The sequence below is a fragment of the Scyliorhinus canicula genome, chromosome 11 (assembly GCF_902713615.1).
Source record: "Scyliorhinus canicula chromosome 11, sScyCan1.1, whole genome shotgun sequence".
Lineage (NCBI taxonomy): Eukaryota > Metazoa > Chordata > Chondrichthyes > Carcharhiniformes > Scyliorhinidae > Scyliorhinus > Scyliorhinus canicula.
In genome coordinates this window covers 53,879,245-53,951,333 of record NC_052156.1, presented here as the reverse complement: position 1 = coordinate 53,951,333, position 72,089 = coordinate 53,879,245, and the positions used below count along the sequence as shown (strand labels likewise).

At 43.6% G+C, this 72,089-nt stretch overlaps 1 protein-coding gene across 2 annotated transcripts; it reads right to left on the bottom strand.

The window, feature by feature from the left end:
• Positions 1-17,275: 17,275 nt before the first annotated feature.
• On the bottom strand, positions 17,276-65,234 carry kbtbd8 (kelch repeat and BTB (POZ) domain containing 8). Of its 2 annotated transcripts, none has more exons than XM_038810600.1 (4): positions 65,155-65,234; positions 34,796-34,897; positions 31,435-32,552; positions 17,276-18,260 (listed from the first exon to the last, which is right to left on the bottom strand). In XM_038810600.1, coding segments are annotated over exons 2-4 (1,584 nt in total). In that variant the 5' UTR covers positions 34,798-34,897; positions 65,155-65,234; the 3' UTR covers positions 17,276-17,796. The 2 variants fall into 2 exon arrangements, with proteins under 2 accessions (XP_038666528.1, XP_038666527.1); XM_038810599.1 differs by having other exon boundaries at positions 34,690-34,897; positions 65,155-65,228.
• Between the last annotated feature and the right edge of the window lie 6,855 nt (positions 65,235-72,089).

The window sequence follows — 72,089 nt, the reverse complement described above, 5'->3', positions numbered from 1 at the left end:
AGAAGTGGACCATTTGGTCCTTTGAGCCTGCTCCACCATTTAAAATGGTCAAGGCTAATGTGTTTTGTGTTTCAAATTCCACATTCCCATCTATCCCCAATAACCTTTGATTCCCTTGTCTAACGAGAATCTACCTCCACCGTAAAATATTAAATGATCCCGTCTTTACCACCTTCCGAGGCAGTGGAATAAGGAAATCAAAGCTGCACACCGTATTCAAGATGTGTGGCGGTATTCTCCCCTACCCGGCGGGGCGGGGGGTCCTGGCGTACCGGTGTGGCGCCAACTGAATTCTCCGCACCTTTAGCGGCTAGGCCTGCGCCGGAGGAGTTGGCGCCCCGCCAACCGGCGCGAGCGGCCTTTGGCTCCCCGCCGGCCGCCGTGAACAGCCTTTCCACCTCACCAGCCGGTGCAAAGGCTGGCCGAAAGGCCTTGGTCGGCATGAGCGGGATAGGGGGGGTCTCTTCCGCCTCCGCCATGGTGGAGGCCGTGGCGGCGGCGGAAGAAAAAGAGTGCCCCCACAGCACAGGCCCGCCCGCCGATCGGTGGGTCCCGATTGTGGGCAGGGCACCCCCCGGGGTCCGATCACCCCACGCCCCCCCCCCCCCCCCCCCAGGACCCCGGGGCCCGCTCGCGCCACCTGCTCCCGCTGGCACCAGAGGTGCTCCAATTCCTAACGGAGGGAGAGGCCTGTCAGCGGCGGGACTTCAGCCCATCGCGGGCCGGAGAATCGCTGCAGGGGGCCCGCCGACCGGCGGGATTGCCACCCCGGCTGATTCCCGGGTGGCGGAGAATTCCGGCCACGGCGGGGGCTGAATCTACGCTGGCCCCAGACGATTCTCTGACCCTGCGGGGTTCGGAGAATACCGCCCGTGGTCTCACCAATACCTGGTATAACTGAAGCATAACATCCTTACTTTAATGTACAATTCCTTGTAATAAAGGACAGCATACCATTAGCCCTAAGTACTTGCTGTATCTCCATATTAACTTTTTGTGCCTCATGCACGAGAACACCTAGATCCCTTTGCACCTTGGAAGTTTGTAGTTTTTATTCTTCCTGCCAAAGTAAATAACTTCACGTTTTACTCCATCTGCCAGAATTCTGCCTATTCACCCAACCTATCTTTATTCATATGCAACCTCCTTATGTCCTCTTCACAACATACTTTCCTACATATCTTTGTGTCAGCAAATTTTGCTACTGTGCCTTTGGTCCTCTCAATTAAGTAATTGATATAAATGATAAAAAATTGAGGCCCCAGCACAGACTTCTGCGGTCACATCCTGCCAATCGGACCCATTTATGCATGCTGTCTGTTTTCTGACAGCCAACCAGTCCTCTACCCATGCTAATGTGTTATCCCCTACAACATGAGCGAAATATATATAGGATAAATTAAAGGAAAGACAAAATAAATCTTTCTGTACACTAAAGTAAATTAACACGGGTAAGAAAATTGTGATGTGTGTGTATATATACACAAGTATTTAGAAATATGAGAAATGCCAATAAAAATATTTTTAGAAAACCTAGAAGTCTGCCACTACCATCACAGGCTTCATCAGTACATGTGCCAATGACTGTGTGCCAAAGAAAGTAGTATGTCCGTTCCCCAATGAGAAACAATGGTTTAACCAGGAGATCCACTCCCTTCTGAAGTCCAGGTCTGAGGCGTTCAAAATGGGTGACCCTGACCTATACAAGAAATCTAAGTACAACCTCTGCAAAGCTATCAGGGATGCCAAGAGAAAATATCAGACTAGGCTGGAGTCCTAGACTAGCCACACAAACTCTCGTCGGTTATGGCAAATTTGAAATAATATAACAGGCTACAGAGCAAAGCCGAGTAGAATCTCCAGCAGTAGAGCATCCCTCCCTGATGAACTCAATGCTTTCTATACTCGTTTTGAGCAGGAAGCTAACAAACCGATGTTACCAGCCTCCACAGCCTCGGACACACCCATTCTCCCGATCAGCCTTCTCGAAGGTGAACCCACGGAAAGCAATGGGGTCCTGATGGAGTCCCTGGTTATGCACTCAGATCCTGCACAGACCAACTAGCGGATGTGTCCACAGACATCTTTAACGTTTCCCTTCCGTTCCGAGGTTCCCACCTGCTTCAAGAAAAGCACCATCATACTGGTGCCAAAGAAGAACCAGGCAAAGTGCCTCAACAATTACCAACCGATGGCCCTGATATCTAAGTGCTTGGAGAGGTTAGTCATGAGACACATCAATTCCAACCTTCTAGATGACCTTAACCCACTGCATTTTGCCTACCGCCACAACAGATGCTATCTCCCTGGCCCTACACTAATCCCTGGAGCATCTTGACAACAAGGGCACCTATGTCAGACTCCTGTACATAGAGTACAGCTCCACCTTTAACACCATAATCCCGCCAAGCTCATATCCAAACTCCAAATCCTAGGACTTGGCTCTTCCTTCTGCAACTGGATCCTTGACTTCCTGACCCACATTGCAATCAGTAAGGATAAAAACCAACACCTCCACCACGATAGTCCTCAATATTGGGGCTCTGCAAGGCTGCATGCTTAGCCCCCTACTATACTCTCTATATACACACAACTGTTTGGCAAAATTCAGCTCCAACACCATCTACATTTTTGCTGATGACGCGACCGTAATGGGTCAGATCTCAAAAAATGATGAGTCAGAGTACAGGAGGGAGATCGAGAACTTAGTGGCATGGTGCAATGACAACAATCGCTCACTCAATGTCAACAAAACAAAGGAGCTGGCCATCAACTTCAGGAAGCAAAGTATCATCCACACCCCTGTCTGTATCAATGGTGTCGAGGTGGAGATGGTTGACAGCTTCAAATTCCTTGGTGAAAACATCACCAACAGTCTGTCCTGGTCCACCCACATCAAAAACCAAGAAAGCACAACAGCATCTATAGTTCCTCAGGAAATTTTTAAAAATTGGCATATCCACAACGACTCTTACCAATTTCTGTAGATATACCATAGAAAGCATCCTATCTGACTGCATCACAGCTTCGTTAAGCAACTGCTTGGCCCAAGACCGTAAGCAACTACGGAGAGTCGTGAACACTGCCCAGTCCATCACATGAACCTGCCTCCCATCTATTGACTCCTAGCTACACCTCCCCCTCCCATCTGGGCTATTCTCTCTTCCAACCTCTACCATTGGGCAGAAGATACAAACGTTTGAGAACATGCACCAATAGATTCAAAAACAGCTTCTTCCCCGCTGTTACCAGACTCCTGAATGACCCTCTTAGGGTCTGAATTGAACTGATCTTTCTATGCATCTTCACTACAATTGTAGCACTATATACTGTATTTCACCCACTGTCTATGTTTATGTGTTTATTGTATGTTCTGTTTCATGTATGGAGCATCTGTCTGGACTGTCTGCAGAACAACACTTTTCACTGCACCTTGGTACACGTGACAATAAATCTAAATCAAAACAAGTTTCTTTTCTTTTCGTCCTTTTTTTATATTTCCTTCTCCATCAATAAAAGAAAAATGCCTAATTAAAGAAACAAAAGAGAATGTTATAAGTTTCAATTGGGGAGCTGAGAGCTTCATCACGTGGTTAAAAGTGGGATAAATTAATTTACTGTTCATATACTAGTAAGAGGTTTGCCATTGTCGTGTTTACTTCTAAAAAATGTTTAAGTATTAGTTTGGAAATGGAAGTAAATTCATTTAATTCAAACTGCTGTCAGTTTCTGTTTATAATAAATTCAAACCATGCTAGAGTTCGAACAGTTAAAATTTCAAATTGTGAAGGTCTGTCTGTTCCAAATAACGACTAGTTTGGCAGCAATCCAATTTGAATTTTCCAAAACATTTGAGTTAAAAACAATTTATTTGAGATTCAGTTAACACAAATTTCACTAAGTATCTCTTGCAACTTTGATTAAGTAGCAAATATAAAAAATTGAAGGGGAAAGGGGTAGACAACAGAAATTAAATTGAAGCAACTAGAACAAAAAGTATTAAATTATGGAATGGGACGCAAAATGAGTGCCAAGTTTCCTCGTCCCTTTAGGTTCCGTAGAAAAATTAACCATTTCAGCAGACAGCTGACTTGTTCTAAATCGCCTGGAAAATTATGTATCTATGATTATGCATGTGTTTATGATAATCTATATAACGTTTAATTGTGAATATTTGGGTATTCAAGCACAGTCCAGAGAAATTTGGAAGAAGTGTGAGAATTATATCATGTTTGTCACATTCCCCTAGATAAGGAACAAGCATTTGTGATTGAGAATGCGTCTGAAATTTTGAATCAACAAAGTATAGGTAATGCCTATAAAATCAGGTATTGGAAATGTAATTAAATGGAACAGAAAATGTAAGTTATACTCGAGTTACAAAGGGAATTGAGAAAACAGCAATGTTAATGGTTATAATTACAGGAGGCGAGATGACATACCTGCTACTTGTGTGCCTGAACAATCTGTTTCCCACCATCTAAATCCCACCTAGTCACAAGTAAGGTTAAGATAATTAGGAAAGGGTAAGAAATTAAATTCATAACCCACATTACAGTTCAGATGATGTGTGAAAAGACAACAAGAAAAAGAGAGGATAATTACCACAAATCCTTTCTTTATGAATGATTTCTTGTGTGTCTGTAAGTGCTATCTGTCAGCGAAAAAATGTTGTGTTAACCTCTAATAGTCTTGTTTTGTATGTCTGATAGAATCCCTACAGTGTAGAAGGAGGCCATTCAGCCCATCAAGTCTGCACTTTGAAAGAGTGGCCTACCTAGTTCCAATGCCCCGCCCTATCCCTGTAATCCCACATCTTTGGGTACAAAGGGGCATGACTGTGGGAGAAACCCGGAGCACGCAGAGGAAACAGGCAGGCACAGGGAGAATGTGCAAACTCCACAGTCACCCAAGGCCGTATTTGAACCAGGGCCCCTGACGCTGTGAGGCAGCAATGCTAACCACGTAATTTAAGTCTCGGCTTCAAGACTGGGGTGGGGGGGGGGGGGGGGGGGGTGGGGGTGGGGGGTGGGGGGGTGGGGGGGTCAGTACTATAGTTACCCAGAAGTTTGAGTTGGTTTTAATTCTTCTAATTTATCATGTGGAACTATTCTGGTAAGACAGTTGGAACCATCTAAACTTTCCAATTTAAATCAGGGTATCCGGATGGTTCCCAGTGCAGGGCCATTGCCCAATGGAAGTTTGAACTTCCTTAGCAAATTTCATACAGTCCTTGCATGGGGACTTTGGTGAAAGCTGCCAGCGGATTTTCTGTGGTAGTGCCCAGGATCAACCCTCAGAGATTCAAAGTTATGGGCCTTTAAAATTATGTCAACAGTAACCAACAAATAATGGTGGCTGCATTTTTAAAAAGAGAAGGATTGGGTGAAAATGGTTCTCGTAAGGCTTTGGTTTAGAAGACCTCTATCTCCATGGTGATGGACCCCAGAACAGCAATGATGGAGGCTGGGCTGAAAACGTAAGACCTGCTTGTTGTCCATATGCATGTAAAATGTTCTGTGTAACTTTGAAGCAATTAAAGTGTTGAAAAAGACAATGACTTCATACAAAAATAATAATGGTGTCACAGTGGGTGTGAGTTCTTATTATGCATTTATACAACTAAGCCCACAAGAAGGGAGCAGGATAGCACAGTGGTTAGCGCTGTTGCTTCACAGCACCAGGGACCCGGGTTCAATTCCCTGCTTGGGCCTTGTGCGGAGTCGGCACATTCTCCCCGTGTCTGCATGGGTTTCTTCCGGGTGCTCCAGTTGCTCCCACAAGTCCCAAAAGACGTGCTTGTTAGGTGAAATGGACATTCTGAATTCTCCCTCAGTGTACCCCAACATGCGCTGGAGTGTGACAACTAGGGGATTTTCACGGTAACTTCATTGCAGTATTAATGTAAGCCTACTTGTGACACTAGTAAAGATTATTATTATGTTTTACCTTCAGAAGTTCAGAAAGAAAAAGGAAGTTGGGAAGCATCAAATGAGTCTGACGAATTGGATTATGCCTGAACCTAGTTCAGATCCAAGTGAGAGTCTAACTGGTACTCCTGGAAACTTACAGGACACTGCGAGGCCTGGATAGTGGACGTGGTGAGGAAGTTTCCACTTTCAGGAGATACTAGAACCAGAGGATTCCATCTTAGACTAAAGGAGCGATCCTGGAGGAATTTCTTCAACCAGAGGGTGGTGAATCTGTGGAACTCTTTGCCGCAGAAGGCTGTGGAGGCCAAATCACGAGTGTCTTTAAGACAGAGATAGATAGGTTCTTGATTAATAAGAGGATCAGGGGTTATGGGGAGAAGGCAGGAGAATGGGGATGAGAACATATCAGCCATGATTGAATGGCGGAGCAGACTCAATGGGCCGAGTGGCCTAATTCTGCTCCTGTGTCTTTTGGTATGTCTGATGACGTGCTCATTTCAATTGAAGTTCAAGGGCAAAATTAATTTTTGTAGGATAAAACTTCTCCTCGGACCCAGGCCCAGATTGGTCCAGGTCCTTCCCTAAGTTCTGGAATTTGAATCAAGAAAGGAGGTATCCTTTTAGGAATAGGAAACCAGGGGTTAAATTGGGTTTGTAAATGAATGAAAAGCAAATGTATCTGAGTTGTATTAAATTTGAACATTGTGTACTTCCTCATTAAGGAGGGAGGAGTCTAATAGTATCCTCTTGTGGCAGACTTCTGGTGGTGACATGTGAGCGAGAGGTCGCACATTTGGTCGCTCCGGCCAGGAGCCTCAATTTTTAGGCCTTTTTGCCCGTTAATTTGGGAGATTTTCACTAGAAAACGTTCTGGATTGGTTCCCCACACCAAATTCATGCCCAAAGGAAATGGGGAAAGGAACCAAGAAAACCAAAGTAGATAGTTGTTCAACGGATTCAGGAGACTCGTGGAACTCCTCGCTTGAAAATGTTTTTTTTAAATTTAGTGTACCCAATTCATTTTTTTTTTCAATTAAGGGGCAATTTAGCGTGTTCAATCCACCTACCTTGCACATCTTTGGGTTGTGGGGCGAAACCCACGCAAACACAGGGAGAATGTGCAAACTCCACATGGACAGTGACCCAGAGCCGGGATCGAACCTGGGACCTTGGCGCCATGAGGCAGCAGGGCTAACCCACCTTGCTAGAAAAGATGGCAACGGCAGAGTTGCAGTTATCGGCAGCCCCAATTATGATGGACATGCTCTCAAACGTACTGGCTAAGGAATTTACTATATACTTCGAGAGGCAGTGAAAGTTCGTCTTGAAGAGATTATATAAGTCAATTGAGGGAGTGCTGGTCCGATCCGGATAGAACTTGATAAAGCTATTGAGACAGTGAAGAAACACTGTGAGATTTTGGAAAGTGTGGAGGAGGCATGGTAAGCAGCTTGCATCGCTCGAGGCTGAGATGGCAATGGTGGCTAATGAAAATAAAAGGTTGAAGGCCCAAGGTTTGGGAAGGGAAGGGGCTGGAGTGTCTTAGAGACCTGTATGTGGGAGACCTGTTTATGGAAGGACGGATCGGCAGCTGGGAGGGGTTTTCGGTGAAACTCCAACTAGCGGGGCACACCTGTTCTGATACTTTCAATTGCGCGACTTAGTCCGTGGAGCTTGCCCTGCAATATGCATTAAAATGTTTGCCAGACAAATGGCACAACATCGTTTGCATGAAACATGCTAAACTGTGACAAGAAAAAGAATTGTATAATGTTGATGTTTGATATTACACTAGATCCTTGACTTTTCACCCCTTCTTCCCCATGACAGATTCCTCTGACACAGTACAAAAGAACTTCTTCCAATCTCCAATTCAGGTGATGACCCCTGGTTTGTAAACAGGTTCAATTTAGATTGCTACTGGGAGCCCATGTATTAAGCAGATGTTGGATTTTAAAATTTAAAAAATATATACCGCTGATCCATCAAAGTTCAAGGTAATTCTGACCCAACATGTCACAAAGTATATGGGTGCACAAAAATGATTATTATTTTAGATAGGTATAATCTAAGTTAGTCTGCTTTTTATATCATTCTAAATTGTGCATTATATTTATTGTCTTATTGCATTCTTGTATTTTATTTGAACACATTGATTTATGGGCTACTTTTATCTCCTGCGCGTTTATTTTTTTTAATATGATCTTTTATTAGAATCAACATAGCACTGAAATTCAAAAACTTCCCTTCTTGCACAATATAAACCCTTTCTCTTTTCATGCCATTGTAGTTTAGCAAATCATATTTGACAAACACAATGTTGGAATGTTATGAAACTGGACTGCATGTCCAAGTCTATGCAGTTTACTGTCAGTGTAAGTAATGAGCAGTCTAAATTATGTCATATCACATATAATCATTTGCAGTAGCAATGGCTACCTAAGTTTTTACATGATATATATCCTGGTGTCGACAAAGGCAGGACATATCATATGAAATGTGTTTGGAATGTTGTCCCAACTTCTAACCAGTTTACACTTCCATCTGCAGCATAGATCCCATCCCAGAGGGAATTGCATTTCAATAAACTACTTTATCGTAAATGGAGTAGACATTTTTCATCTATTCCTTTAGAAAATTTTTACTTTTGTTAAGTCGCTTTATCGCATTGGGAAATGTTGGGTCAAACCACTTATCTTTCTGATTTAATTTTGAATATGCAGTAATCTCCTAATGCAGCTGAGACTTGAACTTCATGGACATCTTGCGTAAAATGTAATCAGTACCACCAAATTTTATTTCAAAACCCAATAAGCACCATTTCCAATGGTCTCGGTTATGTGAGATTCTCTGGCACAGTGATGTAAGTTGTCGTCTAGGAACTGTGTTTTTCTTTGTGTCTTAGCTATTATGGAGAATTAATATGAGGCAAATAATCAGGGGTAAAGAGGGGAATAGGACAGGTTGGATAGAAAACAATTTTCCCCTCATTTTACTATTTGGCTTTTGATCCATTGATAAAATTGTTCAGAAAGTTTATCCCCCCCAAAATTATGTATTCGGTACCAATAGGCACTCTTTTCTTTACTACAATGGACCAGAGGACTCAGGTGTCCTGATATTTACTGCTGCATTACTGAGGCAACTGAAGCAGTTTCATCAGGCACACACTTCTGAAGTGAATAGCAGTATCAGAAGTAGCCAGCTGTATCGCGAATACACGGGCTATATGCCTATATCTATTCTTGCACTAAATAGGATATTATTCTATAGGGAAAAGGATGGATGACAAATTAGCCCTGATCTTCTGGTCAGCAGCAATGCTGGGCACATTGCCACAGCCTGCATTTCCAAGGTAAATTTCCAGACAAGTCCCCCATTTCTAGCACTTGATCAAGAAGAAGCAAAGAGAAGCATATTATCTAAATGGTGAGACTACAGAGCTCTGAGGTGCACAGGGATCTGGGTGTCCAGAATTGAATGAAAAAGGGTAGCAAGCAGGTACAGCCAATAATTCGGAAAGCTAAGAGAATGTTCTCAAAAGTAGGGAGCTTATGCTTCAGTTATACAGGGCACTTGTGAGACCACATCTGGAGTGCTGTGTACATATTGTTTACCTATTTTTAAAAAATTGTTCATGGGATGTGGAGGTCACTAGGTGGGCCAGCAATTATTGCCCATCCCTGAGGGCATTTAAGAATCTACCACATTGCTGTGGATCTGGAGTCACATGTAGGGCAGACCAAGTAAGGCCAACAGATTTCCTTCTCGAAAGAACATTTGCGAATCTGATGGATTTATACAATTGACAATGGTTTTATGGTCACCATTTCAACTTAATTTCACCATCTGCCATGGTGGGATTTGAACCAGGCTCCCGAGAGCATGACTCTGGGTCTCTGGATTACTAGTCCAGCGATAATAGCACTACCTCCCCTATTTATTTAAGGAACAATGTAACTGTGTTGGAAGCAGTTCAAAGAAGGTTTACAAGACTAATTCTTGGATTGGGCAGGTTGTCTTATGAGGAAAGGTTGGACAGGATATGCCTGTATCTGCTGGAGTTTAGAAGAGTAACAGAGGACTTGATTGAAACATGCAAGATCCTAAAGAGTCTTGACAGGTTGGGTGTGGCGAGGATGTTTCCTCTTGTGGGAGAATCCAGAATTAGGAGTCAATGTTTAAAAGTAAGAGTGTAATAGCCCACACGAGACATACGGAGTGGGAATGATTATCGTTCCAGTGACCCTTGCGGAGTACTGGGTTGGCCAGTAAAGCACGAATGAGAAACGAATCTACCAGTGTATATATCATGTTGTAAATAAAACTATGTTTCTTTACTTTACTGGGTGTGGACTCCGCGTGTGCTTATCAAAAGGTTATCCATATACAAGAGGAGATTAATGTTTTTTTCTGTCAACAGATTGAGAGTCTTCGGAACTCTTCCTGAAAAGCACCTCACCCAAACTCACACCTCCACCCTCTTCCCCTAATCCAGTAACCCCACCCAACCATTTTGGCAATTTAGCATGCCCATTCCAGCAGACCGGTACACCTTTGAACTGTGGGCGGAAACCCACAGAGGGAAAAGATGCAAATTCAACAGTCACCCAAGGTCAGAAATGAACCCAGGTCCCTGGTGCTGTGAGGCAACAGTGCTAATTACTGTGCCACTGAGCGCACGCTGGCAGGGGTGGGGGGAGGAAGAAAGAGGGACCAGAGCGGGCCTCAGAGCAGACACCAGGAAGAAGGGTGGAGAGGCGCACGCGTGCACAGAGAGTATACGCGATAGAGGGAGGGTGCATGTGAGATGAGTGTGTGCATGAGTGGAGGGTGTGTACGAGTGAGTGAGGTGAGTGCAAGAGAGAAAGTGAGTGTGTGTGTGTGAGAGAGAGAGAGTGGCCATGTAGCTAGTGAATTAATTTGTGACTGTGCGCCTCTTCCGGATTCCTATCATATGGAGATATATAGCTAGAAAAGACTTGTGTGTATTTGATACGGTGGAGTTTCTCTATGAAGTCACTCAGGGTTTCACTGCTCAAGGTTTGAGAACCCTGTCCTGACCCAATTGAGAAATTGGCCTCTTAATGAGATAGACATTAATTGGGGACTCACTAAATATATATGAGAACATGCTGAAAATTTGGTTTTGATGAGAAGTATATGATCTACAATATCTGATAAAACAAAAGTTTGGAAGTACATAAAGACTGGGCTCCAGTGCTCACTTTCACTGCCTGGCTGAATTCTAACAACCTTTGCAGAATAGATGCTCCCTGCAGGTGTTGACTGACCAACTGCTTCCAATGTGTGTTGCAATAGTTTGCCTTTTGCCACGACTCGAGGACATTTTGTCAAGTTATATTGTGAACCTTCATCACATTAATTAATTCCCTCTCCTATGGAAGTACAACACGAGATGCTCGGGCCCAACCTCCTGTCTCTCAGTTTACTGGATTGACCCCAGCAGAGTCAGAGTGTAGACAGGGAAGGCAGAACCTGTGAGAGAGGTCAAATCCATTGTGTGCTGCAGGGTAAAAGGGTTGGTTGCAAATGGTCCACTTAATTGGAATCAATTTCTCTTTCACAATATGGGAATTGGGACTTAACTTGAAGTCTCAGCCTCCAGGCGTGCTGCTAGTACGATCTCCATGTATGCTGTCTTCCAGTACATTCTTTACCTCCATGGTTTAGAATGAGTCCTTGTCATACATGATATTGCTGCTGATAGCTTCCAATGTTATCCACTTTTCAATGACATCAACATACCACATGCACACAGTAGGACAGTGCACATTTCTGAATGGGTGCCACTCTGTCATTAGGGTAAATAAAGGATTATTTTTGCCTAAAATTGGCAAAGCTCATGAAACCTTCAGATGGAAACCCAGTTGAGAATCTCTGCTCTTCACATTGGATTTGGCTAAGAAACATAAATCCAAAGATCAAGAAGATGGTTAGGCATTCTTGCTCTCCATAGAAAACTATACCAAGAAGTGTGTCCTTCACTAAAGATTATAGCAGAACATTTCTTGGTGCCAATGTTGCAATTTATGGCAGCACTGAATAAATCATTCATATGAAAAGAAGCACAAAAGACACATTCCTAGATGGCAATATTGTAAGAAGTCTTACAACATCAGGTTAAAGTCCAACAGGTTTGTTTCAAACACTGAGGTGGTGAATGAGCAGTGCTCCGAAAGCTAGTGTTTGAAACAAACCTGTTGGACTTTAACCTGGTGTTGTAAGACTTCTTACTGTGCTCACCCCAGTCCAATGCCGGCATCTCCACAACATAGATGGCAATATGAAAACTAACAACTTAGCCAGCGCATGGACTGGTTTTGCAAATCAATTGAACTTTTTAAAAAGCCTTCTGCAGGATATTAAACTGTCAATGTCTCAAGATACTTGGTGACAATTCAATGGTGCAGCCTGATGTCACAATTTATTCACCAGCAATTGCAGTAGAGCCATGAACAGAGGAGCCATGTGCCTACACTATCCTTAATGGCAGACATAATTGCCTAAAACAGGGGTGGGAAAACTACGGCCCGCCAAAGGTCTTTATGCGGCCCACCAAGTCATTATAAAAAAAATTTTTTTAAATAATTTTTAAAAAATTTTATTTTATTTTTTAAATTATTTTTTTTAAGGTTAATGGGGAGGCTGTTGGGTTACTTACCAGTATAGGGTGGATACGTGGACTTGAGTAGGGTGATCATTGCTCGGCACAACGTCGAGGGCCGAAGGGCCTGTTCTGTGCTGTTCTATGTTCTAAATCATAACCGGGTGAAGTAATTATTTTACTTAATATACTATGCGGCCCTTTAAAATTGTGAATTTCTGAATGTGGCCCTTGCATGGAAAAGTTTGCCCACCCCTGGCCTAAAACTTGAAATCGGGTATCAGAGCAACTATTTTTCCAGTGAATACAGGTACTCCAAATTGATGTTCGGGGGAGGCTCTCATTACACTGTGAGAAAACCAGATGCAGTGCTCCTAAAAGTGCTAAAGTCAGAATGTCATGTCCCTCACTACATCTGTTGGCCCTACTTTGTGGGGTATGTGAAAGATGTGAAAAAGCCAGTCAAAATGATTACCATCTAGAGTTCAGAAAACCTCTGCCATCCTTCTTTTAATGAATTTATTTCAAGAATATAGTCTCATTTTATTACAGGTCACACAGTTACTTTAAACTACATCACATATCAAGTAAATCAGCTTATCCCATCTGAACACCAATTCTAAAGCATTCAATTCAAATCAATGTGCAAGTACAGCTAGATGTCTTTTACATTTCTCAAAAAATTCAAGTGATTACATATAAACCTGAACATACATTTCAAGTCACATCAAAAATGTTAACTATAGCCAAGACTTTGCATACAATGGAATGAGCAGCTTTGATAGCTGAAGCAAAGAACAAATAATTCAGCAAATCTACAGTGCAAATATATCTAAATTCTACAAATTCTTTCACAAAAATGCAGATTCAACTTCACAAATCAGAAACCAGTTTTTGTATTTGTACAATTAAAGTTGAATATCACATGGTGCAATGAGGACCCAATTGTTAATCCAATTCTATTTTATATATTTAATTTTCAGGTCGAATTCAATTTCTTTCCCAAGAGTCAATATATCCTCTATAAATAAAAAGATTGTCCTAAACAGCAGCAATGTTGTCTAATTAAGAAAATGACAGGGCTTGTGAAATTAAGCATTACACTCTTTCGTGGTATAGCTTCTTACACTAATTAATGCAACACTATAGGTAGAAAGGGGCTTCAAAATGTCTGCAGTTGAAAGTGGTTAAAAATGCAGTAATTTTATTGAAGCCTAATTGTGACAATAAGCGATTATTATTCATAATGAAAACAAACACAACTAAAAAAAGAAATCAGTTTGAACTATCTTTGCAGTGCACTGTTGTAAGTAATCAAAGTATTGCAGTGAAAAAAAAATGGTCAAGTTGTTATAACTAACGTTTGTAAAACAATGCCATATCTAAAATGTTACCACCCATAAACATTTATCTGGACCTTCATTATTGCTTTTAACCTAATTTAACACAACTCAGGATATTCCTGGATTCAGCACTGAAGGAATTTTGCCATTTTAATTTCATAAAATATAGCTGCCATTAATATTTCTCCAGACAGGAACAAGTGAATGTTTCTTTCTGATTTCCTCCATTCCTATTAACATGTGGATAAAATGTGAGTTGTGGCAGAACTCTCTTCAAGCATCTTATAGGCCAAAACACTAAGACAAAATATTTTGGAACTGTATAAAATTGTTAATTGGAAAATTCACAACACCAACTAAAACTCAGACATTTAACCCATTTAAGATGTACCATCTGAAAAAAAAAGACTACCTACATTAGTTAGTCATGCGCTATAGGTAGGATTCAGTGATAGTTTGAAGTAACAAAGTCAAAAGAGATCAAGTCTACTCTATTAGTTAATGGCTTACTTACCAGTTCACTCGAGGTACTGAATGATTCAGATCATCCAAATATTAGCTATATAACTGGACCCGACTATGAACGTTCATCAAAATATTTTCATATGTAGTACTACACAATTACAAGACTTCTGAGATTCGGTTCCCTCAACATTTTGCTACAAGATACAGTGGTATGCCTAGGGAAGTATGGAGTTCTGGAATTCAAGGCTGCAAGTACAAAATGTGGAGACTCCGGCGTTGGACTGGGGTGAGCACAGTAAGAAGTCTAACAACGCCAGGTTAAAGTCCAACAGGTTTGTTTCAAACACTAGCTTTCGGAGCACTGCTCCTTCCTCAGGTGAATTCCTCATCTGAGGAAGGAGCAGTGCTCCGAAAGCTAGTGTTTGAAACAAACCTGTTGGACTTTAACCTGGTGTTGTAAGACTTCTTGCTGGAAATACAAAATGCAGAAAAGTCATGAATAAAAAAATCCCGAGGCCAAAATGGAAATCAGGAATAAAAGGCAGTGTGGTGCTTGCATCCAGTTGTAGATACCAGTTCCCAGAGGTGCAATTTTACTGCTTATATAAAAGCTTAATTCCTTTTCACCAGGGAAGATTTTGCATGTGAATGCAGGGCAAGATGGTGCCATTTTTTAATGATTGGATCAATAAATTTAAGACAAGAGGTTCAATAGGAAACGCAACATTCAGCTATTTGAAATTCCAGTATCAAACTTCCCTAGTTCGAAGGCAAAGCCTCTGATATTCAGATCAGACTATTCCCAATTACAGTAGTGCAGTTTTTTCTAAAGTCTGAATCTAATTTGAGGGTAGCTTTGTGCATTGACCAAAGCATAGTTTCCCCAGAGTCATTTTTTGTTGTACGTTTATGGCCAAAGAAATTTTCCATCAATGTCAACTAGAGTTCAGTTATATAGCTAAAAATGTAGCTAAACTCACTATATCAACCAATGCCTAAAGGCAACTAGCTAACTCATACCTACTTTCATGAGCAATACTCACTGAAAATGTTCAGCTCCAAGTTAAGAGTTAAAACCCATCTAATTACAACTGATTGTACTGTATGAGCTAATTAGAAATGTGGCAAACCCCATACTCCGAATCGGTGCTCAACTGGTTAAAAGTATACAAAGCAAAGTTATGAAACTATTTTCGCAAAAGGATTCGAGTAGGGTGGAACTACGAGATATCCATCAATGTACCAATTTAATTATTCACCAGCAGCTTGACTGACTAGCTCTGCTCAGATTGATTGATGTATCTGGCTCTCAGATCCTCATTCCATTTTAGGTTATTTCTCAATATTTTTTGTATTTTATTATGGACATTAGGCATCTTAAAATTTAACTTCACCCTGAATGAAATGAAAACAGTTGTATGGACGGAATATTGAACATTCTAAAATTAGGCACTAGCTCACTAAAACTTTCTGCCAAGGTGTCCAACCCATTAGAAATTATTTGATGGAATTATAATAAAACAATTTACAAGATGTAGAACACAATCAAACCTACTGGTTGCAGATGAAAGTTCAAATCAGTGCAGTTGATCTCAAATTATTCAAGAGGAAAGGTAAAAATTTAGAAAGAATTAGGACTAATTCTTTCAATGAAAGTAGATGTTAGCTGCTGTGCAATGACAGAATTGGGATCACAAAGCAGTGTACTACTTCCATCCAGCTATAGATACCAAGTTTGCACCACTTTCTTCCCCTGGGAAGTGTTGCATGATAATTCAAAGAAAGGTGATGTAGTGCCATCTAGTGCTTGCAAACTATTTTTTACATTAGATAACACATTGTTATTATTTTCATTCAATTTTAAAATCTTGCCAACTTTGTTCAGTACATAAAATACCTGTTACATGCATACAATGTAAGAAAGTTGTTTTTAGTGATTTTAAAAGCATAAGAAGTAGTGCAGGTTTAGTAAGTCACATTATGAATAGCTCATCAGAACTGATAGCATTTGGAAATCGAGAGCTTACTTTAGCTATACTCACAAGACACAAGGATGTTTTAATTAAAGATCCATATCATCATTAATCAGCAGAATGTAGATGACATCATTAAAATTGGGAAATCAATACTTTCACATGTTAGATTACACCAATGTTAGAAAATCTGGTCCTGATGTGAACTCAATACAAGATAGGGATGTTTTGCATCTGTGCCAATTGATTTTTTAGCTGGATTATGCTGCAAATTCAAAAAGAGTGAAGTATACACTGGATATGAAAATAAGACTTACTTCATGGAAAATACACAAAATTTGACAGTGCTTCATAGAAGGAAGGCAATCATAGTTTTAGTTTCTGCAGTAGCAAGGATGTATTCAAGAAGAATAAAAATAAAAAAATAAAAATCACAATTATCCACTTCGTTCTCAAGTTGCAAAATGCCAGACTCACCACAGCAATTCAAGTCTGCTCAGATTTAAGTGGAGGAGATACTGAATGTTTCCCTACAAAGTTAAGTCAACCGGAAACATTCTGGTTTAGTACAGTACCAATAACCGATCACAATATTTCTAGCAAAAATATTAATTTAGTTTGCAAAGTGAATAAATCAGCTACTTTTCCACAAAAAAAACGATATACCCTGTTACACACCCAAGATGCACTCCCAGTAGCTGTTATGTTCATTAACTGGTTAAAGGTTTGTCACTTGTGAATTGCATATTTTCAATCTTTCAAAGTTGTATTCAAATTTTTAAGCAATGAAGGAACTGAGTGAAATGATTTTACATAACATCGATTCTATGCAGAGTACACTAATTCCAAGGCTTGATTTGATCCTGATACAACATTTCAATTGTTGAGTCACTGGTTATTTGATGTAAAAACCATTCAATTCACTTTCTTCCCTTTAAGATTTAGCCATCAAAATACTTTCACATTTAAATCAGGTCACTAAATGTAAAATGGTCAACTCTCAAATACAGACACTTAAAAAATACAGATGCTCTTAATGTTGAACAAATTTATACCCGTATGTCTCATTGAAGGCTTTAGTTTTTCCATATCATTGGGCAAAACAATTTCTCACTGCCAAGCTGAATTTTGCCTGCTCGTCTGCATAGTTTTAAGATTGCCAGGCAATGGAAAACTGCTATATATATAATTCAAGAAATGCCACTGAATGAGCCAGCTAAAAATAAAAAATAAGCTATAATCCATGTAAGTAATTGCACTTTTATACTCCCCAGCACCAGTGAAAAGTTAGTAAAATTTGATTATAAAACTAAACTTCTGAACAAGTTCAAAACACTGCAACTTTCAAAAGCACCTATCCGTTTTCATTAGTGCTTTTAAAACAGCCATTTTGATTCACAAAATACTGTTAACCCATGTCACACCATTAGTTCATGCAAGTTGCCTGAAGAAAATCAAAACACTTTCTGAAGACATTGTGGATAAAGTTTGGCAACAACACATTCAAAATGGCGGCCGAGGTCCCATAACTTGTCTGGTGACTCATACACTTTCTGCCACTGATCAGATTCTTCATCATATTGGTAGAGAGAGTTCTTACGGCTTGTACGGAAAACATGTTCCTCCACCACCACTTGTGTTGCTCGCACAAAAAGGTGCAGTTTGTCAAGGAGCAAGAAGAGTTTAATGTAGGGGTTTGTGGACTGATCCAATGGAAGGTCCTTCTTCCGCATCCATTTATTCAGTTGGATATCATAAGTCTCTACTGTAAGCATCCGTTGATGTGCTTTACAAATTCCGGCTACATAGTAGATGGAACTTTTACAGACAGCAGACAGCCCTTGGGATCTAGGCACGCTCATTGGTGTCAAGCAGCCCCAGTAGTCTTTGTGAGGGTTGTAGCACAGGAAAAATTCACCTAAACAAAGGAAATTGACAATTTAGACTTTGCACATCCCACAATGATTGAAGTGTCCAATTCATTAATCTAGGTGCTATAAAGTAATTTGTTCACAAACCAAAAAGTTTATCATATATATTGGATCACCAAGTAACTGCTCCTGATTTCAAACATCACCATGGAACATTCCAAGTAATTTTCTCCAATCTAGCTCACAATCTTTGACAAGGTGTGGGAACTGACCACCTATCTAACCCCAGATGTATCACAGGAAACAGTGATACAAACTTTGTAACTCAAATTATTCTACGAGTTTAAAAAAAAACACAGTTCAAGTTAACTAATTTTTGCGAGACAAAATGTGAAGAGAGGCTTAGTGTTTTATTTATTTTTGGGAGGGTGGGGGGTCACTTAAAAACAAGCAACACCCAACTTCACTGAATATGGACAAATGACCAGGTAATTAACCTGTAGTATTTTACATTTAATTTAAATTTTTAAGTACTCTTCCTAGTCCAGCCCGATTTCCTTAATGTCACACTTATTTTTCATTTTCAGCATCACAGCAAAGCTCTCTTGTCTAGACAGCCGATTCATGATGCAGAGCAAGGCCAGCAGCGTGGGTTCAATTTCCAGCTCAGGATGTTCACGAAGGCCTGCTTCTCAACCTTGCCCCACGCACGAGGTGTGGTGATCCTCAGGTTAAATCTCCACCAGTCAGCTCTCCCCCGCAAAGGGGAAAACAGCCTATGGTTATCTGGGACTATGGCGACTTTACCTTACCTAATGGGAAACATGCATTTGAACACAATGTTGGTCAATACTGGCATTCATCCAACATTAATGACCAGCTTCCCAGCTGAGGGGAGATGGTGGTGCAGTGGTATCATCACTGGACTTGGAATTCAGGGGTCCAGGTATAATGTTGTGGGGACATGGGTTCAAATCCCACCACAGCAGCTGGTTGAATTTAATCTGGAATTATAAAGCTAGAATCAAAAACCATCACTGACTGATCTTGTTAGCAACACCCACATCCCATTTAAAAACTAAGGAAAATGGGCGGCAGTGGTTAGCACTGCTGCCTCACGATTCGAGTTCCCTAGTTCGATCCCAGGTCAATTTCCGTGTGGGGTTTGCACATTCACCCAGTGTCTGCGTGGGTCTCAACCCAAAAACTCAAAGATGTGCAGGGTAGTTGGATTGGCCATGCTAAATTGCCCCTTAATGGGAAATAAAATGATACTCTAAATTTTTATTTTTTTTTTTAAATACAGGAATAGAGAGCTATTTAGTAGAGTGCACTGTCAGCATTCTAAGGTGAATATTAGCATCAAGTGGTAACGTATCAGCAATAAAATTTAGCATATTTAATGTTTTTTTAATAAAAGTGTTGGTGGTTTAGACTAGTTTTAAAAACATTGCAATGGAGTGCAAATTTACCAAAGAATTTAATAAACTGCAAAACCCAAGGCACACAAAATGAGCGATGACTTTCTTAAGAAGCTACTCTAAATATTTTTCAACAATTCCAATACAAACCAAACGGTTGAGGAATCTATGAAAATAGCATACAAGATATCCTGTAGCTTGAAGCAAGAGATGTGAAGTCAATTTTTCCTAAGTGTCAAATGTAAAATAGATCCAAATAGTCCAAAGATGTGCGGGTTAGGTGGATTGGCCATGCTAAATTGCCCGTAGTGTCCTAAAAAGTAAGGTTAAGGGGGGGGGGGGGTTACGGGTATAGGGTGGATAAGTGGGTTTGAGTAGGGTGATCATTGCTCGGCACAACATCGAGAGCCGAAGGGCCTGTTCTGTGCTGTACTGTTCTAAAAAAAAACGATTGCAGCAGCGTAAGGTGTACCCAACCACCCTCTCCCATTATGCTGGCATGTGGCCATGCTTTTACTTTCTGCTTTTGATGACATATTAATCAGTTTACTCAATTTTGTTAACATCCACGTAACAGGTGACTTGCAAGAAAAAGATTCAGTTCAAATGGTATAAAGTTTGATTTTAATGCTGTTCTCAAATGCTAATTTTCTCTTAAGGTAATTCTCCTTTTACGAATCAGTATTTGAGTTACTGCGACTAAATTCCAATTTAGAAAATTCACAATCCAGTATATAAATTGTTGCTATAAAAAGATAATTTGTAGTTTAAAAAGATGTTGGGAATACAAAACAACTAGCATTTAAGGTACAACTTACCTTAAAGAAGCACAATCACCTGCAAGTTCCCTTCCAAGTCACATACCGTCCTAACTTAGAAATATCGCCATTCTTTCACCCTGGGTCAAAATCCGAGAACTCCCTACCCAATATTAGTGTGAGGGCTGTACCTAAACCACATGATCTGCAGCAGTTCAAGGCTACTGCTCACCACCAGCTTCTCAAGGAAAATTAGGGATAGACAATAAATGCTGGCCTTGCCAGCAACATCATGTGGATTGATAAAAAAAAATCAAAAGTACCAATTTAGGTGATTCAAAGATGCAGTCAGAAAAATGTACACTAAACTAAATTAAAGGTATTGACAAAGTAAAAAGAAAGTCTTAAAATAATAGGAGTGAGACAATTTTTGAATGTGGTCTTCTGCCAAAACGTTCATCATACTGGTGACCAAGATTATCAATTCTAGCAAATGATTAATCAACTAAGCTTTTATAGGTGTCTAAGATAAATGACCCATGACTTGAAAGCAGGTTAGATGTACAGAAGCACCCTAGATACTAAAGCATAACATAATGGATCACTGCAACTTAAACCAGATGTCAGAGCAAATTATTCAATTTCATTACAGGAGCCAGCTTTCCATTACCATTCATTTGGTTCCTTAGCCATAACTTTAACAGAATAACGTATACCGCAGTATTTCATGCAACATCACAAAGCTAATAGTATCACGTTTCTTTTGTTTTACAGTTCCATTTAGACGTTTTAACTGGTCCTCGCCTTGAAATATACCCCTTTAGTTATCCTTAATTTACTAAGAAATGTTATCCCAGCTAGGGGTGGTGAGAAGAGGGAAAGGGGGTGAGAAACAATCTCATTCCGAAACAACTAGAGTCCAACAGCAGCAGGGAATGGGCCACTTCTCCTGCCTCTTGGGTCAGGGAATAATGATGTGCATCAAGGCATTTGAGAAAAAAAAATGTAAGATTTAAAACGGGGCAGAATGTTTTCCATATAGATAAAACGTTAGATAAATAAACATGAGCACCCTCTGGCTAAAATTGTTTCTGTCCCCATGCAATCAATTGCCTTCAATATCAAGGCCATTGTGTGCTGAGAGCTGTTACTTTGAATATTTCTCTCACACTGAGTAGCAAGCATTTCAAACTGAAAAGTCAACTTTAAACATTTTGACAGGGGGTCGTGGTGTGTGGGGGTGGCGGGAGAAAAGGTTGTGGGATATAAAAAAGGTAGAAACAAAAAAACAGCTATTCGTGATAACCAAGTCACTGGAAAGTACAGAGAAACCGCAGACTATTATGGATACATGTTGGCACAAGGCTATAAAGTATATTTATTTATCAACATTATAAATCCCCTCTTCTTCCTTTCAGCCCAAGTTCATACAACCCAGTCAATCTCACTCAATTTGTACCCCACCACCAGCAGTCCTAGATTATAACAGATACTGCGCCTCTGGGATGAGAATTCCATATCCACAAAAAAAATTGATCCTCAGAGTTGAACTGGGACACTATATGCTAGGGGATAGATCAATAGAGAAGCAGCGGCAGATATTTAAGGTCAGAATAAGTATATTTCTACTGTAAAGGAAGATTTTAAAGGGAGGGCCCACCACCAGTAAACTAGTTAAGGAAAGTATCAAATTCAAGGAAAATGCATACAAGGGCGGCATGGTGGTCATCACTGCTGCCTCACAGCACCAGGGACCCAGGTTCGATTCCGGCCTTGGGTGACTGTCTGTATGGAGTTTACATTTTCTCCCTATGTTCGTGTGGGTTTCCTCTGGGTGCTCCGGTTTCCTCCCAGAGTCCAAAGATGTGCAGGTTAGGTGGATTGGCTGTGATCAATGCGCGGAGTTAGGGATAGGGCTGGGGAGTGGGCCTCGGTACGGTACTCTGGTACAGGCTTGATGGACTGAATGGCCTCCTTCTGCACCGTAGGGATTCTATGGATTCCACTGCACAAAGATGAATGGCTGGTTAGATGATTGGTTAGAATATAAGGAACTAAAATATTAATCAGGAGGAAGAAATTAGAGTATGAGAGGAAGCTGGCTAGAAATGTAAAAATGGATCGCAAGAGTTCTGCGGTATTTAAAAAGAGAAAGAATAAAGTTAGTGTTGGTCCTCTAGAGAAGAACATTGGGAGTTAATAGTAGATAATATGGAAATGGTAGATGAAATGAACAAATATTTTGCTTCTATCTCTTGGAGGATAAAAATAGCAGTAAATCAAGAGATGGAAGGGAGAGGAGCTTGGTGAAATTACAATCTCAAGGGAAGCAGTACTGAGCAAATTGATGGAGCTGCAGGATGACAAGTCTTCAGGCCATGATGAACTTCGTCCTAATATCCTAAAAGAGGTCACTAATGAGGTAGATGTGTTGATGTTAATTGTCTAAAATTTGCTAGATTCTGGAAAAGTTCCATTAGACTGGAAAGTAGCAAGTATAGCCTCTGTATTCAAGAAGGAGAGGGGTAGAGCTCAGTAAACTATAGGCCGAGGGCGCCATGCGGTGCAGTGGTTAGCACTGGGACTGCGGCGCTGAGGACCCGGGATCAAATCCCGGCCCTGGGTCACTGTCCGTGTGGAGGTTTCACCCCCACACCCTAAAGATGTGCAGGTTAGGTGGATTGGCCACGCTAAATTGCCATTTAATTGGAAAAAAAAATAATTGGGTACTCTAAATCGGTACAAAAAAACTATAGGCCAGTTTAGCTTGATGTCAGCCATGGAAAAGGTGTTAGAATTGATCACCAAGGAGGGTGTAGTTGGGAACTTAAAGAAACTCAAGATAATCAAGAGTCAGCATAGTATTATGAAAGGGAAATCATGTTTACTTAATTTATTGGAGTTCTTTGAAGGAGTAACATGTGCTGTGGACAAAGGGAAGTTTGTAGATGTGCTGCACTTGGATTTCCAGAAGGCATTTGATAAGGTGCAACATCAAAGGTTATTGAGGAAAATACAAGCTCCTGGTGTAGGGGATAACATATTAGCATGGGTAGAGGACTGGTTGGCTGTCAGAAAACAGACAGCATGCATAAATGGGTCCGATTGGCAGGATGTGACCGCAGAAGTCTGTGCTGGGGCCTCAATTTTTTATCATTTATATCAATTACTTAATTGAGAGGACCAAAGGCACAGTAGCAAAATTTGCTGACACAAAGATATGTAGGAAAGTATGTTGTGAAGAGGACACAAGGAGGTTGCATATGGATAAAGATAAGTTGGGTGAATAGGCAGAATTCTGGCAGATGGAGTAAAACGTGAAGTTATTTACTTTGGCAGGAAGAATAAAAACTACAAAGTGCAAAGGGATCTAGGTGTTCTCGTGCATGAGTCACAAAAAGTTAATATGGAGATACAGCAAGTAATTAGGGTTAATGGTATGCTGTCCTTTATTACAAGGAATTGCACATTAAAGTAAGGATGTTATGCTTCAGTTATACCAGGTATTGGTGAGACCACATCTTGAATGCGGTGTGTAGCTTTACATAGAACATAGAACAGTACAGCACAGAACAGGCCCTTCGGCCCTCGATGTTGTGCCGAGCAATGATCACCCTACTCAAACCCACGTATCCACCCTATACCCGTAACCCAACAACCCCCCCTTAACCTTACTTTTTAGGACACTATGGGCAATTTAGCATGGCCAATCCACCTAACCCGCACATCTTTGGACTGTGGGAGGAAACCGGAGCACCCGGAGGAAACCCACGCACACACGGGGAGGACGTGCAGACTCCGCACAGACAGTGACCCAGCCGGGAATCGAACCTGGGACCCTGGAGCTGTGAAGCATTTATGCTAACCACCATGCTACCGTGCTGCCCTTTGATTTCCTTATTCCACTGCCTCAGAAGGTGGTAAAGACAGGATCATTTAATATTTTACGGTGGAGGTAGATTCTAATTAGACAAGGGAATCAAAGGTTACTGGGGATAGATGGGAATGTGAAATTTGAAACACAAAACACATTAGCCTTGACCATTTTAAATGGTGGAGCAGGCTCAAAGGACCAAATGGTCCACTTTTGCTCCTGTGTTTGTATGTTCACATCAAAAAGGCAAGAGCCTTTTGATAATCAACTGCAAAGAAAGGATAGATTCCATAATAAAAAGAAAGCAACTGTGATTTTTCGATTCAGGTCCAAGGCCAATTTAAAAATGCTTTTTGGTTTTGTCCAAGTAGCAAAAGCTTTGACAATTATCACACCTGAAATTAAAAATAGCTTTAGTGAGGTCAGAGCTTAATCCTTGTATAACCATGCAAATTTAGGATGACAAATCGTAACTTTGCCAATTAGTACTCTCTTTATTAGTATTGGAATTAAGTTATTTAAATTTTTTTGAACCCTGCTTCACCTATCCATCACCTGTTATTTTTTTTTATAAAGTATTTTTATTGGAATTTTAACACAATATCAAAATTTACATAACACAAATTTAAAAAACAGAACAAGAACATTGACAACATATATATCACAGGTTGTCCCCTCATCTGTGACCATAGTTTTCATAATCACATTTCCTTATTTACAATGGTGTACATAGTTACAAAGGGAACTTTTTATTTACATTCAAAGGTTACTAATGCAAGACTTCCTACCACCAAATTCTGTTCATTTTTTAAAATAAACCCTTTTATTGGCATTTCCCATATTTATAAGCAGTTGTGTATACACACATCACATTTTTCTCACCTGCGCTAATTTCCTTTATTATGCAGAGAGGTTTAGTTTGTCCTTCGTTTAACTGATCCTATGTGCATTTCGTTGCCCTCTGGATCGGTCTGTGGTTCCTCCCCCTTCCCAGGTGCCCCCCCCCGTGCTTTCTCTTTTCTCCACTGTGTCCGGGAAATAAAAGAAAAAGGGAGGGGGGGGGGGGAAGAGGAGTAGCCCCCCCCCCCCCCCCCCCCAATCTATTGTGGTCTCTCCACTTTCCTTCCGCGCCCCCACCACCCCCCCCCCCCCCCCCCCCCCGGCTGTGCAGTCTTTTGGTACCGCATCTATCTTGATGTTTTTAAAAATGAATCTCATTAGGTTGCTCTTCGTTGATGGCCTCGAACAGCTTTGGAACAGCCCAAGAAACTTCCCCCAAGTATCCAGGAAGCCTTCCTCTGACCCTCGGGTGGTGTACTTAATCTTCTCCAGGTGGAGAAATTCCGAAAGGTCAGCGAGCCAGTCTGCAGCTGTGGGTGGTGCTGCCGATCACCAGCCGAGCAGGATTCTCCAGCGGAGGATTAGGGAAGCGAAAGCAAGGGCGTCAGTCCCCTTCCCCATGTGTAACTCTGGCTACTCCGATACCCTGAAGATTGCCACTATTGGGCATGGCCTCACCCTCACCCCAACAACCCTGGACACTGCCTCAGAGAAGCCTGCCCAGAACCCACCAAGCTTGGGGCAAGCCCAAAACATGTGGGTGTGGTTGGCCGGGCTCCTCGGGCACCACTCACATTTGTCCTCCACCTCCGGGAAGAACCTGCTCATTAGGGTTCTGGTCAGGTGTGCTCTGTGCACCACTTTGATCTGCATTAGGCTTACCCTTGCCTAAGGAGGAGGTGGAGCTCAGTGCTTCGCTCCAGAGTCCCCATCCTACCTCTGTCCCCAGTTCATCCTCCCATTTTTGTCTGGTCTCGTCCAATGGAGTCCAGGCTCTGTCCAGTAGCTGTCCATATATTTTCCCACATAGCCCCCTCCTTCTCGTTGCTTGAGCCTATCAGGTCCTCTAGTAGTGTGGTTTTTGGGACCTCAGGGTACCCTACCATCTCTTTGCGGAAGAAGTGTTTTATTTGGAGGTGTCTCATTTCCTGTCCTTTTGCTAGCCTCCACTTACTCGGCAATTTGTCTAGTGTCGCCAGTCTGCCCTACGTAGAAGTCCCCGACCGTCAATGTGCCCCCTTTCCACCTCCATCTTTTGAATGTGGTATCCAGCATGGCTGGGGGGAATCTGTGATTGCCGCATACGGGAGCCATGGGGACATTTTGGTTATCCCGAAGTGTTGTCGCAGCTGGGTCCACGTGCTCAGCGTGGCCGCTACCACTGCTCGTTGTGTATCTTGTTGAGGAGGATGGGAGTGCTGCTGTGGCCAGGGCCCGGAGGGTCATTCCTTTATAGGATGCCTCCTCATTTGTACCCAATTTGTGTCGGATTCCTGTACCCATCCCCTCACTCTTTCTGCCGTTGCTGCCCAGTGGTAGTATTGCAGGTTTGGTAAGGCCAAACCCCCTTTGATTTTCCTTGTTTGCAGTGTCTGTTTGGGAATTCCCGGGTTCTTCACCCCCCCCCCCCCCCCAACAAACGCCATGGTTAGACTATCTACGTTTTGTAAAAAGGCCTTGGGGATAAAGATCGGAATGGATCTAAACAGGAAGAGGAAGCTTGACAGTACGTTCATCTTGATCGTCTGCACTCTCTCCACCAGGGAGAGTGGGAGTGAGCCCCACGTTTGAAGGTCTCTTCTTACTTCCTCCAGCAGGCTGGTCAGGTTCCACTTGTGGATCTGTATCCAGTCTCTGGCTATCTGGATCGGCAGGTAGCGGAATCTGTTCTGGGCTGTTTTTAATGGGAGCCCCTCCAGCTCTCTCCCTCCCCCATTTGGGTTCACTGGAAATGCCTCGCTTTTGCCCAGGTTAAGTTGGGAGCCCGAGAAGGTTCCAAACTCTTTCAGTATTTGTAGTATTGCCTTTAGTCCCTCCTATGGCTTCGAGACAGAGAGGAGCAAGTCATCTGCATAGAGTGAGACTGTGATCTCTGTCATCTCTCCGGATTCCCTTCCAGCTTTTCGCGTCCCGCAGGGCTGTCACCAGGGGTTCGATCGCTCGCGCAAACAAGAGTGGGGACAGGGGGCAGCCCTGTCTTGTTCCTCTCTGCAGATTTAAGTATTCAGAGCTGGTGGTGTTAGTTTGGACACTCGCTTTGGGAGAGTTGTACAAGAGCCTCACTCAGGCAGTGAACCCCGCTCCTCACCCAAACCATTCCAGTACCTCGAGGAGGTATTTCCATCCGACTCTGTCGAAGGCCTTTTCTGCGTCCAGGGAGATGATCACCTCTGGTGTTCTCTCCCCAGAGGGGGTCATTATTACGTTCAGCAGCTGCCTGATGTTCGCTGTGAGCTGCCTACTCTTGACAAAGCCCGTTTGGTCCTCTGCGACCAACTTTGGTACACAGCCCTCCAGCCTTTTGGCCAGGACCTATGTGAATATTTTCCCATCCACGTTCAGCAATGAAATGGGTCTGCACGATCCACATTCCTTCAGGTCTTTCTCTTTTTTGGGTATCAGTGAAATTGTGGCCTGCGCTAGCGTGGGGAGCAGGGTGCCCCTTGCCAGTGAGCCCGCGAACATGTCCCTTAAGTGTGGGGCCAGGGCTGGTGCGAATTTTTCGTAGAAGTCCGCCGGGAACCCGTTGGGTCCCGGTGCCTTCCCCGCCTGAGTTGAGCTGATGCTCTCCATGATTTCTCCCAGGTCTATTGGTGCTTCCAGCTCCCCCCCGTCTGTCTTCCACCACAACTGGTAGTTCTAGTCCGTCTAGGAACTGTTTAATCCCCACATCCCCGTTGGGGGGCTTGGAGGCGTACAGAAGGTCTCAAATCCCGATTGACCTCCTTTGTTCTGTTACCAGTCTGCCTCTGCTATCCTTTACCTGCGCTATTTCCCTTGTGGCTGCCTGCTTTCTCAGCTGGTAAGCCAATAGGCGGCCAGCCTTGTCTCCGTGTTTGTAGAAGGTCCCCTGTGCCTGGCAGAGTTGGTACACTGCTTTCCTAGTGGATAGCAGGTTAAAGTCCATTTGCAGCTTTTTTCTCTCCTGCAGCAGCTCAACAATCGGGTGCAGGAACCTCCATGGGTCCACCGCCCACATCTACTCCATAAATGGTCCTAGTTCCCTGGCCATGCCAGTCTTTTTCCCTGCTTTGGGGTTTGATCGGTTGGTCAGGGATTTCTGCCATGGTCTTCTTTATGAATTCTGTGTCGTCCCGTTGGGAGCGTACACATTCACCAGTACGACCGGTGCCCCTTCCAGGACACCGCTGACCATGACATACCATCCCCCTGGGTCCATAACTGTCTTGGTTTCTGTAAACCTCGTCCTCTTGCTAATTAATACTGCCACCCCCCTAGCCCTCGTCCCATGGCATGAGTGGTATGTCTGTCCCACCCAGCCCTTTCTTACCAGCAGTCGGTCCTTCTCCCTCAGGTGCATCTCTTGTACGTAGATTATGTCGGCTTTTAGGCTTCTTAGGTGGGTGAAGACTGGATCTTTTCACCGGGCCATTGAGTCCCCTTACATTCCAGGGAACAATCCTGGTGGGGGTTTTTGACCCCCGGCCCTGCGGGATCACCCATACTTACCTGATGGATGCACCCCTGCACTCCAGGGTTTCCCTTCGTTAGGAGGCCATCCCAAATGGCCACAGTTGCCGCTCTCGCCATGAGGCCAGGCCCCAGGGGTTTCCTATTGTCCAGGAACACCCAACATGGCCGCCAGCTGTGTACGCCACGTGGCTCCGCCCCTGCACTCCAGGGTCTCCCTCCGCCCTGCAGCCCTCCCGAGTGGCTGTTTGTGGCGCCATCTTGGTTCCTCGCCCTGCTCCATGCCTGCCGTGTTCGTGCTGCTTATCTACCTCACCCTTCTCTTTGCTTCTCTTCTGTGCTCTCCCCTCCGACTCCTCTCTTTCCCCCACATGATGGCCGTTGCGGCTGTCCCTCCCCCAGTTTGTTCGCTCTAACGAACTCCTCCCCTACCGCTAGGGTGTTAAAAAACAGCACCTTCCCCTCAAATGTAACCCAGAGTTTGGCCAGGAATAACATCCCAAATTTCCCATTACTTTTGTAGAGTGCTGATTTGGCCCTGTTGAATTCAGCCCTTCTTTTGGCCAGGTCTGCCCCAATGTGCTGGTACACCCTTATGATCTTTCCTTCCCACATGCTCGATTTTGCCTGCCGGGCCCACTTTAGAATTTTTTCCCTGCCTTGGAACGTGTGCAGCTTAATGTTAAATCACTCTGGGCTGCTCCCCGGCTTTGGGCCTGGGTGGAAGCAACCCGTGTGCCCTGTCGATTTCTAGGGGGTTTGGAAATTTCTCCCTTCCCACTAGCTTGCCCAGCATTTGGGTGATGTAGCCTATTGGGTCTCTGCCCTCCATCCCCTCTGGCAGACCCACTATTTTAACATTCTGCCGTCTGGACCGATTTTCCTGGTCCTCCGCTTTCTCTCTTAGGCTCCCCTGGGTCGTTACCAGCCTTTTCACCTTGGTTTCCTGAGTTGCCATCCTGTCGCTCTGGTCTGAGGTGGCCCTCTCCAACTCCTGAATCGTTTTCTCCTGCGCCTCCACCTTCCTTTCCAGGCCATCGATGGTTGGTTGCATTTTGTCCGTCGTCTCCACCAGCATCTCCTTCATCATTGTGTGGAGCTACATCCGGAGTGCCTCCCTCATGGCGTTTATCTCCGTTTTTATCTCCTCCTTTAGGGGGTTTATCTCCGTTTTCAGCACGCTTCTCCATTCCTCCCCGTGTGTGTGTGGGTAAGTGTGTGTGTGGGTGGGGTGGGAGTATGGTCGCCGCGTCATGTTCCTGCTCTGCTGCTTGGCCTGCCAGCTTTTCCGCTTCATGGTTCGCCTGAACCTCCACCTCGCCCTGTGGGGTCGTCTGCCTGCACGGCTGCAGCTCCTGCTTTTTTCCTTTGCTGCTGCTCCTTGTATCTCACCGTCCCCCCAATTTATTGTTATTTGCAGGCATATTCCTGTTACGTGCCTCTTTTTCCCCCCATGGCTTTGGCGCGAAAGAGAGGTTCTTTTCCCCCTCCCCCCCAAGAAAAACCCCCCCAAGGGTTTTTCCTCCTTTTAAAAAGGATTTTTTTTATAAAGAGTGTTTTTTTTGAAAAAGTTTTTTTAATTTTCAGGAGGGGAAAAAAAAGTTGAATTAAAAAAATTATTATTTTGTTTATGTCTTATCCTCTCCGTGCTCCGACTTTCAGGCGGTTTCTTGTTGCGATCCCCACTCCTTCTCCACGTGCAGCTGCTCCGCTGACCAGGACCAGTCTCTCCTCTTCTTTTCCTCTTTAGCTCTGTGGAACAGAGCTTTGGTGCCTGGGCAGGGCGAGGGAGGCAGGACCGATTTTGCGGGGCTATAATTCTTTTTAAGAACCCACCGGGAAAACGCCTGAAAAAATCCGCGATTTTGTGGGTCTGCGGGAGCCTCTTTGCTGCGGCCGCTCCATTCGCGAACTCCACCGGAAGTCCCCACACCTACTTACCAGCTGAAACATTCATAAAGTGAGCATGGTGTTGTTCCAGAGTGTTGCTCACATTAGGCCAGTAAACCCATAATGTGAATTTGGCATTGAATTTAGCTCAAATCTTAGAAGACCTACTTCCACCATCAACTGGCTACAAACATAGCTGAGCAGTGATTAGATGATTCACTAAAGAATATTTCCTCAAATCAAAATTAGTGAATTGCAAGAGAGATTGTTTGTAGAGTCTTGTAATATGGGTATCACTGGCAAGGCCAGCATTTATTATCCATCCCTAGTGCAACGGAGGTACTTGCTGAGCTATTTCAAAGGGCAGTTAAGAGCCAACCATTGTTGTGGGTCTATGGTCACATATAGGCCAGATTTCCCATTTCTAAAAGACATGAGTGAACCAGATGGAATTTCCAACAAACAGGTTATTTCAAGGTTAACATTACTGATGCTAGCTTTTTGCTCCAGATTTACAGCATTTAATTACATTTAAATTTCCCTAATGGCTTTGGTGGGATTTGAACATATGACCCCCAGATCATCAGTACAGGCCTCTGGATCTTGTACAGCGGCATAAGTACTATACTACCCCAACGTATTATCCTTGCATTTGTATGATTAGATTCAGCTCTAATCTTATTCAAGCTACCTTTCATTTGGAGTGTATGATCATTGTTAGAACATTGCATGCCGACTGATGAAAAATAATGCAAAACAATGGTACACTGGACAGTCACACCCTTACCTTGTAATACATAGATATTATCCTGATACTCCACAGCAACATGAAACTCCATAGCAACAGGCATCGGACAGACAGCTATCCAGCAATTGTCCCTGGTATCATAGCATTCCACTGATTTTAGTGCATTCCGTCCATCACCTTCATACACCCGACCTCCAACTGCATAAATTTTGCTACAACAATAAACTAGCTTGCACCCTATTCGTGCCCTCAGCAATGGAGCTCTGGGCAACCACCTGTTTGTTGCATGGTCATGCATCCAGAAATCACTCTCTGCTTTATGATCTATAGAGACATCACTGTTACTTGGCCTGTAACCTCCTGCAATATAAATGTCATTATCAGGTGACACCAAGATTCCCACCTCCCTTAAATCATTGGGAGGCTTGCATAATTTGAAGACTTCGCCTGTGACAGTATCTAAACAAGGCACAGTTTGTTTCTTTCCTGAGTGTTTGTTGGCAGCCTCAAAGCAGATAATCATCTGTGAAGCAGTCATACCAAGTCTTGGCCTGCAGCCATCAGCCCCTTCATTGTTTTTATCTTCAGAGGAGTTTCCAGCCATAGCCTGTGCAAAAGTGCAAGGAATTTTCTGTAAAAAGGTCTTTTCCATCAGAGGTACACGTATACATTTGGCAAAAATGTCTGCAAGGTGTGGCTCCCTTTTGTCTCTGTTATGCTCAAGCCACTGAATTATACTTTCATAAACACACTCTTCCTTTTCCACATTTAGGTCATCACTGTTTAGAATGCTCGTGAGCTGGTCTTTAGTCAAATGGAGGAACTCCTGCTCTTTGGCAACACATAAAATTTTCTTTCTAATATAATCTTGGGATTTCTCCTTCAATTCCTGGTGTCCGTAAGCATCAGCAAAAATGAAAACACCAATGGAGTTCTGAGGGTCAAGTCGGCTTATCATATACTGGGCACACTGGTCCTGCAAGGATGGAATCTGGAAGAGACTAGCAGCTGTGAAAAGAGCTTGTACATTGACCTCGGTCAGTGATACTCGGGATGTATATGCATAGTCCAACACAAGCCGCATTGCATCATCTTCCACTCCTACGATTCGCACTTTTTTCTGAGTGCTCTCTGTAAGGCCACTTGTGAACATAGACCTATGAAATAAAAAAGCTTAATGAGCTGAACCCATTCTGCAATAAAAGATTTTCATGCATATAGTAATGCATCACAGAAGCATGTTAGCACACAACTGATTACTTTGCAAGAACAGACGAGCATGTGTTATGCCTGCACAGCAAGAAACTACAAACAGTGATGGGATGAATGGCTGATCAATTTGTTTTGGAATATATTGGTTACATAGAAAATAGAAACAGGAGGTAGCCATTAGGCATCCTCCACAATTCATAATGATCATGGCTGATAATCAAGTTTAATATCCTGACCAACCCCACCATATCCCCTGATCCCTTTAGCCCCAAGAGCTATGTCTAATTCCTTCGTGAAATTACACATTTTGGCTCAACTACTTTGTGCTACTGAATTCCACAGATTCACCATGCCCTGGGTGAAGAAATTTCTCCTCACCTCAGTCCTAAAAAGTTTACCCATTATCCTCAAACTATGACCCCCTTGGTCTGGACTCCCACACAATACTCCAGGTGCGGCCTCACCAATGCCCTATACAATTGCAGTAAACTCCATTCCTATAATCAAATCCTCTCCCTATGAAGGCCAACATACCATTTACCTTCTTTACTGCCTTGTCTACCTCTGCGCTTATTTTCAGCGACTGATGCACAAGGAAACCAAGGTCTTGCTGAGTATCCACCTCTCTCAATTTATACCCATTCAAATAATAATCTGCCTTCCTATTTTTGTTACCGAAGTGGATAACCTCACATTTATCCACATTATACTGTATCTCCCATGCACATGCCCACTCACTCAGCCTGTCTAAATCCTGCATCTCTGTATCCTCCTCACAGCTCACCCTTCCACCCAACTTTTATCATCTGCAAATTTGAAGATAATATAGTTCCCTCATTCAAATCATTAATATATAATTGGGGTCCGAGCACACAGATCCCTGCGGTACCCCTCTAGTCACTGCCTGCCAATTGGAGACATTACATAGTAATCAGCTATGTGAGACCTTATCAAAAGCTTTCTGAAAGTCTAAACCACATCCACCAGTTCAATCTGGTCAACTCTGCTAGTTACATCTTCAAACAATTCTAGTGGATCTGTCAAGCACAATTTTCCTTTCGTAAATCCATGCTGATTTTGTCTGATTATACCACTGCTTTCCAAATGCTGTGCTATAAAATCCTTGATAATGCACTCTAGCAACTTCCCTGCTACTGACATTAGGCTCACAAGTCTATAATTTCCTTTTTCTCTCTACCTCCCCTTTTTAAATAACGGGGTTATATTAGATACCCTCCAAACTGTAGGAAACATCCAGTCCAAAGAATTTTAGAAAATGACCAATGGATCTACTATTTCTACAGCCACTTCCTTAAGTACTCTAAAAGAATATTGGTCAGGGCACTAGGAAAATTCAATTATTTGAATTAACCAATTGACCTCGAGTGTTCCAATAGTTTAAAAACAAACAACTGAGATGCTAAAAATTTGCACTGCACTGGAACATCAATCTAACTTAGCCATTCATGCCCTAGAATGGGGTTTGAATTCTTAACCTTGCAAATTAGAGGAAATGCTACCTCCAAACTGAAAAACAGAAAATCAAATTTCCTGAAGACTCAACATTAAACTACTTTACTCAAAAGCTTTGTGAAACTACATTTTAACATGGAGCAAACTTAAGAATTAAACACAAGAATCTAACAAGGATTGAAAAAATAGTTTTTCATAGATACAACCCTGATAAACCAGCGCTGTTCGACTTGCTATTCGCTTCAACAGAAAATAAACTCTCATGAAAAGCAACTTATGAAAAAAATGTGAAGTATTTTACAGTGGCCTAGCAGGTTGGCTTCATAATTAAGATCTGGAATTAAATTCTAGACTCAAGTTCTTAATAAGTAATGTGAAACACCATGAGTTTTTTGAAGCAAAAATTAGGCTGTCCATTGAACTCCTTGCCATTTGTTAATGGTAGTGTAATTAAAAGAACTAGAACTTCAAATCCTTCACAACTTAGATTCAAAGATAAAATGCTTGTTTCATTTGGCATCAATTGTCTCCATTCCCACCACTTTGATATGCCATAAGCTGGTTTGTAATATTAATAAGTGACTAGCTACCAAAACAGCAGAAGCATACCTAAAGTAAGGGCTAATTGCAGCGAGTACATTTCGGTGACAGGAAAACGTTTTTCCATGATCTACCTCCACCACAATGTCTGTCAGCTGCTGTTCATCGTACATACATTTAAGCTGCTGCAGAATGCTACATGCATGTGCAGGGTCCATCCCGATATTCTGAATTGCACTTGAAATTCCATTGTGTCCCAGTAAAAACTTATTCAATTCTGTGGAGAGACAGGACACTAGTATTCATTGTTCGTCACACAAAAGAAAATCCAATAAATTCACACATATAAATGACTTCTAGGAACAGAGGGAAAGCATTGTAGTTCAAAATATTATGTGATTAGAGGCAGACAATTTTATACACATCGCCAATGCATTGCCTGGCCAACAAAAGGAAACTAACTTGAAGGTTTGTCTGTCAGAGGTACTCAGTCCTGGTGTGTCTATTTAATGTATTAACCTTTTTTCTGATGCCGATGGAGCTTTCTATATGTTTATTTCATGCATTTTTATTACGGCAGTACCAGTATCAGGACACTTAAAAGCAATATTCACGGATGAAAATATTTTGCCCATTCTTAGGACAAAATCAAACTCAATGCCAGACCAACAAAACCAATAAGAGAGAAAATGCTCAGTCTCACCCCAGCTCCCCTTGGTGCAGATAGGAAACTGAAAATGACAAATAAATCTTAGCGACCACTAAGATAGTACTACCAGTATGACATGCCACCAACAATTGAGGAAAATGCTCCGAGGTGGAAGGGATTCATTATATACTTAAAATACAGATATAACTGTACCTGTACTACAGTTCAAGATGCTTCAAGACCCATGGGACATATGTGGTTGATGTACACTTCATTCAAGTCACACCAAGAATGATCTGGCTGTTCCTTTACTGTCGCTGGATAAAAATCTTGGAACTCCCTCCTGACCAGCACTATGGGTGTACCTACAGTACTGCAGAGGTTCAGAAGGCAGCTCATCATCACCTTCCCAAGGACAATTCGGGATGGGCAATTAATGCTGGCATAGTCAGCAATGTCTACACCCCTTGAATTAATGAAAAAACACAGGCATTAAGGAATCTCTCTCTTACAATACACCTCCTGCATTCAGCTGATACTTTGATACTTACAAGGTGTCACATAGATCCAAAATCTATATTGTTTGATGTACAAGTAATTAAGGGTTTTCAACTGAATCATGGCAATAACTTCAGATACTGCATTCTAAATCAGCCTTCATTTTGTAGGACAGTGAGACCCTACTAATGGGAGTAGTCTTTGGAGCCGAACACATGAATATACTGTTAAGAATTGGGGAAAATTAAGATTAAAACAAAGCAAAACAGGGAGTTGATCAGAGGCAGATGTCTGGAGAAATGAAGAAATGTGAATTCTCCTACAGTGGAAAACAACAAGTACTTTACAGATGTGACTAGAGAAAACAATGCAGCTAGAGGTGGAAATTGACGCGTGCCTGCCAAAAGCTAACTCCACAGGGCGAATAACATCAAAAGGACAGAAACAGTACAACTGTAGAACACTAAGCAGAGAGATGGCTAACGTCATAACTGCATCAAGCTGCAGATATAGTCTCCCAAAAGCAGTCATTTTCCACTTTTACTAAGCCTAAGCACTATTTTTCAGACATGGAACACATTAACTTGGTTGTGGCAGTTATTTGTTGGATTTGAAATGAAAAATGAAAATTGCTTATTGTCACGAGTAGGCTTCAAATGAAGTTACTGTGAAAAGCCCCTAGTCGCCACATTCCAGCGCCTGTTCGGGGAGGCTGTTACGGGAACTGTGCTGCTGGCTTGCCTGGGTCTGCTTTCAAAGCCAGCGATTAGCCCTGTGAGCTAAACAGCCCCAAGGACAGGACACCGTTCCCAGGCTGCTTCACTGTGATGCTGACTGCGGCAGGACACCGTTCCCAGACTGCTTCACTGTGACGCTGACTGCGGCAGGACACCGTTCCCAGGCTGCTTCACTGTGACGCTGACTGCGGCAGGACACCGTTCCCAGACTGCTTCACTGTGACGCTGACTGCGGCAGGACACCGTTCCCAGACTGCTTCACTGTGACGCTGACTGCGGCAGGATGCCGTTCCCAGACTGCTTCACTGTGACGCTGACTGCGGCAGGACTCCGTTCCCAGACTGCTTCACTGTGACGCTGACTGCGGCAGGACGCCGTTCCCAGACTGCTTCACTGTTACGCTGACTGCGGCAGGACGCCGTTCCCAGACTGCTTCACTGTGACGCTGACTGCGGCAGGACGCCGTTCCCAGACTGCTTCACTGAGACGCTGACTGCGGCAGGATGCCGTTCCCAGGCTGCTTCACTGTGACGCTGACTGCGGCAGGACACCGTTCCCAGGCTGCTTCACTGTGACGCTGACTGCGGCAGGATGCCGTTCCCAGGCTGCTTCACTGTGACGCTGACTGCGGCAGGATGCCGTTCCCAGACTGCTTCACTGTGACGCTGACTGCGGCAGGATGCCGTTTCCAGGCTGCTTCACTGTGACGCTGACTGCGGCAGGACGCCGTTCCCAGACTGCTTCACTGAGACGCTGACTGCGGCAGGACACCGTTCCCAGACTGCTTCACTGTGACACTGACTGCGGCAGGACACCGTTCCCAGGCTGCTTCACTGTGACGCTGACTGCGGCAGGACGCCGTTCCCAGGCTGCTTCACTGTGACACTGACTGCGAGGACGGGAAGTTACTTAAAATTGGATGTTGTTGGGGAAAAGCAATGTCTGAGTTTAGGTAACACAGGTGGTTGGGGACTAAGGGATAATTTTATGTATAATTATAAGTGTCATAGCGTATTATAGTTTTTCTTGTCATGTGTTTTGTGTCTTTCTTTTACATTAATATTCTTTAATTGTTCACATGACTGGACTGTTCGGCACTGGGTTGTAGACCGGTGCTCACATTCAACAAATTTTTAATTCTGAGAAAGATAGAAAATGGATAAGTGTGAGAAAAGACAGTCAAGCAAAAGAGAGGGAGTGATTGAAAATGCCAAGGAGACTTCACCTCAAAATAAAAAGGATGGTGCTGAGGGAATGAGATGTGAGAAAAGTTAGATTCTTTCACTGTAATAAACTGGGCCACACCAAATCATGCTGGGTGTTACATGGAAAGCCAGTTTGAGTTAGAAATATTAAGAGACTAATAAATCAGAGGCTGGAAAACAAATGCCAATAAGATACACAGAGAAGACCAAACAATAGGGGCGAAAATGTGTCCACAAATTTTACAGAGGCAAAGGAGCCAGAAGGTGGTTGACATGTTCAAGAAGTTTGTATCTGAAGGGAACGTCTTACCATGTGTAAAAAGTGGGATGGGGAAAGATATTAAAATTTTGAGAGACAGGAGCAAGTCAATCCTTAATATTGTGAGTTAAGAATATTTGTTGTCCAAAGGAATATTGAAGGAAGGGGTTCTGGTCAGCATTATTCAAGGAGAAACAAGAAAAGTTCCTTTGATGAAAATAAACTTGAGCAGCTTGAAGACGGGAGAAATGATTGTAGGAGTCGTAGAAACATTGCCCATTGCGCGTTACAATTCATTCTAGGGAATTATATAGCTGGATCACAGATAGCAGTGATGCCTACTATGGTTTAACAGCCGGTAGAATATCCGGCTCCAGAAAAATTGCAAACAGACCATTCCAGAATATGTCCTGATTATGTAATTAAGTCACAGGCACATAAGACAAGAGGCAGAGGAGTTATGAGCACAGGATAAGAAAAGTGATAATGTTATGTGACACAAGCTTTAGTAAGCTGAATGACGATGGAACAGACAAAAGGGAAAGGACCCAATGTGTTTAGTTCAAAGAGATTAATAGAATTACAGCAGTGATTCCAAATTTTAAAAAATCTATCAAACAGCTTACTTTGAATTGGAGGTTCAGTGTATTCCTGAATGTCATTATGTAAAGGATCACACATTAAAGAGAAAATGGCACCCCGCATGTTAAAGCAGATGACAAATGGGCAGAAATACATCTAAATTGTATTACCTCCTGAGCATAGGTAAGAAATTCTAAGATTGGATCATGAAATTTCATTAGGGGGACATCTAGGAATAAAGAAAACAGAAGTGAAGATGCAGAAACAGGTTTACTGACCAGGACTACTTAAAAACGTAGTTACATTTTGCCAAACCGAATACACGTCAAGTAGTAGGGAAACCACAAGCTGCAATAAAGCTAGCACTTTTGAACCCTATTCCAGCTTTCAAAGAACCTTTCACAAGAATTCTAGTCGACTGTGGAGGACCGTTGTCGAAAACATGAAGTGTAAATCAATACTTGTTAACTATTATAGATATTTCTACAAGATGTCCTGAAGCCATACCGCTAAAAACCATTACAGCCAAGAGTGTGACAGGGGAATTAACCATGTTTTTATTAGATATGGTTGACCAAAAATGATACAAATCAGATTAAGGGTCAAATTTTATGGTCAGGATTACTTAAAGAGGTGATGAATAGCCTGAAACGTATCATCCAGAGTCAAAGGGAACATTAGAGAAATGGTGTCAACCTTTGAAAACAACGGTGAGCGCATATAGTCAAGATACTCATAATTGGGACAGAGAGATTCCATCTTCATAGTTTGCCATTGGGGCTGCACCAAATGATTCTACCAGATATAGTCCTTTTGATAAAAAGCAAATTACTGCTTTGACAAAGAGTCATCGGACTCAAAACACTTTTCTCTCCCTACAGATGCTGCCAGACTTGCTGAGATTTTCCAGCATTTTCCCTCTCCTGATAGTCCTTTTGAATTGGTTTATGGACATGAAGTTAGAGAACCACTGAAATTAATCCAACAGAAGTTAAGAAAGAAGCCAGAGACTACACTTTTGGACCACGTATTGAATTTCATAGAAAGACTGAATGGGGCTTGTGGGGTGGCAAGATAGCATTTAAAGACAGCACAGCAGGGAAGCTTTGTAGTAGGGCAGAAAGTGCTAGTGTTTTTACCTGTGTCGGGCGAACCGCAAAAAGCTAGATTTAGTGGACTATATCAAATTAAAAGAAAACTGAGCAAAGTAAATTATCTGGTACACACACACCAGATAGCCATAAATCTGTGTGTGCCATATTGACATGCTTCAGAGGCATTGGGATAGAGGAGATGAGGACAAGCTTGAAGTCTGGATAGTAATGAAGCAGGGAGAAGAAGGGTTACATTCTGAAAGTGACTTCCCTCTAATTCATTGGGGTAATGAGGAAGGACTGGAAAATTTACACAACTGGTTGTTACCTTCCAGATAAGAGCAGAGGCAAATTGGAAGAGTTACTTATGAATGTATTTGTGTGAATAAATTAGATAAATGTATTTGTGTGAATAAATTAGGTAGAATGTCGATAGCGATGCATTATGTAGATGCGGTGGAGAACAGTTCTGATAAAACAACATCCATATATGTTAAATCCAGCAAAGTTATCACAAGTACAGAAGGAAATTGAATATATGCTCAAAAATTAAATTGAGGTCTGGTGATTGGAACTCGTAATCGTAATGGTGCCAAAGCTGGATGGAACACAACGACTGTGTAGTGGACTACAGGAAAGTGAATGCCATCACCAGAAGGGATTAGTTTCCGATACCACCATTGACGGATTGCATGGAAAGAGAGGACAGTCTACATTCATCACACAAATAGGCTTGCTAAAGAGCTATTGGCAAGTATCTTCGTCTGACAGAGAAAAGGAAATCTCAACCTTTGTGATGCCAAATGGACTTTAACAATTTAAAATTATGCCGTTCGGGATGGAGAACACGCAACATTTCAGGGATTAACAACTTTATTTATTTATTTTAATAAAGTACCCAATTCTTTTTTCCTCCACAATTAAGGGGCAATTTAGCGTGGTTAATCCATGCTCATCTTTAGAACGTGGGGGTGAAACCCATGCAAACACGGGTAGAACGTGCAAATATCACACAGACAGTAACCTGGTGCCGAGATCAAACCTGGATCCTCGGTGCCGTGATGCAGAAGTGCTAACCATTGTGCCTTTGTGCCGAACTTTAGCAGTATGGTAGCTCCACTAACAGAACGCTTGAAGAACAAGAAGTTTAACTGGACGGAGGACTACCAAACTGCATTCCAACATCTGAAAACAGCATGGACAACAAAGCCAGTGTTAGCCGCACCAAATTATGGCGAACAGTTTAAACTAGCTGTGGCTGCTAGTGACATTGGTGTAAGAGCTCTGTTGTTACAAGATGATGAACTTGGACTTGAGAAGCAGGTGGGGGCTTTCTCAAGGAAATTGAATTGTCACCAACAGATGCATTCAACAATTGAAAAGACGACTGCAGTTTGGTATTGATATTGCAACATTGAGATTTATGTTGCAGTAATCCAGACACTCAGACCATAATTCCTTAAACTTTCTGGAGAATTTTTGAAATCAGGACATTGGATTTTTTAGAGATTGTTACTACAACATTGAGATTTAAAAGTCATTCATGTGGCAGGGAGAGAAAATGTCATTATGGATGCTTTACCCAGAGTGTAAAAGAGACTATTTGGGAACATTGGGTGTAAATACTCTGGGATATATTTTATGTTAACACATACTTTTGAAATCTCTATAATGGTTGATAAGGTAAAGCTGATAAGAAATGTTTGAGGAATGAAATAGTCTTTCAAATTAAGACGTTGCATTTTTTAATGCAACGTGTTCAGAATTGGGTAAAATTAAGATTTTAAAAATGTAAAGCAGGAGTTGATTAGAAACGGACATCTGGAGAAATGATGAGAGGTGAATTTGCCTATCAGTGGAAAACAAGTATTTTATATGTGCGAGCAGAGAAAACAATGGGGTTTTAGAGAATTTCAAAGTAGAGAGAAGAAGAAATGGACACTAACCTGCTAAAGGCCAAATCCACAGGGTTAATAACATCAAAGGGACATAAACAGTGTAACTGTAGAACTCTAACTAAGAAGAGAGACACAGCTGACATCAGAACTGTATGAAGCGACAGATATAGTCTCCCAAAAGGAGCAGCCATTTTCTGTCTTCGCTGATCCTGAACACTATTTCCCAGATGAGGGCACGATAACCTGGTTGTGGTAATTATTTGCTGGATTTATCTCAAAAAGTTATTAAAGTTGGCTGTTGTTTTGGAAAAGGGATGTCTCAGAGTTCAGCTAAATGTTGGTAGTTGGGGACCAAGGGATAGTTTCATGTAAAATTGTGTGTGTGTATAGCCTTCAGTAAGTCAAGTGACCATGGTCCCAGATGACTATAGGCTGCTTTCCCCTTTCAGGGGGAGAGCTGACTGGTGATGATTTAACCTGAGGATCACTATCTCTCAGGCGAGGGAGGAGAAAGGTTGAGAAGGTGGGCCTTCATGAATAACTCAGTTGGTATGGGAATTGAACCCACACTGTTGGCCTCGCTCTGCATCACGGACCAGCCCTTCTTGCCGTGTGTGTTTTGTCTTTCTCTTGCGTTAACAAATATTATTTATTAATTGCTCATATAACTGTTCCTCACTGGGTTGTACACCCATTCCTTGCATTTTACCAGAAAAAACCCAAGTTAAACTTCTGGATTTTGAATACCCTCACATTTATCAGCATGGTTCATAACAAAACAAGCGAAGTCCAACATTAAGTTTAGTTAAATGCTCAAAACTAATTTACAATTCATATTTCAGTGACAATAGCCCAAGAATACTGCAGCACTGAAGTAAATGGACAAGGAATTTTATTATTGCATTAATTTGATCACCTCCGAATCTACTAACTGGGAGGGAGAGATTTGCATTTATATAGTACATTACCACATCAATACATTGCAAAAAAGCTTTACACATACTAAATTACTTTGATGTGTGGAGTTTACAAATTTATTTTTCACAGATATCAGTAAAGGTGTTAAAGAAGGAACGTTGACCTAGAACAAGGTCCTTTGCACACTCAACATCCTCACACCCCTTCTGTCACACCAGACCCTCAAATTTAACATCTTTAGCAATGTTCATTCTCTCAATATTGTTCTCGAGTCAGCCTGATTAATATGCTGGAAGCAAACTCCAATCTACAATTTTCTGACTCGAAGAGAGGGGACCAACAACAAAACCTGGGAAAATCTTCACTAAGCATGTTCCAAGACAAACCATGTGCTCCAGATTGTAGACAGATTCTCATTTGCCATTTCTGCTCAGTTACTAAAGGACAAGCTTCCAGCTGTGATGGTCCAGCCCTCAATAACATGTCTCTAAATCCATCTAATCAGGTTTCTGTGCTCTGGCCTTAAACCTTCTAAACTTGCCCAATCCACTCCACACTTGACAAATTCTCAAGTTCAAACTTTCCACCTCTTTCTGTGGTAGTGAGGGAAGGGGGGGGGGGGGGGGAGAAAATCGAAATTTTTAAACTGTAACAGCACTTATTATACAGTTTCATCATTGAAAGAGATTATATCTACCTGGCTATTTCACTAGAAATATTATATGAAGCTAGGAGTAATTTTCTTTTTATATAAATAAATGCATTTCAAAATGAATTTTTAGAACTGAGCAAAGCAGAATGGGGTAGTCCGTTATCGACACTCGTGTAATCATGTCACTGCACAAGAAGGTTAAGAAATCAAGCAGAATGACTCAGGAGTGGGCATGAGAATTTTTTGTTTCCGCTGCTGATAAGCCAGAAAGCTTAAAGGAGAAGCAAAGTCTAAATCCACTAGTGGTGAAATAGAACAACTGCCCTAGCCCAAACGCGTAGGAATTTAAACAGGACCGAGTTCACACAGAACTGAAGAGGCAGATTAACAGTGTAGGAATGGGAGGAGAGAACATCCACATGGCAGCAGTGAGAAAGGATGAATTGAGACAGCAGGAACCACCTGTTCTTCCTCACATCACCTTTTGATATAAAACACTGATGCTGCCAACACCAGCAGTATTATCTTGGCCATTCCCTCGAGTTTGTTGAATGCTCTCTGCTGCTAGGAAAATCAATATTTAAAAAGCATCTGCTCAGTAAGAATTATGAGTGCTTTTTTTCCAAAAGGTGAACAGCAAGTCTCTGAGCTGCAAAAGACAGCCAGCATGGGGTTACTGTACCTCCCTTCTTTGTACCTTTTGGCAAAGGGAAATGGGATGAAGTTAAAAATGAAAAGTGCAAGGGAGGCAAGGAGTAAAACATGAAAAGATAGTCCAGCAACAGTTTGAGTTGTTTACAGCCATGGATGAACTTTCTGGATTCACTGGAGCCATTCTTCAGGAAACACTGAAGTGATGCCCTGCAGCAAAATGATTTTATTTAGGTTTTGCTGCAAACAAATGAGATCTCACTACCCCTGGTGATTTAAAATGCTCTCGGGTAAACAGATTCAAGTGACATTTAGGTTAGCAGTCTTTCAAAGTAGCTATGCTGGCAAAATAAAGTGCTTGAACAGTACTAGATTATTGATACAAACGTTTGTTGAAAGATGTTTGCAGGCTCAGGGAGCTAGTCAGTAAACATGTATAATGGTCGCTTGCCTTTTCATAGCAGATAGGTTGGGATTTTAATAACGTTGTCATTAGAGTTTTGGCTGGCAGCTTTCCTAATATACAGATAACAAGGTCATTCATTTAGTTTCACATCCATCGGAATTTCATCGCAGTATATCAGCATCATGTACTAAAGTCTTATTCACACTATGGATTAGCAGGCCAATCAGAAGTACAGTTGTAACAGTGACTATACTGCTGAAATCATTCGCACCATCACTGTTTGATTTGCCAGGGTGGAAACAGGGGCTGTTAGGGATAGCAGACCAAATGGGACCAATTCACCAATATTAAAGTTGTTCCAAATCCATTTAGAGCATTTCTACTCCCATTTTTTTTGTTTATTAGTACTTATCATGGTACTTCAGGCACTAAAGAACTTAGTTGCATACCAATACACAAGTGTATTTTTCAAATACTTGATATCTAACTTTTTTTTTAAAAATCGACTCATATTAAATTGCACAGCCAACTGTAAAAAGTCAAAAAATATTGAATAAATCAAATTGTGGGAAAAATTATAGAATTGTAATCATAAAATGGTGCGGCAAAAGAGCCGCCATTCAACCATTCAGCTTGTTAAGGTTCTCACCACAGCCATCCACCTAGTCCTCACTGGCTTGCTCTTTCCCTTTAGATTTTTGAATGTGAATATTGAATCTGCTTCCACCACTCCTTCTGATACTCCAATGTATTAAATATTCTTCGCTCCTATTGTAGCAGGTTCTTTGGCCATCTTAAATCTATGTTCTCTGGTTACTGACCCTACTGCCATTGCAAACAGTTTCTCTTGATCATCAAACCGGTCTGTTAAAAAGAGAACAAATCTAGCTTCGCAATCCCATCACAAAACCCATCATCTCTGGTACCAATTTAGTAGATCTCTTCTTCAACCTCTCCAAGACCCATCCTTTTGAAAGTGTGGTTCATGGAATTGAACATAGTATTCCAGTTATGGCTTACCCATCGGTTTCTAAGAAATTTTGAGCATAACATCCTTGTTTAACCCAAGAATCACATATATTTTAATAACCTTCGCAATTTACCCAGTCAGTGTCAAAGATTTGTGCACATATACATGCACCCTCTAAAATTTAACCATTTAATTTATATTGCTTTGCCTAGTTCTTTCTATTGTGTTAATCCATAGAACCCCTACAGTGCAGGAGGCCATTCGGCCCATCAAATCTGCACCAACACTATCAAGAACAACCTACCGAGTCCCACACCCGGACCTATACCCGTAACCCCACCTCACTAGCACATCTTTGGACAGCAAGGGGCAATTTAGCATGGCCAATCCATTTAAACTGCACATCTTTGGACTGTGGGGGGAAATCGCAGCATCCGGAGGAAACCCACGCACATGCGGGAGAACATGCAAACTCCACAGACACCCAAGGCCAGCATCGAATCCAGGTCCTTGGCACTGTGATGCAGCAGTGCTAACCACTGTGTTCCATGCCATCCAGACTTTTGGTGGCGACCATGGTGCGATCGGTCACATGCAAGGTGGCTCCTGCCTGGAGGTGTTGATTTTGGATCTTTTTACTCGATTTTCGGGGGACTTTGGTGGAAAGTTGTGAGGAGAGTGGAAGGTATTCAGTTCTCTCTCAGACTGGGATGTCTATGGGATATCAGACCAAGTTAAATACGGTGAGAGCCTTGGCCGAAGAGTTGGAGGGGACTCGTGGCACAGCACAAGCTGAGAAGATGGTGGAGAGAAGGGTCATCGTCGATGGTGAAGCTGCCAATGGAGCAGTTGATGAGTTTCAACAAGGAGGAATTTCGCCTGCAAAGGAAGGTGATGCAGGGAGACTGGTCGAAGTCAATTGAGGGGCAGTTGCACCTTTTCGTGGGACCTTGGATCAGGTGGAGAAGCTCAAGGGATGATGACCCAAGAGGGGGAAAGATGGTGACCGACCAGGGCAACCGAATTGTATCGCTGGAAGCGGAGATGGCAATCCGAGACGACGTTTGCAAGACACTGCGGGCAAGGAGCAAGGGAATGAATCCCGGCAGCAACATTTGCATAGTGTGAGCCTGCCGAGGGAGATGAAGGAACGAGCACCATGAGTTATGTTGCAAAGATGTTCATGAAGTTGGTGGAGACGGTTCTCAACAAGGTCCCGGAGGTACACTGGGCCCACAGGTCCTTGAGGGAGAAGTAGAGAGTGGAGTTGCCGCTGCAGGCAGTGATTGTGTGCATGCCACAAGTTTCAGGAGAAGGAAAATATCTTGTGGTGGGCCAGGGAAAGTCAGAACTGCAGCTGGGAAGGAAACCGGGTCCAGATGTACAAAGGCATTGGTGCTGACCTGGCCAAGAGATGGGGGGCGCTCAATAAGGCCAAGGCGGCGCAAGATCCGCTTTGGGGCGCTGTACACGGCCAAATCGTGGATAACATTTGAGGGCCTGAAATATTATTTTGGGACACCGGAGGAGGCAAATGACTTCATCAAGGAGCATGGTTTGAGGGAGGGCTGAACGGTGAACATTTGTACCAGTTGCAACTAGTTTCTCTTGTTCTCGTTTGATTGAGGAAATGTGCATGTCCTATGCCTGCCTTACCCATCTGTAACTGACGATAGCCATTGTGCTTCACGGTCGGTGCCAGGTGTATAGCCTTTGACTTTTTGTACGCTTTGTACAGTTTATAGATGGTTCTGCTCATGGTTGCACAGATCCTGTGGGCAATTAAGAATGTACATTATGGGGGTTGCAATGGAGTGTTTTTCTTGTTTTATTGTTATGGGTTTGGGATATTGGGGGAGGGGAGAGGAAGGAAGGTGATGGTGTAGGTCAGAGGGGGGGGGGGGGGGGGAGTGGGCGAGTAGGGAGGTTTGGTGGGTCCCTTCGTTTCGGCCTCCAGGTGGGAGTAGCCACGCTAGCATGTGATGTTACTGAATGGAAACGGAGTGGGGGGGGGGGGGGGGGGGGGGTCACATAGTTGGTATGGTGGACGGAGGAAAGGGGTGGGCATCTTGGGTGGGTTCGGTTTAGGGTGGAGATGGGGGGGCTAGGTAGAGGCCGAGTTGGGTGACGATGGCGGATCCTAGGGGAGTGGGGAGGCATAAGCCTCCATTAAGATTTGTTACATGGAAAGTCTGTGGGCTGAATAGGCCAAATGGTCCTGGGTATTCGCACACCTAAAAAGTTTAAGGGCAGAGGTGATTTTCCTCCAAGAGACGTCCTTGCGGGTGAAGAACCAGATGCGGCTGAGGAAGGGGTAGGTGGGGTAAACGTTCCACTCCGGGCTTGACTCGAAGTGGAAGGGGGGGCGGTCACAATCTTGTTTAGCAAGAAAACGGGTTTGTGGTGGCGAGGGAGGTACAGGACCCAGGGGGTAGGTTTGTGATAGTGAGTGGGGTATTAGTGGGAGCACTGGTGGTGCTGGCGAATGCTGTGTATGTGCCCAATTGGGACGATGTTGAGTTTAAGAAGAAGCTGTTAGGAGCGATTGCGGACTTGAACTGGGTAGGGATTATGGGTTGGGATTTTAATCGTGAATGAAGCCGAGGATAGACCGATCGAGTTCCAAGTCAAGGGGGAGATCGGGAATGGCAAGCGAGTTGGGGGCGTTTATGGATAAGATGGATATGGTGGACCTTGGAGGTTTATGCACCATGGGGAGAGGGTGTGCTCCTTCACGCGAGATCATCGGGCATATTCCCGTATTGACTTTTTTGTGGTGGCTAAGCAGTTTTGTTTGGAATGGTGGGGGTGGAATACGCAGGGTCTGTGAACTCCAGCCACGTGCCGCATTTCCTAGATGTTCGGCTGAGGTCAGGTGGGAGTAGAGGCTAGGGTGGAGGTTGGAATCCATGCTGTTGGCGGACAAGGAGTTCTGTTGTAAGGTGGCAGGGTTGATCAAGAATTAGGAGTTTAATCAAAATGGGGAGGGCTCGGCAGCCATATTTTGGGAGGTTTTGGAAGCAGTTTTTGGGGGGGGGGGGAGGAGGAAAAAGAGTCATCATTTTGTATAAGGCCCACAAAGTAGGATGGAGGTGGAGGAGAAATGAAGGTTGCTGGAAGAGATAGTGGAGGTGGAGGTCCCAACAAGGGAGTTACTGCCGCAAAAAAAGAATGCGGGGCAGTTTGATCAGTTGAAGACAGGGAAGGCAGTCGGCAGTTACAGCGGGCTCGAGGGGTGCAGTACGAGTATGGGGAGAAAGCAAGAAGTCTGGTGGTCCATCCGTTGCGGCGACAGGCAACTTCGAGGGAAATTGTGTAGGTAAGGTAGAGGGCAAAGTGACGTATCAGAGCCGGAGAGAATCAATGCCTTTTATGGAGGGCTGTACAGGGCTGAGCCTGGAAGGGAGGAGGCAGGTACGGATCAGTTCCTGAATGAGTTGGAGTTCCTGGAGTTGGAGGAGGGAAAACGGCAAGCACTGGAGGAGCCGCTGGGGTTGCAAGAGTTAATGGAGTGCATTGGCATGGTGCAGTCAGGAAGGCGCAGGGTCTGGATGGCTTCCCAGCGGAGTTTTATAAGTTCTTTGCAGCAGGACTGGTCCCCATCTTCTGAGCATGTTCAATGAGGCGGTGGAGAGGGGGGAATTACCGGCTGCGCTGGTACAGGCATCCATTTCGCTGATCCCAAAGAAAGGGAATGACCTGTTGGGAGTGTGGGTCCTATAGACCCAACTCGTTGCTGAATTCAGACGTGCAAATCTGAACGTACTGCCAAAATTTATCTTCCAGCCCCTCCCAATCTTTCTCCAAAACACCTTTTTCTGGAGGGTGAACAAGTTGATATTGGAATTTGTTTGGGCAGGCAAGACGCCGAGGGTTGGTGGGGCTCTGTTGCAAAGGTAAATGCAGGATGGGGCGGCAGCAAATGTCGAATAGATGCGATGATTTGGGGAGACCTGCTGTTGGCCCTGTTGCCATTCTCCGTAGGGAAGCATACGAATAGCTTGGTGGATCATCAATTAGAATTTGGAACCAGCTGAGGAGGCACTTTAAAGGAGTGCACATGTCGGTGTTAGCCCCGCTCTATGGAAACATCGGTCTGTGGCCCCGGGGGGGGGGGGGGGGGGGGGGGGGGGGTGCATCTTGCACGGGAGGAACTGCCCTCATTTCCCCAGGTGCCAGAGTACACACTACTGGAGAAGCTGTTGCTCCCGGGTGTGTGGGAGGACGCAAGGATTGGGGATATATATGGCTGGGTGGGGGAGTAGGGAGCGGCCTTAGTGAAAGGGATTAAGTGGAAGTTTGGAGTGAGGTAATGCACCAGGACAACTCAACCTCCTCCTGTGCAAGGGATGAGCCTTATACAGTTAAAGGCATAGGACATACGACTCGGGCCCGGATGAGTGGGTTCTTCCCGGGAGTGGCAGATGTGTGCGAGAGGTGTGGGTGGGCACCAGTGAACCATTCGCACATATTTTGGGGGTGTACAAAATTGGACAGCTTCTGGAAAGCTGTGTTCAATAGTCTGTCGGGGATTGTGGGTGTGAAGCTGATGCCGGATCCTATGGTGGTGATCTTTGGGGTGTCAGAGGTGCCGGGTGTGCAGAAGTGGAAGGCGAGGAAGCCGACATCATGCCTTCGCTCTCTGATTGCCCGGCGACAGATTCCCTTAAATTAGAGGTCAGCCGTGCCACCGGGGGGGGGTAGCGGCATGGTTGGGGGACCTATCAACGTTCCTCAGGTTGGAGAAAATTAAGTTTGCCTTCAGGGGATCGAAGGAGGCATCTGTAGTGCAGTGGAAGCTGTTTCTGTTCATGTTGGAGATAAAGGGGGACAATTGAACAAACTGTATGCACTATGCTTTGTTGCTATGTGGATGTTTTTTTGAGGGTGTTTGGAATAAAATATATTTTAAAAGAACGCCTGCCCACTTCACCTGCCTGAAGTCTGTTATCCTCCTCATCATTTACTACATTTCCAAGCTGTGTCATTTCTAAGCTTCTGAAATTACGCCCTCGCCCACCCGAGTACAGGTCATTAATGTAGTGATCTTTACGTGGGTATGTACAGAAGGGGTTGATGGGCAATGGAAAGATCACTAGGGGGCAGCACTGGCGGGTATAAAAGGAGAAGCAAGCAGCCCACTGGTCTCTTTGGCTGATTAGACTGTGAGGAGAGCAGAAGCAGAGATTTAGCTCAGGGCTGCTAGTGTGGTCAGGCCTAGTTGTCGTATGTAAAAGTTGTAACCTTTCTACAGGTATAGTTCTTAAAGTAAGAACTCACGCAGTTGTTAAGTTCTGTCACTCAATAAACCTTACATAAACTTCTGGACGACTTTGAGCCTTCTTCCGGAAGCCTCTGCTGTAACTGGATTGAGTAGCACATGTTACCAACCACACAGGTAACAAAACATGGTACCAGGTTGGCTTTAATCGAACAGTACTAGATAGATTAAGTTAGAGACAAGAAAGGAAACAAAAAGTAAAGGGCCGACCTCTCGCCTGTGGAAGACTTCGCAACATTTGGATCCCAGACATCCAACCGACGCGATGGAACACACGCCACTTCCACGGCCGCCGAAACGGCCGCTGAAAACTACCGGTAATTTAAATAGTAACTGGAAAATGTTTAAACATCAGCTTCAAATATACATGGCAGCTAATGACTTTAACACAGCCTCCGACAGGAGAAAGATTGGGCTGTTACAGCAATGGCAGGCCAGCAAGCTGTGGACATTTATAACTCTTTCACTTGCGATGACAATAAAGACAAAACTACCTTTCAAGTGATAATTGCAAAATTTGACAAACACTGTAAAACACAGTCCAATGAAATCATGGAAAGATTTAACCTACGTAACAGGTTCCAAAAAAAAAACAGGGAGACAATCTCCAATTTTGTCACAGACCTTCGATTACTAGCACAGGGCTGTAACAATGCTGATATAACAGATTCCATCATCAGAAACCAATTAATCAACGGCCTCTCTGATGAAAAGTTAAGGGATTCACTAATGCAGCAAAATGATCTAACACTAAAAACCACCATAGCAAAGTGCATACAGCAAGTACAAAAGAAACAGCAGCACCTAGAGTTTCTAGAGAAAAAAAATGTGGAAAAATCCTCCACGAGGTGGAAGACGTTAAAATGGTGGCCTCTCCTCACAGGCATCCTCTTCCGGTCGCCGGCTCCCATTCAAACATGCACACGCACAGTCAACAGAGATGCGCATGCGCATTATGCGCATTATGCAAAATACTGAACCCAGCCAGAGGAGCAATTCGCACATGCGCAATCGCTGCCTACGCATACGTGTTACCATTGCGGCAACACTCACGGAAAAGGGAAATGTCCTGCACTAGGGAAAAGATGTTTACGGTGCTCCAAAATGAATCATTTCGCCTCCCAGTGTCAGTCAACAGCAAAATATCACTCTCCAACACAAAGACATGGAAATTTCAAGGTTCGCACAGTGGATGCAATGGACAACCAAAACCCTAAAAAAAAAATTCCGACCACGAAGATTTCCACTCCTGGGAGGATACATACTGCATCAGAATAATACATTCGGCAGAGGAACCGCATTCATGAGCCGACCATGACTCCTCAATACGTGAATGCCATTGACTCCGCAAGGGAATGGAGTGCCACGGTGCAAGTAAACAGCTCCCCAATTACATTCAAGCTCGACACGGGAGTGTCCGCGAACTTGATGACAAGCAAATATCTCGCATCCATCCCAGGGACACACGAGATGATACCTGCTGCATGCAAGTTAAAAGACTACAATGGCAACCAGAGCACCTCAAGGGGATCATGCCATCTACAGGTAGTCAGTAAGAAGGTCACAAAAGGACTACGCTTTGAGATCGTGGATGCCGAAAAAACGTTAGATTTACGGCTGGGACAGAGAATTTTCATGCACACGAATGACTCATCCCGACTGGACGATGCCATCCAGCTGCTTCTCGACGAGTATCCTGACGTCTTTCGTGGCATGGGTACGTTGCCCTACACATACAAAATACTGCTCAAAGAAGAAGCAAAACCTCTCATTCACCCACCAAGGAGGGTACCAGCTCCCTTGCGGGACAGGCTAAAATCAGAACCCCTACGCCTACAATCTCATGGTATCACATCAAAAGTCACACAGCCGACTGACTGGGTCAGCTCATTGGTGTCAAGAAGCCATCAGGTGACCTCAGCATCTGTTTATGTCCCAAAGATCTGAACAAAAACAAACATTGGCAGGGAACACTACCCCATCCCCAAGCGAGAGGAGATAACAAGTGAAATGGCAAACGTTCGCATCTTCACCAAACTTGATGCCTCACAAGGCTTCCGGCAGATGCAACTCGATGCTTCCAGCCGACTGTTGTGTACGTTCAACACAGCATTTGGATGATACTGCTATAATCGCATGCCTTTCGGGATCATCTCCGTATCAGAAATATTTCACAGAATTATGGAGCAGATGACGGAGGGCATTGAAGATGCAGTGTATATGTTGATGTCATCATAATATGGTCAATGACAGAGGAAGATTCACAGATCGGCGCAACATCGAGGGCCGAAGGGCCCGTACTGCGCTGTAATGTTCTATGTTCTAAGATCACACTGCTCAATCAAGACAAGTCTTCAAAAGAATTCACCAATTTGGGTTGAAACTCAACCGATCCAAGTGCACCTTTGCATGCTCATCTCTTACCTTCCTGGGTGACACGATATCAGAGCACGGGCTGAAGCCGGATACTGAAAAGATTGCGGCAATCCAGAACGTGCAGCGGCCACGTGACAAGAAAGCGGTGCTCAGGTTTCTTGGATTCATCAACTTCTTAGGCAAGTTCATACCGAACTTATCAGCACGGATGGCAGCATTACGAAATGTGATAAGGAAGGACATGGAGTTTGCCTGGACTCCACGCCACCAAGAAGAGTGGCTGGATCTAAAGCACCAATTGATGGCAGTTCCAACGCTGGCATTCTTCGACCCAACGAAACCCACAAAGATCTCCACTGACGCCAGTCAACATGGAATTGATGCGCTACTTCTTCAACAGAATGACCAATTTAACTGGGTCCCAGTGGCATACGTATCTAGAGTGATGACCACCACAGAGTGCAGGTTTGCACAGATAGGGAGGGAGTGCCTGGGACTGATCACAGGCATAACAAAATTCCACCACTATGTATACGGCCTTCCCACGTTCCTAGTGGAGACTGATCATTGACTACTGGTCAACATAATTGACAAGAATCTCAATATGACACCGCGCAATAATGCATGATGAAGTTGAGGTGGTATGACTTAACACTAGTCTACACTCCTGGGAAGGACCTAATCATAGCTGACACCCTGTCCCGAGCCATTGACGCTGACACTTTCCCTCCGGCATCCATTAACGATGTAGAAGCTCATGCACAGTTGTGCAGAGACACTCTCCTGGCATCAGATGAGAGGCTGCAGCAAATTTGGCTGGCTATACGAGAAGATGCGACCTTGCTGCAGGTCATGCACAACCTTCAGCATGGCTGGTCAAGAGGGCGGTACCCATAGTTCCAAAACGTCAAAACTGAACTGTCAGTGGAGGATGGCGTAATACTATGAAATGACAGAATCAGACATGCTCCGCAGGATTCACGAGGGACATCTTGGAATCGAGAAGTGCAAAAGAAGAGCACGGCAATCCATGACTGGCCTGGGATAAATGAGGTCATAACAAACATGGTACTCACATGTGACACGTGTCAAAAACATCAACCGGCACAAGGCAAGGAGCCACTCCAGCAGCATGAGATGGCTAAGTCAGCTTGGGACAAAGTTGGCATAGATTGGTTTCACTCCATGGGTCGAAGCTATGTTCTTATCATTGATTACTACTCCAACTTTCCAGAAGTAATGAAACTCCCAGATCTCACATCCGCAACAGTTATCAAAGCCTTCAAGGAAACCTTCTCGAGGCATGGCATCCCACAAACAGTCATGTCCGACAATGGTCCTTGCTTTGCAAGCTGGGAGTGGACGGAATTCTCCAAGAAATACAACTTTAAGCATGTGGCTTCGAGTCCACACTTTCCCCAATCCAACGGCAGGGTAGAGAAAGGTGTACGCATCATTAAGCAACTCATAAACAAGGCCACTGACTCGAATTCCGACATACACTTGGCTCTATTATCATATCGGTCATCACCGTTGTGCTCAGGGCTATCACCGGCTCAAATGCTCTTCAATCGAGATGTGATTACGCTTCAGCAATCCGGATCACTTGCAAGTGCTGCGCCACCAACGTCACACACAAAAGCAGCACTATGACCAACATGCCAAATTGCTGCATCCGTTAGCGATCAATGACATGACATGGTTCGCCTGCGACACCCTGGTAGAGGATGATCCAACACGGCAACGTGCTACGACGCGTCTCGCCACGATCGTACATTGTAAAGTCCGATAAGGGTGTGCTGCTCAGATGCAATCGACGAGACCTGCTGAAGGTTCCACCTCATCAACCTGTCTTTGCGACATTAGATCTGCAGGACTCGATCATGCGACGTCCCATGACACCATCAGCCAGTGACCAGATGGACATTAACACTCGGTCTCCACTTAGGAGATCGACCCAAATCAGACGAGCGCCCAACCGTCTCAACTTGTGAACATTGAACTGATGCAATCATTGCTTTCTGTAATGTATTTGTGCATGACACCAACTGTGTTTGTTCCATTCAGTTACAACACTGCAACTATGTAAAAAAATAACAAAGAGAAAGGGGGGTGTAGTGATCTTTACATGGGTATGTACAGAAGGGGTTGATGGGAAAGATCACTAGGGGGCAGCACCAACGGGTATAAAAGGAGAAGCAAGCAGCCCTCCGGTTTCTTTGGCTGATTAGACTGTGAGGAGAGCAGAAACAGATTTAGCTCAGGGCTGCTAGTGTGGTCAGGCCTAGTTGTCGTATGTAAAAGTTGTAACCTTTCTACTAGTAAAATTCTTAAAGTAAGAACTCACGCAGTTGTTAAGTTCTGTTATTCAATAAACCTTACATAAACTTCCGGACGACTTCGAGCCTCTGCTGTAACTGGATTGAGTAGCACATGTTACCTACCACACAGGTAACAAAACAATTAATATAGCAGTAAAAACAGTGTTTTTCAAACATTTTTGCCCGGAATCCATTTTTGCCAACTGGCCATCCTTCAGGACCCACACTGGCAGACCTTGGTGACCCATTCCAGCTGACCTTTGCGACCCATTTTCACTGACCTTTAATGCGACAGGCTTGGTCCTCATGATGTCACTTTGCTATTCAATGTTACATTTCTGATAATGACTTCCACTGATGATTTAAGATCTCACTGCATCCGTTGAAAAGATAGAGAGGCTTTTCCTCGAACTCATCATGCTTAGTCTTCAAATGTCTTTGAAGTTTTGAGGGCTTTAAACTTTATTTTGCCAGTGCTTCCCTGCATATCACACATGAACTTTGAATTCCGATTTGCAGTGCAACAATAACCCAGACCTCAAGTAATCAGCTTTATGCTGCTTTGTTCGTGTTTTCAGCTTCTTCTTCATGGGTTGCTCACCAAAGGCCCATGAATTCACACCAGCACTGCTGGCAACTACAAAATGGAAGAATTGCTCTCACGCCCAGAACACGTGATGTCAACATATGGGGCACATGACCTGCACTCTGCCGTCGCTTCCGGTGGGAGGGCTCCCTCATTTGCTGAAAAAGGCTGGCCCTGGTCAGCGTGCTGACGTCAAAAGGAGGCAGTCCACCCCACTGTGCTCTGGGCCTGCGCACTGCTTGATCCAGAACGCATGCATGGGATGGCTGGCAGTCTCAAAAGTCTGTCGTTGCCAGCATTTTAAAAGCTGGTTGCGGCAGTTAAGCGTTCCCCGACGATCGGGAACGTCGTGACCAAATGCCACAACCCACCCACGGGTCGCGACCCTGAGTTTGAAAATCCTTGATAAAGAGCACTGATGCTAATACTGACCTCTGGGAAACAGCATTCACTGTCTCCCTATAGTCTGGAATAACTGCTCACCACTACCTTCTGGCTTCTGCCCGTTAACCAATTTTGTATCAAATCTGTCACTGTCCCTTTAATACTTTAATTTTACTTACCCAGTCCATTGTGTGAGAGCTCAAATAGAGATCAACCTTTTCACTTCTCTGGAGAGCAACTCTTTAATCTAGTGTTAAAACGTTTTCATTATTCACTGAGCAAAGAAAAGGGTATTTTTTGCAAAACTCAAATACAATAATATTGGGAGCAAGCACACCCCTGAAGTGTTTTAAAATACAAATGAAAAGAGCATCCAGCATAGGTAATCTTACTTGAATTAAATACTGGTCTATTATTGAGCAAATTGATCACTCTCATGAAGAAAAATGACCAAACCACAGACAGGCAAATGACCTCCAATTTACTTTCTAATTTAAAATGAAACACTCAGTTTCTTAAATAGCAGTAAAGGCAAAAGTCTAAACTGAAGAAACAAAGAAATTCAACTAATTACTGGCGCTTTAAACCAAAGTTACTTGTTGATAATTCAATGTGATCACACAAAAATGAGCATACTCGTTAAATATAGACTTCTGTGGAGATATATAGAACTATATGGATTGTGCAGGTTCTGTACACATATCTCCAAAACTTATCTGAAGCAAACACAAACTATACTTAATTCAGAGGCCAAACCATATTGTACAAAATTACACAATTCACTGTTCCAAGAGTACTATTGAAGCATCACTATAAAAGTTTGTGAAGTGCAGTTACAGATCTTTTTAAAGTTTTAAAAAGTTAACTTTTTTCAGCTTCGATACTAATAAAAGAGGCCAGAGTTGGAGAAAGGCAAAGCGCAATGATGGCTGCAGATAGTTAAATAGGGAGCAGTGTCTTGGAGGAATTTAACTAAATCATGAGAATTTTACATGTGAGGCACTGGTCAGCAAGGACACTGTGATACAGAAACTTGTTGCAGGTTAGGAAAGGATATGAGCAGCAGAATTTGGATGAGCTCATTTACGGAGAATGGAAAATGAGACCTGTCAGGACGGCATTGGAACAGTAGAGCCTGGAGACAAAAGCACAGATGAGGTATTCAACAGTGGTTATGCTTGATTACACAGTAACAAAAGCAGAAGTGAAGTGGACAGTTTCTGATAAATGTAAATGTCACCACAGGACCATAGGCTGCTTCCCCTTTTGAGAGCTGACCGGTGGTAATTTAACCGGTGGGTCAACACACCTCAGGCGAGGCCTTCATGAATAACCTCAGCCGATAGGGGAATTGAACCAACGCTGTTGGCATCGCTCTGCATCATGAACCAACTGCCCAGCTAATTGAGCTAACCGACCCCCACAATTTCTGATACACGATACAATTTCTGATACATAGTATGGATTAAGAAACTCCGCTTCGGGCCCAATAGATCACCGAGGCTGCAAGCAGTTGGGCTGTCTGAGACAGCTCCCAAGAAAATGAAATTGGTGACGAGACCGAAACACATCTGCTTTTGTTTTCCCAATGCTTTAATTGGAGGAAATTACAGCTCGTCCATGACCAAGCAACTTTTTTTATTTGTTCTTGTGATGTGGGTGTCGCTGTCCGGATCAGCTTTTGTTGCCCATCCCTAATTGCCCTTGAACAGAGTGGCTTGCTAGACCATTTCAAATGAGGCAACACAGGAGATAGTGGATGGGTTAAGTGAGGTGACGATGACTGACCACTGTAACATTAGATTATATTATACAACAAAGATTACTGCAGGAACTAAAATTAATTCATTTGCAGGACACACTTTGTTGAATCCTCCTTCAAGGGTTCCACGTTACTTTCCTGACTTCAAAAGGGCACCTTGCAAACACTTGTTTGTTAGATTAAATATTATATTTTAAAACATAGCTATTAAGTTTACTACATTGGACCCCTCCAATTGGCAGTTCATTACTGATATGAGACATGCCAAAGTCATGCTAATTTTTCCTGGGTCACCAATTTACAAGTGTTCCCATGCCCATTTAATTCCCCAGATCTCCTGGCACATGTTCACATACTCCAACAAGTTTACTGTTCCCAACACTATCAGCTTTACAAGTGCTCCCAGATTTCCCCTGCATACAATCACCCAACATTCCCCATACCAGATCTCCAGGGTTCAGCCCTGCAATTTCCCCACTGTTGCTATGTGCAGTTCCTGCAATTTAGCAAGAGGAATATTTCCTGCAACTAACTCCACGTGTCCTGACACATTAGGATTCCAATTTAAAGTCCACCAATACATCTACATCCAATTATAGCATTTTGAGACATTTGTTAGTGCTATCCTCAAGTTATGCAAAAATGAACTCCTTTATTGGACTGAATCTGCGTTTTCCAGGATTAAATAGTCAATGAAAGGGTTTGACAGTTAAGTACTTTTTATCTTCAGATACTGTGCATGTATAATTAATGGCTCATCAAGTGCAATTAAATCTCTCTTTTTAAAGTGTCATGTGAATTGAGTAAGCAAACATTTTAAAAGGTCAGATTCAAAAATGGCCTTACGCAATTTCTTCCGTGACTCTCCAAACCATAGCTAATTAACTTAAATGGCCCAAGCAGAATTTCAGGGTCTACAACTTTTTCCATTCTCTTTTAGCACAGTAAAAAGTAATTTACATTCCAATTATTACATATTGGTACGAGGTTGAATCAAAACTGGATTTAAAAAAACTGATTTTAAAAGATGATGCAGAAGCTGAAGAGTAGAAAGGAAAATCATTCCCTTTTCCGTCATCTGAATCAGTCATCTTCCAAAAATTCCAAAAGAAAAGTTAATCACCCTCCATTGATCAATCATTCTTTCAGGCTTTAGCAGTACTGCCCATGATTTCATACACCACAACTAGAGTCACTGGTTTACAGTAATGTTGGTCAAATTCCACTTTATTACTGTAAGAGACCAGAAATTTAAAAATAGAATTTGGGATTATGATTCATTATTTCCCACATCTGTAGCCACCATATTTCAAAGTGGGTTGACTTGCCTAAACTTGGAGATAATGCAAAAGTTTCAATTAATGTTTGACATTTTAATTATCATGTACATCTACAATTTACTGAAGGCAGGTAGGCTTCCACATTAGTGGGCTTAAAATTCACTAACATGATTCCTACTCCATATCAATTAACCAAAGAATGCATGTCATTGTATTCAAATAAGAATAGCCATATGTGCTGCCTTACGTCTGACTCCATTAGATGTACCAACACTAAATTAGAGAAAAACATATACCTTAATCATCAACATTAAAATTAAAATTCAAAGCATCAATTTCATGGAAGGACTTATATTAAGAGTTGGAAACTTTTTTTAATTAATTGGATTTTACTTAATGGATTGGTCTCTTATTAATCCAAGACGACTCCTTTGCTATCCAATTAATTTTGCAAAATTTAAATCAATTATATTAAGCCTAAAGTAAACCTGTGGTCAGTGTGTTAGAGATTGTACAGATAAGGAAAATCACGGTGCTGGCCCAAGCAGTCTCAGCCATGCAAGAGACAAGAGTGCAACGTTTATCAGTTACAAGCGCCTTTGAGACATCACAAAATTATGAAAGGCACAACAGGTTTGTGCTTTCCTTTAGACAGAATTCACCTGGCTACAGAGGTTTAAAAAAATATTCAACCTGGGTTGCAGTGATTCATGACTATCCACTGCACATGGGAAGTGATCTGGACGACCATTAGCCTATTTACTGACTATAAATAGTGAGTAAATAGTTAATGGCTCATCAAGTGCAATTAAATCTCTCTTTTTAAAGTGTCATGTGAATTGAGTAAGCAAACATTTTAAAAGGTCAGATTCAAAAATAGCCTTACGCAATTTCTTCCTCCAAACCATAGCTAATTAACTTAAATGGCCCAAGCAGAATTTCAGGATCTACAACTTTTTCCGTTCTCTTTTAGCACAAAGTAAAAAGTAATTTACATTCCAATTATTACACATTGGTACGAGGTTGAATCAAACCCGGATTTTATTGAACTGATTTTAAGAAACAATGCAAAAGCTGAAGAGTAGAAAGGAAAATCATTTCCTTTTCCATCATCTGAATCAGTCATCTTCCAAAAATTCCAACAGAAAAGTTAAGAATAACTAATGCAGTGAAGTCTTGGACAGTAGTTACCAGTCCCCCAAAACATGATTCTAACACAGTATCTTCAGGAAAGAGAAAATGGGGCTGGGGGGGAATGAAAGTGGGGGAAAGTCTTTAATAGTTGAACTTTTCAATGCCAATTTTGCTCCCTTTTTACAGGCACTGAGCATCTTCTAATGATTCACTCAAATGGCCAATCTTCATGTGTTACCCTCAGCAACAAATGCCAGGTTCGTTTTTATTTTTAATGGGAATATCGGAATGGAAACAGATTACAACATACTATGATCCGGTCCTCAGGTGGCATGTTGGCATGAGGAAAGATGCAGAGGAAGCCATTTTTGAGATCATGCTAGAGACTTCCCTACAAATCAATGAATGTCACAGACGGACTTCAGTTTTGTGTGGTCAGCAGAGAGACAAGGCTGATTGGCTTTGCAAGCTACCACAGCCAGATGGAGAGAGATGGCCTTTATTGAAAGAGACACATTCTGCAGTATCTACGGTTACCAGGAAATTCATCCTAACATGGCAAGAGGGGAAGAATCATCGGGACAGACTTTATTGCTGGTAGTAGATTTAGGAAACTCTAGAAACGAAGTGCCTGCAAATGGTCACTTGATGTTACTACTTGGCAAACTGTGGAAAAATGAACCCATTGGAAGGGATCGACTGTGGATTGCTTGCAAGGACAGTAATTCCGTAAAAAGTGCAATATGCGATAAGTATAAAAGGAGAACATTTCTTCCTGCAAGTTAAAGTACAAGCTGTCTACAAAAAATAGTATTTAGTCAACAGTGTTTGTCATTGACAGCAAAAGTTTTAAAACATGAAATCTTGTCATATTATCCTTTGCAGCTATTGACTGGAAACTCAAATCTCCCCCTCCCTCCCCCCACCTGTTCCACCTCAAGTTATGAGTTTCTAAAGAGATCGTAACAGCGGCTGTATGTTTTCGATCAGAAACTCTGTGCAACTTAATGTAATGGAGGTGGGCAGTCAATTGACCTTATACACATCACATCCCAGCAGTTGTGGGGCTGAGGGATGGGGGAGGAAAACAGAGTCCATAAACAGGGGTCACAGTCTGAGGATACAGGGTAGACCATTTAGGACTGAGATGGCAAGAATGTTTTTCACCCAGAGAGTGGCGTGCCTATGGAATTTGCTGCCACAGAAAACAGTTGAGGCGAAAACATTATGTTTTCAAGAAAAAGTTAGATATAGTTCTTGGGGCAAAAGGGATCAACGGATATGGGGTGGGAAGGCAGGAACAGATTATTGAGTTGGATGATCAGCCATGATCATAATGAATGGCAAAGCAGGCTTGAAGGGTCAAATGGCTTACTCCTGCTCTTATTTTCTATGTTTCTGTGAATGTCAAAGGGAAGTGGTTAAGTCTCTCTTGTTGGAAATGGTCATTGCCTGGCACTGTGTGGCACAAATGTTACTTGCTATTTATTACATTTATCAGTCCAAACCTACTGCTTCATTCTTTGCAAATTGCATATGCAACTGAATATATGCAAATACCACTTAGGATAGGGGGAAGGTCATTGATGAAGCAGCTACAATTACTGGACCCAAGCCATTACACCTGGAGGATCGCCTGCAGTTATGTCCCTGGACTAGGATGGTTGGTATCCAAATTCCTTTAGCCTAGATATTACTCTAGCCTGTGGAGTTTTCCCAAGGTTTCCACTGACTGAAATTTTACTTGGGCTTCTTGAAACCACCTACAGTCAAATGCTACCTTGATGTCAAGAGCAGTCTCACTTGTTGTTAGCATATTTGACCATGTTTGGACCAAGTCTGTAATGAGGTCTGAAGAAGGGTGATAACGGCAGAATGCAAACTGAACATTGGTGAGCAAAGTGCCATATGACAGCTCTGCCAATGACAATTTCCATTACTTTGTTGCTGATGGTGTGGTAAAAGGCTGGATTGGAATTGTCCTGCTTTTTGTGGATAGAATACAACCAACACAATTTTCCACTTTTGTTTGGCAGGTGACAGGTAGTCTATTATAGGCCATTTCAGATAGCAGCTAAGAGTTAATCACATTATTGCAGATCTGGAATTACAGATCAGACAAACTAAGTAAGTCCGACAAGGATATTAGTGAACCAGGTGAGTTTTTGTTTTAATGGCAATCCGATTGTTTCAAGTACATTATTAATGATACTAACTTTGTGTTCTAGATTTATCTATTATCAATTTAAATTCCCCAGCTGCAAGGTGGGATTTAAATACATGTCTCCACATCATAAGTTCAGACCTCTGGATTACTAGCCCAGTAACATAGGCATTTGAGAATAGATTAGATAGGTGAATACAGGCAGAAGAGATAAAACGCAACAAAGACTGGTTGTGTCAGCCTATTACAGTGTTGCAATTCCCAATAGATTGCCAATCAGTCATGACAGCAAATAGAAAGCATTAAAGCAGCAGGCATATTCTCTAGCGTTACAAAAAAATTGCAATTCTTTCCAAAATGCCTGAAACAGCAATCAAGATCACCCATTCCAATGAAAAATAGGAAAGTGTAATTATTAAGGAGGCAGTATCAAAGACATTTAGATAAATACGGATAAAATGATGCCGAGTCAACATGTATTTGTGAATGAGAAATTGCATTTGACAAATTTATTGGAGTACTTGAGGATGTAACAAACATGGGTGATAACCAGTAGCTGTAGCGCATTTAGATTTCAAAAGGTATTAGAAAAGGTGCCACATGAATAGTAACTGCAGAAGAGCTCATGGTGTGTGGGTGTATTTTAACATAGGTAAAGGATTGTCTAACCAGCAGGAAACAGAGGCTGGATAAATGGATAATTTTGACGTTGGCAAACTGGAACTAGTGGAGTGCCACAGGATCTCAACCATTTATGATGTATAATAATGGTTTTGTGAAAGGATTGAGCTTATTGTTGCCAAATCTGCAGATATGAAGGTGGGTAGGAAAGCAAATTGTGAGGAGGATACAATCTGTCAAGAGATATTGATAAGTTAACTGACTGGGTAAAAATTTGTCAGTTGGAGTATAGTGTGGAAAAATATGTTATCCATTTTGCAGGAAGAAAAGCAGAATATAATTTAAATACTGTGAGACAGAACACAACAGTATAGAGGGGTGTCAATGCTCTATCTCAAAAGGTTAACATGCCGGCACAGCTAATTAGGTTTGCATTTATTACAGTAGGAAGTCTTGCTGCAACCGTAGAGGACTTTGAGACACAGCTGGAGTACTGTGTAGCTTTGGTCCCCTTCATATTTGCATTGGGAAGCAATTCTTCACTAGGGTGGTTGTTGGGATGAAAGGGTTTTCTTACAAGGAAAGTTTGAGCAGGTTGGGCCTAAACTCATTTGAGTTTAAAAGAATGAGAAATCTTGTTGGAACATACAAGATTCTGTGCAGGTTGAATAGGTTGGATACTGAGATGATGTTTTCTCTCATAGGAGAAGCAGCCCTCCAAAGACATACAAGGAGAAAATCTTCTCAGGGTCGGTACTCTTTGGAATTCTGTAGAGCAGTAAGATTGGTTTGCTGAATATATTCAAGTTGGACAGAGTTTTGATTGACAAGTCAGTGAAGGGTTAGGCTATCAGATCAGCCATGATCTTATTGAATGGGGCAACAGGTTCATTGGGCTGAATGGCCTATGGCAAATAAGATGCACAAACACCAGACAATAGTTTGCTCAGTTAGTCTCACAACTGGCCAAACTTGTCACTGACTTTAGAGTTTCAATACACATCTTTAATTGAACTAGGTCACCACAAATCTATTTAAGTGGATGTTCCCCAAGCTGATGATCCAGACAACTTGCTTCTCAAGTGAAAATATCAACCTGATCCTTTAAAATTACTCCATCGTCTGCCCAACTGTACAGTATGCATGAAATTGCATTGCAATAACGTAGTCCCCACACACACCCCCCAAAAAAAAGCCTCGCTGAGAAATAGAGTGCAACAAAGAAACACATCAGGTGCGAAAGGAGTACTATTCCATTTAAAATACCCAATCAACTCTTGATCATAGAATTTACAGTGCAGAAGGAGGCCATTCGGCCCATCGAGTCTGCACCGGCTCCTGGAAAGAGCACCCTACCCAAGGTTTAACACCTCCACCCTATCCCCATAACCCAGTAACACCACCCAACACTAAGGGCAATTTTGGACACTAAGGGCAATTTATCATGTCCAATCCACCTAACTTGCACATCTTTGGACTGTGGGAGGAAACCGGAGCACCCAGAAGAAACCCACGCACACACGGGGAGGATGTGCAGACTCCGCACAGACAGTGACCCAAGCCGGAATCGAACCTGGGACCCTAGGGGAGTAAAGCATATCTTAACCACAAACATTTATGTCAAAGCCTTTGTTCGCTTCCGTACAGGCACCTAATCAAACAGTTAACACATATTCCTCTCCATTTCAGAAGGCATCACTATTGCGGATCACTTAAATCATTTCGCTTTAGGAATTTTAAATTCCAGCAATCACAACTGTTTAGACCGTGACAAAAAATCCCCTTCACCTGGGAGGCGAATCAAACAAAGCAGCAACAACAGAAACTTCCCTCGGAAGGGACAGAGAATACAAAAGGCAGAAGTTGTCGGGAAGGAGCAACAGCTGAGGCCGGCTCCCCAGGCACGGGGCCTACCCAGCTTTCCGCTCCCCTCCTCCTGAACAACCCTCTCCCTAACCGGCGGCCCATTGTTTCCACGACCGTTCCTCTCTCTCTCGGGCTACCCTTCGGCACCCAGCCGCCCACAGCGGGATTGCCGGCCGCATCGCCGCCACGCCCTTCCCCGCGCCCCCCAAACAATAAACGGCGAGAGACCGACTTACTGACCCGCTGCTGCAGCCATTCTAACCGCCTGGAGTGACGGCAACGCGGCCTCCCCTTCACCCCCACGCTGCCGCCGGCTCGGCAACAGCCAATCAGCAACCAGGTGCGCGTGCCCCGCGCGTCCCCGAGGCGGCTCGGCTCCCTGTGTGCGCGCGCGCGCATGACCCGGCCCGGCGCGCTCCCGCTGCCGGGTGGGATGAGGCGCCTGGGGTTCGGCTCCCTCTCTGTGCACGCGCGCACGCCTGGGAGGGACTCAGCGCAACTTGCCCCCGCTAACTTTAGGGCAAATTCACAACTCGACAACTCGTCCCCACAGCTCACATTTCCTGCTGAAAATGGGGGAGCGAAATTGTCGTTACACCGCTGTCACTAGCGCCCTCAACAAGTTGGACTCAAATGGTTCCAAACATCGGAGGCCTTTTGGTCAGTCATTTGTTTTTACAGCACAGAAAGAGACCCTTGGGTGCATCCTGTCTTTGCCACCGAGCACTTATCCTAATCACATTTTCCAGCATTTGGGCCTGTAGCCTTATATGCTCTGGTATTTCAAGTGTTCATCCAAATGCTTCTTAAAGGTTGTGAGCCCCCCCCCCCCCCCCCCTTCAACTACCCTTTCAGGCAGTGAGTTCCCGATTCCCACCACCCTCTGGGTTAATTTTTTTCTCTCAAAACCCCTCTAAATCTCCTGCCCCTTACCTTAAATCTATGTCCCTGGTTATTGACACCTCCACTAAGGGGAAATGTTTCTTCCTATCTACGTTTTTCAATTTTGTACACCTCAATCAGGTTGCCCCTCAGCCTTTTCTGCCTATGCAGTCTCTCTTCATAGCTGAAACGCTCCAGTCCAGGCAACATCCTGGTGAATCACCTCTGCACCCTTTCTAGTGCAATCACATCATTCCTAAAGTGTGGCAACCAGGGGCAGAACGGTGGAGCAGTGGTTAGCATTGCTGCCTCACAGCGCTGAGGTCCCAGGTTCGATCCCGGCTCTGGGTCACTGTCCGTGTGGAGTTTGCACATACTCCCCGTGTTTGCGTGAGTTTCACCCCCACAACCCAAAAAAGATGTGCAGGGTAGGTGGATTGGCCATGCTAAATTGCCCCTTAATTGGAAAAAATTAATTGGGTACTCTAAATTTATAAAAAAAGTGTGGCAACCAGAATTATACACAGTAATCTAGCTGTAGCCTAACGAGCGTTTTATACAGCACCATTTTAACCTCCCTGCTCTTATATGCTATGTCTTGGCTAATAAAAGCGGGTGTCCCATATGCCTTCATAACCACCTTATCTATCTGCCACTGCCTTCAGTTACCTGTAGACCCCAAGATTTTCAGGTCCTGTGTACTTCATAGTATTTTACCATTCAGTGTGTATTCTTGTTAGTCCTCCCAAAATGCGTCACTTCACACTTTTCAGGATTAAATTCCATTTGCCACTGTTTTGCCCAGCTGACTGTCATGTTCGGTATACTGGTATAACACTGGCTGCAACTGGATGCAGCTTAGATCAAAAAGATACTCCAGACTTTGAAGTTAGTTCAATCAGGTTTATTGAACGAATAGCACAGTTAGCAGAGTTGTCTGTGAGTTCAACTCTCTGCTAACTTAAGTGTGGTTACTCTGACTGAACCAGACTATCTTTAGCCATGTAGTGGAGGTGTGAGATTGTAACAATACCCTTAACGGACTCTCTAGATGTTTAATAGTGGAAAGAGGTGGAGTGTGAGTGTCTCGTGTCTTTTATAGTCAGATCCCACCCCGAGTGTCCTGCCTGCTTATTGGTCATGTCCTGTTCTCTGTGTCCATGTCTGTGCCTGTCTGTAAACCATTATGTGTGTGTCTGCATATCATGACACCTCCCCTTTTTTATGTTTCGATGACCTATGTGAATGTATTTACAAGAATAGGCCAATCTTAACATATATACATGCAATGGATGTGAACATATGTACATGTGAAAACAGCTGTCCAATGCAAGAACACAGAACATAGGAAACAGAACAAATGTTCATAAGTCCAGTCTCTGTTGCTTGCGTCTGATCCTTGTCGACCGCCGGAGAGGTGGTGGTGGAGAGGACAGTGCCTTGATGGGCGGGATTGAAGCCCGTCTGGTGGCTTCGTGAGTCAAGGTATCAGGAGGTGGCAAAACAACAGAAGGAAATGGAGAAGAATGGTTGCGGGCAGGCAACTTTGCGCAATGCCCATCTGTTTCGTCGCACAACAGAATCATCAGCCAGATGCGCAACATACGAGCGGGGGGGGGCAGCCTGTCGAACAACGACAGCTGGAGCTGACCAGCCTCCATCAGGGATCTTGATCCGAACAGTGTCTGACGGGGATAACATGGGCAAATCGGGGGCATGAGCATCATAGCCCTGTTTTTGCCAGCCTCGGAGTTGCTGCACCTTCTGCAGCACCGGGAGGTGCTCCAGGTTGGACAAGTGTATGGCTGGAAGTGTCGTTCGCAGGTCCCTGTTCATCAGGAGTTGAGCTGGTGACATGCCAGTGGACAGTGGGGTTGCCCTGTATGCAAGCAGCGCAAGGTGAATGTCAGACGCAGAATACGCAGCCTTGTAGATGAGCTGCTTCACTGTGTGCACCCCTTTCTCAACTTTTCCGTTTGACTGTGGATTGTGTGGGCTGGAAGTGATGTGTTTGAACTGATACGACTGGGCAAACCGAGACCATTCATGGCTGCTGAAGCATGGGCCATTATCACTCATGACAGTGAGTGAGATACCATGCCTGGAGAACGTCTCCTTACAGGCCTTGATGACAGTCCGAGATGTGAGGTCTGAGAGCTTCACCACTTCAGGGTAATTGGCAAAATAATCAATAATTAACACATAATCACAACCATTTGCATGAAAGAGGTCGATGCCAACCTTGGACCACGGAGAGGTTTCGATTTCATGCTGCTGAAGTGTCTCCTTACTCTGCGCTGGCTGGAAGCATTGACAGGTCGTACAGTTAAGAACCATGTTTGGGATGAACTTGCCCAGAAAATTGACCATGCCCATGAAGCGCAATACCGCCTTCTTGTATTCCGGGACCTTTATGGCTGTGATGGCCTTGACCTTGTCTGTATCGCGGCACATGCCCTGCTGAGAGACCTGGTCTCCTAGGAACTTGAGTGTCGACATGCCAAAGCAACATTTGGCCCTGTTCAGCTTCAGGCCATTGGCGTGGACATGGTGGAATACCTGCTGGAGACGGGAAACATGCTCCTCAGGGGTCGTGGACCATATGATGACGTTGTCCATGTACACACGATTCCCTTCGATGCCCCCCATCATCTGCTCCATGATGCGATGAAACATCTCCGATGCCGAACAGCATACGGTTATAGCAGTATCTGTCAAACGGTGTGTTGAATGTGCAGAGCCTTCTGCTGGACTCATCCAGCTGGATTTGCCAGAATCCATGTGACACATCTAACTTTGTGAAAAACCTTGCATGTGCCATCTCACTGGTGAGCTCCTCCCGCTTTCGAATGGGGTAGTGTTCATGCATTATATTCTGGTTGAGATCCTTGGGATCAATGCAGATGCGCAGGTCTCCAGAGGGTTTTTTAACACACACCATCGAGCTGACCCAGTCAGTCGGTTTGGTTACCCAGGAGATGATTCCCTGCTGCTGCAGCTCCCTGAGCTGTTCCTTCAGGTGCTCCTTCAGCGGAGCCGGGACCCGACGTGGTGCATGGACCACTGGCTTGGCATCAGGTCGCAGTAGGATCTTGTACCGATATGGCAAAGTGCCCATCCCATCAAACACATCTGGATACTGAGCGAAGATGTTGTCAATGCCAGCTTGAAGATCCACGTCGGAGGATGTTGTTGAATAAACCCACTGCACCAGGTTTAGCTTTTTGCAGGCATGCACGCCCAGTAGGGATGCCCTGTCCGGCTTGACAATTTCAAACCTTAGCCGTGCATGGTGTTGCACGTTTTACTATGGGCGTAAAACGCGTTTATTGGAGTGTATTAACACGCCTCCGAGTTCGACGTGTGCTTAACACTGCTAGGCTCTGTTCTATGTAATTATTTAGCTCTGGAGTCGCCAGTTGCCGTATAGGCAACGTCACAAGTATTCCAAGGTCAAGTTCAAAGTAATAAAGACGATACACCGATTAGTAAAGTTCAAACGATCAATATTTATTATACAGTTATAATAAATACTCATGCACACACTAAGAGACTAAGCTATAACTAAACTTAAGCAAACAGAATACTTATCTAACAGGAACAGGCAAGGTCAGAGAACGAGGCCTTCGTCCTGGTTTTGTCTGCAGCCTTCAGCAAGCGTTCTGGTACTTGGGAGTCTAGCGGGCTTGGATCGCGTAGCGAGCGTTGAACTTACGGTCTCGGCGGCTGGTGCTCAACGGCTGGAGTCAGGATGCCAGGTGTCAGTCAGAGCCGGAGCACGGGTTTAACAGACCGGACAACACGAGGTCCCTATCTTTTATAGGGGTTCCGTTGTCCTTCCCTCTTCTCGGGCGGGCTCTACCTATTGGATCAATTTCTTATCGATACTGGATTAATTCCCCAATGCGAGGGGGTCTCCGTGATGGAGGGGGCGTTTCTTATGTCCTTTTGTTTGGAGGTTTCTGGTGCCTCGATGTCTGGGTCTTGATTAGAATGTGTCCATTCAGAACCAAATGTATCTATTGTGTGGGTGTTCAAGTCTGATGGCCTCATTAGCATGCAAAGCGTTTTGCCATTTGCACCTAGCTAAGGTCTTTTCACCTGAGCCCAAACTGGTTTCTGCTGCTGCAGAATGCAAACTGCTCTTTGCAGACTGCTGTTCTGGCTAAACTGTCTGTTTCCCAGCAGCCTTCCATTTTAGTTTGGCTCAGTGTCCATTTTGCGTGGCCAGCATGGCTACATTCCCTCCTTGTGATCCTCACAATCATACTATTGTGAAGGATCACCTATGTACTTTGCCTTCCTTGTGTTCTGACCTCTTGCCAGTTCCTGTTCTACTCTGTTCTAAACTATGGGAAGAAGAGAAAAAAAATTTTAACTAACATTTCTACTTGGCCCTATGTCAAAAGGGACATGCATTACTACAATTGGGAACCTCTACCTATCACTATTAACCTTAACCTTAACTTAAACATTTAATCACTCTAAAATCTTAACCATTCACACCACAACATCACACTTCCCAACTCGGCAGTCGAGTATGGAACAATATAATACATGGCTGAATTTTATTTACAGAGTGTTGTAATCAGTGAGGGGTTGAGGGGTTTGGTGGAATCCGAAGATGGGGGATTGCACTCTATAGATGGGTGAGGTGCTGGAACGAGAGGCTCTCCTCTTCCATTTCCTCAACCTGAGGGTCTGCACTAGGATGATGAGGATCGCGATCACCAACAGTGATTCGATTATGTAGGACATGGAGTACCACGTCATGAATTTAGTACACCAGGTCTGAACCTCGCTGATCAGAGCTGAGCACTGGGGGTTTGTTGTACTAACATTTACGGTGGGGGTTGTGGGGGAAACGTGTCTTGTTTCCACACATATACATATGACATTAAATAGTAATAAGTGGGCTTCCATCATTTTGCTGTTCTTCTTTCTCTTCCTTCTTCCTCCGGTATTGACAATCCTGGCTTCGACCTCTGTCTCGTCCTTTGAAACCTTTGGGATCAAGCACAGTATCTGTCAATACACAGTTTAAGACCTTTACTTGTTAGTGCATCTGTCTTTCAAAACCCAATTGACCCTTTAAAATGACTGGCTAAGTCACACCCTGTGACTCCCCTCATTTTTTTTTTCAAAAAGCGAATTTAAAGACCAGCATACACCTAACAATCCTTCCTTCTGCGAGCCGTCTCGCAGGCTTTGCTGATTTACCATCCGAATGTTCCCGGATGTAAATAGCATGTGGGATGGCGGCCGAAGGGCTACCTAACGTAAAATGAAAACAAACTTGGAAACAAACATCCGAATGAGTTGCGTATGGGCCGCTACGGGTACGAGTTGGATGGGATCCCCGGGTAGGGCGTGCTGTGCCATACCCGAGCTTGGCTGACCAAGGGTTGGTTCTCAGACAGGGCGGGTCCTCAGTGCCGTTTGTCCACTGCCTGAGTAACCTAGAAAGAAACGGGTACGAATGTGTTTACCATGGCTTGCAGCCTCTATTTCGCCGAATAGAGGGGCGCCTAAAAAACCAAGGGAGCCAAGATGCTCCAACTGAGGACATCACTGAAGTTCTCAGAGATATCTGCGGACAAGCTATTTGGCGTGTGGCCTTACAACTTTGGAAAAGATCTCCAATCAAACCGAAGTTCTCAAAAGTTTCGGCAGACAAGCTAACGTGTATGTGAGGTGGTCACAATCTTTTCAGCTGAAAAGAAGATGTCCATCCTCCAACTGAAACATTTACATTCCTGAAGACAAACAAACATGAAACGAAGACAAACATACGTGCAGGTTCCATCAGAAAGGACATCGTTTCCCTCAAACGATTCCTATCTTACATCATCTGGACACCTCACTTTGATTCTGCCTCTGTGAACAGGGTCACAAAGGGGTTGCCGTGTCGGGAGTCAGACACCGTGTCGTCCTGCTCTCCCGGATCCCACACCCTTGTGTGGATCAGGCATGCTATTTTGGAGTTGTGTGACCGGGGGTCACTTTCATCATTGCGGACAAGTCTGTAGGAATTGTCCCTGTGCCATTGTGTACTGTCGAGTGTGTTGTCGGGGTAGTCGGGGTCGGGTGGTGGTTCTGGATATTTGAGGTAGGTGACTTCCATGGGGTCACTGGAGTCGGGGTCGGAGTTGGTGCAGTGTGGGCTGTATGGCTGTGTGCTGTCGCTGTCTTCAGAGTCAGTGTCTGTCCTACTGTCTCTGCTGTGGCAGCTTGTGGGCGTGTCGGGGCGTGGTCTGTAGTGGTCTGTGGGCGGAGTCGTGGGCGAGTCCGTT

Excerpts from the sequence above, each read along its gene's own strand:
- kbtbd8 (XM_038810599.1), bottom strand. Across the intron at positions 32,553-34,689 it reads GCAATTAGCCCTTACTTTAG|GTCTATGTTCACAAGTGGCC; the intron begins GTATGCTTCTGC and ends TTTATTTCATAG. Across the intron at positions 18,261-31,434 it reads TAATATCTATGTATTACAAG|GTGAATTTTTCCTGTGCTAC; the intron begins GTAAGGGTGTGA and ends TCCTTTGTTTAG.